At 47.6% G+C, this 70,578-nt stretch overlaps 3 protein-coding genes across 4 annotated transcripts in view; 1 reads left to right on the plus strand and 2 right to left on the minus strand.

The window, feature by feature from the left end:
• Positions 1 to 771: 771 nt before the first annotated feature.
• On the plus strand, positions 772 to 24,705 carry ERN2 (endoplasmic reticulum to nucleus signaling 2). The gene is made up of 22 exons (XM_068968389.1): positions 772 to 855; positions 3,087 to 3,192; positions 3,533 to 3,566; positions 3,792 to 3,864; positions 9,456 to 9,528; positions 9,668 to 9,775; positions 10,101 to 10,202; positions 11,777 to 12,041; positions 14,063 to 14,141; positions 14,234 to 14,381; positions 14,483 to 14,604; positions 15,293 to 15,448; positions 15,716 to 15,884; positions 20,901 to 20,985; positions 21,115 to 21,304; positions 21,386 to 21,485; positions 21,560 to 21,759; positions 23,254 to 23,401; positions 23,490 to 23,617; positions 24,128 to 24,251; positions 24,337 to 24,404; positions 24,493 to 24,705. Exons 1-22 carry the CDS (start codon positions 772 to 774, stop codon positions 24,703 to 24,705), a joined length of 2,775 nt encoding a protein of 924 aa, XP_068824490.1.
• A 112-nt stretch (positions 24,706 to 24,817) lies between these two features.
• Positions 24,818 to 35,174, minus strand: PLK1 (polo like kinase 1). The gene is made up of 10 exons (XM_068968629.1): positions 34,729 to 35,174; positions 33,902 to 34,070; positions 32,358 to 32,502; positions 31,307 to 31,400; positions 29,887 to 30,106; positions 27,215 to 27,370; positions 26,135 to 26,212; positions 25,814 to 25,968; positions 25,532 to 25,714; positions 24,818 to 25,291 (listed from the first exon to the last, which is right to left on the minus strand). Exons 1-10 carry the CDS (start codon positions 35,128 to 35,130, stop codon positions 25,085 to 25,087), a joined length of 1,809 nt encoding a protein of 602 aa, XP_068824730.1. The 5' UTR covers positions 35,131 to 35,174; the 3' UTR covers positions 24,818 to 25,084.
• Positions 35,175 to 47,213: 12,039 nt separating this feature from the next.
• Positions 47,214 to 70,578, minus strand: part of DCTN5 (dynactin subunit 5) — a 28,578-nt gene continuing 5,213 nt past the window's right edge. Inside the window, exons 3-6 of one of the 2 annotated variants that reach the window (XM_068967837.1) lie at positions 60,055 to 60,173; positions 56,990 to 57,101; positions 51,638 to 51,740; positions 47,214 to 48,554 (exon numbers count right to left, since the gene is read on the minus strand). In XM_068967837.1, coding sequence (XP_068823938.1) covers positions 48,457 to 48,554; positions 51,638 to 51,740; positions 56,990 to 57,101; positions 60,055 to 60,173 — 432 coding nt within the window. In that variant the 3' untranslated portion in view covers positions 47,214 to 48,456. Of the gene's footprint in view, positions 48,555 to 51,626; positions 51,741 to 56,989; positions 57,102 to 60,054; positions 60,174 to 70,578 lie in introns of both variants that reach the window. The other variant, XM_068967838.1, reaches the window with a different exon arrangement.

A 70,578-nucleotide genomic window follows, 5' to 3' on the forward strand; every position in this document is an offset into this window, starting at 1 on the left:
ACAGGAATTCTTGCTCAAGTGCGGGGGATGGGGAAACTATATAAGAAGGCAATGAGGGATTTCCACGGAATTTCCCAGGCAAGAATATTGGAATGGGTTGCCATTTCCTTTTCCAGGGGATCTTTCCGACCCAGGGATCGAACCCACATCTCGTGCACTGCAGGTGGATTCTTTGCTCCTGAGCCAACAGGGAGGCCCATCTAACGCTTAGGAATCTGTTAAATATTGTGAAAACAGGGACTTTATCTTTCCTGCTTCCCAGGCTATTACATATTTAATTTAATTAATTTAACGTAATAAATATTTACTGAATGAGTAATTGATTTGCATTTCATCATCTCTCGGTAGAGGCCACTAGCATAGTAACAAACAGCACAAGCTCTGAGGTCAGCCGTCTGAGTTCGAATCCGAGTTCTGAGCCTCGGCTTTTACCTTGCAAGTGCCGTGAAGAGTCAGTGAGTTAATGACGGACGTAAAAGCACTTGGAACAATACTTGGCAGGTGGGAAATTCTCCATAAGGGCCTCCGTTGGGAAAATGCCTTTCCCAGGAAGGCTCGGAGCCATCCCTTGCGGGGTGTCCGGGGGTTGCGGGTGTGAGTGCGATGGGAAGGGCAGGGGAAGGAGGGAAACAGCCGCTGAGTTGCGCCCCGGCCCGAGCACCCAGCGGGCCCAGCCCGGGGCGGAGTCTCCTCCGGGCGGGCGGGGGCCGGGCGGTTCCCCGGGGGCACCGAGGGACCGGGCCAGCCGTGCGGCCGCCGTCTACGCGGGATATGGCGAGCGCGGCCCGGTGGTCCGGCCCGTGGCCCCCGCTCCTGCTCCAGCTCTCGGCGCTCCTCGGCACGCTCAGGCCCCAGGTGAGAAGCGGGCGGCCGCGGAGCCTCCAAGCTCCGGTCGGGGGCGCAGGCGTCCGGGGGTGCGGCGGGACCACAGGGGGCGCCTCGCCCTCTCCCGAGTCCGGGTGCCCCCAAGTCAGCCCCTGGCTGGAGAAAACCTCCTCGTTTGGGGGAGTTGTCAGTTGCCCCACGAGCTGCAGAGGGGACCCACACCCCGCCCCTCCTGCGGCGTGGGGGTGTGGGGGGAGGGAACAGCCCGAGGGAGGGGGACCCTCGCTTTCCTGCCAGGCCTCTTAAAACTTCTGGAACCCGGCTTCCTTGGAACTTTAAAGGTCCCCTGTGGAGAAGTGCGCCCACACACCGATTTTTACAGACAAATTCAGGCGGATCACAGCTCTCCCCCTTACCAGGGACTGGGCCCCGAACTTACAACCTCTGGGATAAGTAAGCTGGACCTATGGGAATCCGGTTCAACCGTGCCGGGAGCGGAAAAGTCCAGTCTTACAGAAATGCAGTGAGAGGGAAAAGCCAGGATGCAACCCAGGAGTCTAGCCTATAACCCCCAGCACAGCTATTGGCCTCCCAGAGGCAACTGTGCCCGAGTGGCTCAGATGGTGAAGCATCTGTCTGCAACCTGGGAGACCCAGGTTTGATCCCTGGGTGGGAAATATCCCCTGGAGAAGGAAATGGCAACCCATTCTGGTCTTTTTGCTGGGAGAATTCCATGGACAGAGGATCCTGGCCAGCTACAGTTCATGGGGTCGCAAAGAGTCAGGCACCACTGGGCAACTAACACACACACACACACAAACTCACAGAGGCAACTGCTGCTGCCACCCCAGGCCCACTTCCAGCCTGAGACCCACCCCATGGCTGCCATCTAGGAATGTGAGCACAGTGTGGCCAGACTGGGAGTTTCCAGGGGGGAAAAAAAAGAGAGAGAGAGAGAAAAAAAGCTAGAAATGACAAAAATTAGAAACTTGACTTTTTAAGTGAAATCTTTCCAATTTTTAGAAATTGGTAGACAAAATTTTAAAGCCCCGATGGTCAAACAAAACTCAACCGTGGACTCAGTCTGGGGCTTCTTGCCCAGGACAGTCTCCCTCCTGCCATGTGGCAGATCACAAAACGGCGGGAAAAGAGAGGGCTCAGGGGCAGCTTCCTGACTCTACTCCAAAACCATTGGCTTGCCCCCAAACCTGAGGGTCCGGGGGCAGGATGTGGCCTTTGCAGAGGTGTGGCAGGGCCACCCGGATGTTAGCGTTCCTGCTAGGAGCTCAGCCCCACCCTGTTTGCTCAAGGAAGGGCTGGAGCAGGTGAGTTAGCCCAGCGGGGGCCAGGCGCTGGGGCAGTGCCAGCCTCCTTACCGTGGCCACCCCCCAGCCTTGGTCCAGGGGGCCCCCTGCAGGCTGGCACCAAAAGTAGCTGGGCCGGTTTGGGGGGCGGGGGCGCAGAATGGGTCATCCCCAGAGAGGCAGACAGTGAAACCAAGGAGAAAGGGACCAGGTGCTGGAACCAGAGAGACGGTGGTTCAAGTCCCAGTCCTGCCGTTTATCTGTGTGGTTTTAGGCTGATTACCTAACTTTTCTGAGCCTTAGTCTCCTTCACCTGTACAGTGGTAAGTATAATAGCACCACTTTCTGGACTCCTGTGGTGGTCCAGTGCTGAGGACTCTGTGCTCCTAATGCACGGGGCCTGGGTTCGATCCCTGATCAGAGAACTAGATTCTGCGTGCCAAACCAAGAGCCCTCAAGTGAAAGTGAATGTGTTAGTCACTCATGTCCAACTCTTTGCGACCCCATGGACTATAATCCTCCAGGCTCCTCTGTCTATGGAATTCTCTAAGCAAGAATACTGGAGTGGGTTGCCATTTCCTTCTCCAGGAGATCTTTCTGACCCAGGGCTTGAATCTGAGTTTCCTGCATTGTAGGCGGATTCTTTACTGTCTGAGCCACCAGGGAAGCTCTCATGCTGCAACTAAAATCCAGCTAAGCCAAATAAAAATTTTTAATAAAAGCATCAGTCTCTTAGGGAGGCTGTAAGAGTCACTGATGTCCTTTTGTAAAGGAGCCAGGCTCCCAGCTCCCACTGTCACCCCTCTCTAGGGTCTTGGAGATCAGGGGGTGGAGCCAGCAGCTTTCCCAATCATCCATCCTTCTTTCCGTTTCCCTCTGGGGGACAGGGAGTCCCTGCCTGAAAGGACTAGGGTGGTCCCAGGCCTCTCAGAAGAGGTGGCTTTGTTTCCACTGCAGGTTCAGAGCTTCACGCCAGAGAACCTCCTGTTCGTGTCTACCCTGGATGGAAGTCTCCACGCACTGAGCAAGCAGACCGGAGACTTGAAGTGGACGCTGAAAGATGGTAAAGAAGGGCTGTCACTCCTTGGACCTCGAGCTGGGGGAGGTCACCTCAGGATAAGAACATGGGGTCTAGAATCCAATACTCAGGTGTCTTCAGTCAGCTTTACCACGTACCCAGGCTGTGTGGCCTTGGAAAAGTCACTTCTCCTCTCTGAGCCTCAATGTCCTCACCTGTGAAATAGGGCCAAGGGTAACGACCCTACCTACAGGAGAGGTATTACATTACGCTCATGACAAAATGCTCACTTGGTGTCCGGCACACGGTAAGTACCAATGTGAGGTATGCCTTTCAGTGGAGAGTTTGGAGGGGACTGCTCATGGTCGTGTCCTTGTCCCTGCAGATCCCATCATCCAGGGGCCAACATACGTCACAGAGTAAGTGGACTGGGCTCTCTCAAGGCACGGACAGCTGGGAGATGGGGAAGCCAGTGTTGCCTGGAGGGGCACGTGGGCTGGAAGGAAGGGAAGAAATTCAGGTCTGGAGCTCTGTGGCGCCTCCTGTCAGGGGTGGGCTCCTACAGGCAGAGAAGTTGGAGGGAAAGGGCCCCCTTGGAATCAGGGGGTGTGAACGAACCTTCCCCCCGTTCCTCTGCCCCACAGGACCGTCTTTCTCTCAGACCCAGCTGATGGCAGCCTGTACATCTTGGGGACCCAGAAACAGCAAGGATTAATGGTGTGTTTCGTACTGTGCTTGGATGGGCGAGGATCAGGACTTCTGTTAGCCAGGGCACTGAGGGGGCTCCAGGGCCAGAATCTGAGTGTCCTGCAGAGGATGAAGTCTGAGAGCACTAGGGCAAGGCTGTCTGGAGGGGCCTGTCGAGGTTGGGAGTGGGGGGTGACTCTGGCTGTATCTGTACAGCAGGCTGTCAGGTCTCTGAGAGTGTCAGGAGCTTCTCCAGGGGCTCTGAGGGTTTTTAGGGGAAACCTGTGTATAGGTTGTTGTTTCGTTGCTGTCATGTCCTACTCTTTGCAACATCACTGACTGCAGCCCACCAGGCTCCTCTGTCCATGGGATCCTTCAGGCAAGAATACTGGAGTGGGTTGCCTTCTCCAGGGGATCCTCCCTACCCAGGGGTCGAACCTGCATCTCCTACAATGGCCAGTGGATTCTTTACTGCTGGGAAGCCCGTGCATCAGTTACTTTTTGCTAAATAACACGTCACCCCAAAACTTCAAATGCAGACAGTTTATTTAACTCATTTTTGTGGGATGCCAGTTGCTGGACTCAGCCAGGTGGTCTTGCTCAAGCATCTGTGGTCAGCTGTCGATCAGCTGGCTCTTTTGTTGAAAGCTGGTTGGTAGTTGGCTGGCTTTCAACAGGGGCCACCGGGCCAGGGGTCTCTCATCTTTAAGCAGACAAGCCTGGGCTTGTTCACATGGTATCAACAAGGGAATCAGAAGCAGCAGGAGGGGGCAAAGCCAGGGGATGAGCAGTTTTCAAGCTTTGCTTATTCTCTTATCCCTTAGTATCCACAGAGGATCAGTTCCAGGTCAAGCTCCCACCACCAAAATCAGAGGGTGCTCAAATCCTTTATGTAAAATGGCACAGTATTTGCATATAACCTAAAGGTATCCTCCCATATACTTTAAATCATCTTAGATTACTTATAAGACCTAATACAATGTAAATGTCATGTAAGCAGTTGCCAGGTGTGCAGCAAAGTCGTTTTGCTTTTTGGAACTTTCTGAAGCCTTTTTTTCCCCCAAAAAATATTTTCAATCTGCAATTGGTTGAATCTGTGGGTGCGGAACCCCTGGATAGGGAGGCTGCCTGTATCACGTTCACTAATGTCTCATCAGCCAAAGCTGGTCACGTGGCCAAGCACAGAGGCCGGCAGTATCAGAGCTCTGACTGTGCCATGGGAGGCCTGCCAGGACGGGCTTACTCTGTGATTAGAAAACTGATTTGATAAGAAATGTTGGTGTGTCCATGGTGTGTCCAACAGGCAGGCCCCAGCAAACAGAGAGATTAAGGATGTGTTATTAATGGGGTTACTTACAAAGATGGGGGCCTAGTCTTATTGTTGTTCAGTCGTGTCTGACTCTTTGCGACCCCATGGACTGCAGCACGCCAGGCCTCTCTGTCCCTCGCCATCTCTCCAAAACATCTCCCGAAGTTTGCCCAAATAGTACTAGAGTGGGTTGCCATGCCCTCTTCCAGGGGATCTTCCCAACCCAGGGATAGAACCCAGGTCTCCCTCATTGCAGGTAGATTCTTTATCGTCTGAGCCACCAGAGAAGTCCAAGAATCTGGAATGGGTAGCCTTGCCTATCCCTTCTCTAGGGGATCTTCCCAACCTAGGAGTTGAACTGGGGTATCCTTCTTTGCAAGTGAATTCTTTACCAACTGAGCTACCCATGGGGCTGAGGGAAGGAGACCGGAAGGCAGGGTGCCGAGTCCTATGGCCCGTACTGTGGGATGCTATTTATCATCTCTAAGCCAGTGGAGGGAGCAGTCATCACTACCTGGAGCTGGAAGGGGTTTGGGGAGAGGACCGCATGACAGGAGGCCTTTGGGGGAGAGGCACAGCCAGCTCACGATGGCTCTGGGAGAGGAGCCCAGGGAACCTTCCCCCTCTTCCTGCCCCTTCCCTTATCCGAGCCCCACTGGAAGCCAGAGCACAGGGCGCCCACTGATGGGATCCACACAAGTGTGTCTTCCAGGAGAGAGGCAGAGAGCAGACCTCCTGTTCATCCAGCTATGTGTCCACCATCGGGTCTTATGGGGCAGGTGTGGCTATCGGTGACATCACTCCCCTGCCTCTGGGATAAAGTCCAGTCGCTCCAACAAAGCACATCAGGACCAGCTCACTCCTGCAGCGTCTTAACTCACCCACGGGCACCTGTGTGTACACACACGTGCACACACTCACACTGATTCATTTCTTGAATATGCCAGCTCTGGGGCTTCACCTTTTCCCCATAGGGTTCCAGACTGCCTGGGTTCCAGCTCGCTGCAGTAACAGCACACACATCCCCGTGGATCCACAGGGCTTGCTCTCTCGCTCACACCGTGTGACCCATGTGGGTCCTCAGGGGCTCTGTCCACCATGGTCTTCTGCAGATCCAAGCTATCAGATGCTCTGTCTCAACCTGGGCTTCTCCCGCACCAAAGAGTGTAGAAAGTGACATGGTTTCTTCTGTGCCCTCCCTTCGGCTAAAACGGGTTTCATGACTGTGCCCACTTTAAGCACAAAAGACGGGTAATCTCACCAGGAGCCCAGAAGGAGAACCAGAATATTTGTGAAACGTGCTCCCCTTCCCCATGCTGGTTCCTATTCATCCCCCAAGGCTCAGTTTAAAATCCAAACTCCTTTCCAGCCCGTGCTCTTGCCTCCACTTCCATCTGCCCTTCTCCATGCCCACTCCCAGTGCCCTGGCTGTTCCTCAAACATGCCACCTGGGATCTTCAGTAGGTGGCCCTGCCGGTGGTCTCAGCATTCTGTCCCTCTGCCCTCCACGTGCTCCTGAGCCTCACTACTCCCTTGGCTTGAGTTCTTACTCTCTAGCCTCCCTATGTGAAATAGCGTCTCTAATCACTCTCTATCCTAGTTTTCTGAGTTTGTTTTAATAACAGTTACTACCCATGCTAAAGCTGAAACTCCAGTACTTTGGGCACCTCATGCGAAGAGTTGACTCATTGGAAAAGACTCTGATGCCAGGAGGGATTGGGGGCAGGAGGAGAAGGGGACAACAGAGGATGAGATGGCTGGATGGCATCACGGACTCGATGGACGTGAGTCTGAGTGAACTCCAGGAGATGGTGATGGACAGGGAGGCCTGGCGTGCTGCGATTCATGGGGTCGCAGAGTCCGACACGACTGAGCGACTGAACTGAACTGAACTGAACCACTACCCGGCATTGTCATTTTTGTTTGTTTATTATCACACACACCAGAAATGTAACTCTGTGCAGAAAGGCACAGAGCACCCAGCACCCAGCTAGTAATAGGTGAAGTGACTGAATGAATGAATGCACCGCTGAACGTCCTCCTTCAGTCCTTCCGTCCCTCATGCCTGTACCAGGTACCCTCAGCTTCTGTGCTCCCCATCACAGCACTAACCTTACACGCCAGCTGTAGGTTGTATTGCCTTCTTTTGTTGTCTGTCCTGACTCAGTACATGTCTGTGCCTGGGGCACTGTCTTCTAAGAGCTCTGTATGCGGAGTTTGGGGACTTTTTTTTCACTTTGATATAATTTCAAACCTAAGGAAAAAGTGCAAGGATAGTACAGAGCAATTCTTTATTCCCTTTACCCAGCTGCATCAATTGTTTTCATGTCTTATCACTTTCACTCTATTATTCTCTCTTCAGTTCAGTTCAGTCGCTCAGTCGTGTCCGACTCTTTGCAACCCCATGAATCGCAGCACGCCAGGCCTCCCTGTCCATCACCATCTCCTGGAGTTCACTCAGACTCATGTCCATCGAGTCCGTGATGCCATCCAGACATCTCATCCTCTGTCATCCCCTTCTCCTTCTGCCCCCAATCCCTCCCGGCATCAGAGTCTTTTCCAATGAGTCAACTCTTCGCATGAGGTGGCCAAAGTACTGGAGTTTTGGCTTTAGCATCATTCCTTCCAAAGAAATCCCAGGGTTGATCTCCATTATTCTCTCTTAGTAGATAGATATAGATAATATTACATGTATGTGTGTATATATATGTATATATATGTGTGTGTATATATATATATATATGTATGTATGTATGTATGTATGTATGTATGTATGTAAAGGGCTTCCCTGATAGCTCAGTTGGTAAAGAATCTGCCTGCAAAGCAGGAGACCCCGGTTCAGCTCCTGGGTCGGGAAGATCAGGTGGAGAGGGATAGGCTACCCACTCCAGTATTTTTGGGCTTCCCTTGCGGCTCAGCTGGTAAAGAATCCTCCTGCAGTGAGGGAGACCTGGGTTTGATCCCTGGGTTGGGAATATCCCCTGGAGAAGGGAAAGGCTACATACTCCAGTATTCTGGCTTGGAGAATTCCATGGACTGTCAATGGGATTGCAAAGAGTCGGACATGACTGAGTGACTTGCACTTTCACTTTCATATATATAAAATTTATATTATTCTATATTAATAGATAGAGATAATATTAAACATGTATATATAAAATTTATATTATTCTATCTTAGTAGATATAGATAGATAATATTCCACATGTGTTTATCTATAGATAAAGATAGATACTATTATCTGTGTATATATAAAATTTCTTTTTCTGAACTCTGAGAAAGAATTGCAGACATTCTGTCCCTTTATTCCTAAAGTATCATTGTGTATTCCTAAACAACGACTTTCTCCTACACAACCTGAGTATAAATTCTCAAACTCAGGAGATTTAACATTGAGGCAATAGTGTTATCTAATCCACAGTCCATATTAATGTTTCACTTTTCAAAGACTTTATTTAATTAATTATTTGTTTTTGGCTGTGTGGCAAGTGGGGGCTACTCGCTAGTTGCATCTCACAGGCTCCAGATTGCTCAGGCTCAGTTGTTACAGTGTACAGGCTTAGATACTGTGGAGCATGTGGGATCTTCCCAGACCAGGGATCAAACCCGTATCCTCTGCATTGGCAGGTGGATTCTTAGCCACTGGACCACCAGAGAAGTCCCGTATTAATTTTGTCAAGTGTCCCAGTGGTGTGCTTTATTGTTTTCAGTCCAGAACTTGAACCAAGACCACTCCTTGCATCTGGTCCTCATGTCTCTTGAAAGTGAAAGTGTCAGTCGCTAAGTTGTGTCCGACTCTTTGCAACCACATGGACTGTAGCCCACCAGCTCCTCTGTCCATGGGATTTCCCAGGCAAGAATATTGAAGCAGGTTGCCATGTCCTTCTCCAGGGGATCTTCCTGACCCAGGGATCAAACCCGGGTCTCCTGCATTGCAGGCAGAGTCTCTACCATCTGAGCCACCAAGGAGGCCAGCCTTGTCTCCCGGGTGTCCCTTAATCTGGCACAGTTTCCCAGCATCTCCGAGGCCATCGTGGCTGCTGAAATTTTCAAGTCTCAGCGAGTGTTTCTGAGGTTGTTAGTCCAGGAGCGCATGATCAGGTGGCATCTTGGCACTGGGGGTGGGATTTACTGCAGCTCCTTCGGAGGTTGTGTAGCAGAGTGGTTAATTGTGTGGGTTCTGGAAGCTGGCTCTGCTACTTACAGCTGTGTGACATTAGCCAAGTTACTCAGCCTCTCGGGAAATGGATATGATCAACGTTGCGCCCAGCGAATAGGTTGCATGTGTTTCTCTGCTCTTCCCGCTCCCCAGAGGCTGCCCTTCACCATCCCTGAGCTGGTTCACGCCTCCCCGTGTCGCAGCTCTGATGGCGTCTTCTACACAGGTAAGCATCCCTCCAGCCTGGGGTCCTAGTCCAGCAGGGACAGGACCGAGGTCCAGCCGGGCCAGCAGGGCACGGTGCAGACAGGCTGCACACCCTCTCCAGGTCATCTAGAGAGGGGGCACCCTTCCCACCTCCACAGGCCGGAAGCAGGATGCCTGGTTTGTGGTGGACCCTGAGTCAGGGAAGACGCAGATGACGCTGACCACAGAGCAACCCTCTACCCCCCGCCTCTACATCGGCCGGACGCGTGAGTCAGACCCCAGCTGCTCCCCAAGCTCTGGACAGCCCCCGCTTTGGCTCCGCCCAGGCCTGGCAATTGCTCTCCACGCTGAGTTTGGGCCAGTCAATCACTCTGTCGGTCAACAAACTTGTCACTGAGCACTGAACAACGAGCCAGGGACACGGCAGTAACAAAACGAACCTGGTTCGGCCATAGTGATGCTCACAGAGTCTGGCCTCCAGGCTGGGTGCTCGGAAAGCCCCTGCCTCTGCAAAATGAGGTCCCCCGGGTGAGAGAGGGGGAGGCGTGTCACATGGGCGTTCCTGGTAACCCTGCTTCTGGGTGTCCCCAGAGTACACGGTCACCATGCACGACCCCAGGACCCCAACCCTGCGCTGGAACACCACCTTCCGCCGCTACTCCGCACCCCCCGTGGACGGCTCACCTGGTAAATGTGAGTGTCTCCCTGCCCTGGCCCCGCCTTAGAGCAAGGTCCCCCACTTGAGGAACCCTGAGTGGCATCCACAACTAAGCGCCACCACCTTCAGACCCATCTGACCCCCTGAGGGACCCCACATACTGAATGACACCCTCTTGATGGACAGCCTAGGTCACCCACTCAACACGCAGCCTCTGACCCTCCTGTACCCTGAGAAGCTTTCAGCATCCTGACTCCTTCACACTTGCAGTGAGCCCAGCCAGGTCACCCTGGATGCTCCCCAGACCCCAAGTGACCCCTGCACACCTGAGCAGTCCCCGTGTGTCCCAGCTGACCCCCAGTGTTGACAGAGAGGAGAGATGACCCTGAGTGACTGCCCCTAGAATCACCACCCCCCTTGATATAATGACTGCCCTGTCCTGTATGGATATGCTTCCTGCTGCTGCTGCTGCTGCTAAGTCACTTCAGTCGTGTCCGACTCTGTGCGACCCCATAGACGGCAGCCCACCAGGCTCCCCTGACCCTGGGATTCTCCAGGCAAGAACACTGGAGTGGGTTGCCATTTCCTTCTGCAATGCACAAGAGGGAAAAGTGAAAGTGAAGTCTCTCAGTCGTGTCTGACTCTTAGCAACCCCACGGACTGCAGCCCACCAGGCTCCTCCACCCATGGGATTCTCCAGGCAAGAGTACTGGAGTGGGTTGGTATTGCCTTCTCTGGGGTATGTTTCCTAAAACTGTACAAATGTTAGATTTTTAATCTTTGGTAATGTAATATTACAAAGAAATTGCTTTTCTTGTTATTGTTCAGCTCGATCATCTTCATATATGCTTAATCCATAGTAGTCACTTGTGTTATTTCATTTCCTTCAGTTTTGGGGTTATTTTTTTTTTTCATTTCCCTTAGTAAATCAATATATTTGTTACTGGTTTCTAAGAATTCATTTATGACTAAAGGTGTCAACCATTTGCCATGCAATGTAAATGAAACACCATATTTTATTGCCATCAATTTACTCTGGTATTCGGTATTTTGGTTGTATATTAAAATATAATCATGTTGTGTTTAAAAAAATAATAGTAACTGCCCTTTCTAAATGCCTGAATGACCCCGAAGGTGCCCTAAGCCAATCCCAGACCCTGACTCCACCATTCCACCTGAGAATTCACACAGGCAACCTTGACACGTCACAGGTGACACCCACAAGGCCCCTAGCTGGGCCCCCTTCATGTTCTACATGACTCCCATGCTACCCACACGTGTCCAGACCACCCTGACTGACCAACAGCCAGACCACGACTGACTTCCCCACGTCCTAAGTGACAAGGACTTATTCTCACACTGGTGTTGCCTTTGGATGACCTCAGCTTACCCCTACATCTTACACAACTGTCCCATTGAGCCTGATCGAAGTGACCCAGCGAACTTCCCATGTCCTGATAAGCCTCCAGGTGATCTCACCTGACCTCCACACACCTGAGGGGCCCTGCTGACAGCCCACCCTCAAAGCAGCTTCCCCACCCCAAGATGCTCCAAAGTGCCTCAGGGCAGGGCTCCCTGACCACATCTCCGCAACCATCTTTCCTGGCAGACATGAGCTACCTGGCATCCTGTGGGATGGGTCTGCTGCTGACCGTGGACCCAGGGAGCGGGGCAGTGCTATGGACGCAGGACTTGGGCGTCCCTGTGGTGGGCGTCTACACATGGCACCAGGAAAACCTGCGCCAGCTACCCCACCTCACGCTGGCTCGAGACACCCTGCACTTCCTCGCCCTCCGCTGGGGCCACATCCGACTGCCAGCCTCAGGCCCCCAGGACACGGCCACCCACTTCCCTGCCTTAGACACCCAGCTGCTGTAAGTACCCATGTCTGGGGGCTGGGGAGGAGCTTCCGGAAGTATTTTGACCAGTGTAGCCCAGGTCCGATGGGCAGGTGTGATGTCCAACCATGGCAGACCTGTCCAGCTAGACCAAGGGTCACATTATTTCAAAAAGTTTGGTAAATAACCAGTGCCCTGCATGCCCGCCATGTGCTCCCAGGACCCCTGGATAGCCTCACTGTTCAGCAACTAATAGGGTAGAATCTGGCCAAGGAAGGGCCTCCATATCTCCACCCCAGTGCTACAGCTGGCATCTATTCTAATTGGTAGGCACTATGTGTTTATTGGGGCTTTCCCAGTGGCTCAGTGGTAAAGAATTTGCCTGCAATGCAGGAGATGCGAGTTCCACCCCTGGGTCAGGAAGATCCCCTGGAGGAGGGCATGGGAACCCACTCCAATTTCTTGCCTGGAGAATCCCATGAACAGAGGAGCCTGGTGGACTACAGTCTATAGGGTCGCAAAGAGTTGAACTCGACTGAAGCAACTGAGCGTACAGGCGCATGTGTTTCTTGATTTTTAAAAACCTTAAAAATGACCCTTGCTTATAACACTGAATACCTTAGTGCCCCCATCGTGGGGAGCCAGGAGACAGACTGGGAAAATCAGGGATTATCCATTCACTCAGTTGGTTCTCCCAATATTAATTGAGCACTTGCTACATAGCAATCACTTGCTAGACTCTGGGAGTACAGTAATATAACCAGTGTTCTGACCTACAGAAATCTCAGAGTCTAGTGCAAGAGACAGGGGTATAAAGAGGTAATCACGATATGGTATGATAAGGGAAGAGATAACAGAAGTATAGTGTATCATGAGAATGTATAAAAGGGCACCTAAATCGAGACTGGGGGCAGGAGGCAATCATAGAAAGTTTCCTAGAGGAAGGGCCATACAAGCTGAAACCTAAAGGGTGAAGAGAAAACAAGAGAGACAGATCATGGCAACCAGGAAACAGGGTAAGTTCACAAAACAAGGCTGGAGCACAACTCTGAGCAGAGAATAAGGTCTGAGGCTGTTAAACAGAGATCTTATCAGATCATTTGAAGGGTTTAGGAATAAGGTTAAGGAGAAGGCATTGGAAGGTTTTAGATAAAGAAGTGATTTGATCATATTTTCATTTCAGAAAGATAACTGGCTACAGTGTTAAGTCATCTTAGTGCTGTGGGGAGGAAGCAGGCACAGAACATTGCATTAGTTCAGGCAGGAGATGAAGACACTCTGGACTAGGACGGAAGCACTGGAGATGGAAATAAGTGGAGGCTAACAGATATTAAGAGGAAAAGACAGTATTTGGTGATTAGAAAGTTTGATGATTGTGAGCAAGGAGTCACCAATTACCGTCAGGGTTCTAGAGGCACATGAGTGCTGTTGTTTTCAAAGGCAGGGAGCACTGGAGGAGGAACTGGGGGAGGAGGAGGAGGAGGAGGAGGAGGAGAGTAGGAAGAGAAGCAGGTAAGGAATGAGGTGATGAGTTCAGATTTAGAAAACTGAGCTCCTACAAGAGGTCTGGGCTAGAAACAGATTTAGAGGCAATGACTGTAGAGTTTATATCAGTTAGCTTTAGCTATATAACCAATCACTCCCCAATTTAGGGCTTCAGAATGAGCATTTCTTATTTTTCAAGATTTTGTGGGTCAGCTGAGTGCTCTTCTGCCTGGACAATCTAGAATGGCTTCACTCACCTATCTCATAGTTAGTGGATTCTTTGGCCTACCGGGTATCAAATAAGGTCTCTCATACCCCCACACAGTAACATTGTTTTCCCCTTGTGGTGGTCTCAGGGTTCCAAAGAACCCCATGAGAAGGCAAGCCCCCATGCACAAGCATTTCTCAAGCCTCTGATTGTCTCATTTGCTATTATCTCATTGGTCAAAGCAAGTCAGATGACCCAGGCCAGAGTAAGTGTGGGCGGGGACAATATAAGGACACCAGTCCTATGGGACTGAAACTGCCCTCCACCTTCACTCATTCTTCTCCCCTTTCCTCTCCCCCACTAGGATGACCCTGTATGTGGGAAAGGATGAAGCTGGCTTCTATGTCTCTAAAGCACTGGTTCATGCTGGGGTGGCCCTAGTGGTGAGAAAGGGCCTCTGAGGGGCTGGAAAGAGGGGATGAAGCAGGAGAGAAGCCCCCCCCCACCACTGATGACTCTCCATCTTCTGCCATAGCCTCGTGGGCTGACCCTGGCCCCCGCCGATGGCCCCACCACAGAGGAGGTGACACTCCAGGTCTCAGGAGAGCGAGGGGGCTCACCTAGCACTGCTGTCAGATACCCCTCAGGCAGCGTGGCCCTCCCTAGCCAGTGGCTTCTCATTGGTGAGACCCCTTCCACCCAAACTTAAAGACCTGTGAGCCCAGCTTCTGAGCTAGAAGGCTGAGGTCACCTTCAGCCCACTGACCTTGTCCCTGACCCTTAGGACACCATGAGCCACCCCCAGTCCTGCATACCACCATGCTGAGAGTCCATCCCACCTCTGGGAGTGGGGCTTCTGGGACCAGACCCTCAGAAAGCATCCAGGCTCCAACTCTCTTCTTGGAGGTCAGTGCTCAATGGGCAGAGGGCATGTGGGGAGATGCCGCAGGGGTGGGCAGCCTTGGACCTTTTCCTCAGGCTTCCAGGCATAACGTTTGAGGTGGGTCAACTGACCTCACAGTTTCTCCAAAGAAAGACTTTTTTTGTTGTTGTTATTACCAGAAAAAGTGTTACAAGTGTCAAAACAGTATTGGCTATCTACATTGTGAAACACAGGTCACGGTTTTCTTTATTCTTCAGTTTAGAGGTGGCAAAAGATTTATCAAGTGAGAAAATGAAAATGGAAAAACTATGAAAGTATACCCTCCTGAGAGAGGACTGGACAAGAGTCACTAATAGTTCAAGGTTAGAAGGAACAGGCATGCTCTGTTCTCAGAATGACGTGATTCTCAAATCTGGTTGCTCATCAGAATCACCTAGGAGCCCACTCCAACCTCACTGAATTCAGAATCTCTGGAGGCAGATACTTGTATTTTTTGGTGATGTCCAAGAGTATCTGGGTTTTTTAGTGACACCCCAGGTCTCCTGGGGCACCACAATTTTCAGCACCACGGAAAGCGCCAGGTTTGCCATCATGTAGACCACTCACTCTCCACCCCTTCAGCTAAGCCCAGCCCTGTACTGCGTGATGAATAAGGGTTAGGGGTTCCATAGCAGGAGGGGCTGATGAGAGTGAAAGCCCCTTTGTCCTCAGCTCCTGAGCCTGAGCCGAGAGGAACCTCCAGACCTGGAGCTGCATCCTGAGAAGAAAACCTCAGAGCTGTATCCAGGCCTGGGACCCCAAGACCTGCTGGCAGCCAGTCTCACTGCTCTCCTCCTGGGAGGATGGATTCTCTTCCTAATGAGACAGGTAAGCCCATCACCTCTGACCTTAGGTCTATCTTATGGTCTTCCTAGAGGAACTCTGCCCCTCTCCAAGACCACTTAGCGAGTTTCTCCCTCACCCAGGTCCAGTTCTATCCCCTACCTTCCTCTTAGCAGTTCCCAGGGCCCTTGAAACTCTGCTCTTTATGTCAATGCTCCTGGGACTGGCCATCTCAGGCACAGCCCCTGGGCCCATCATGGGGTAGGGCTGGCCAGGGCCGAGCCCTCTTCAGCCCCCATATTTCAGCAGCAGCAGCAGCAGCAGTTGGCAGAGAAGCAGCAGCACCAGGCTCCCCTGGCACCTGCAGGCCCTTCTCACATTTCACAGGATGCTCAGCGCCAGCCCTCCAGTGCCACCCTTCAGAGCCAGAAGAGGCTTCAGAATCCCCCAGAGCAAGGCCAGCCACTGGAAGACCCTGAAGGTGAGCTCACATGAACAAGAAAGGACAGAGTCAGGGACAGAAAAGAGAGAGGCAGGTTTAGCTCCAAAATCAGATTACTGGAACAATAACTGCTGTTGCTCAATCTGTGAACTGAACAAGTTGTGTCTGACTCTTTTGTGACCCCATTGATTGTAGCCCACCAGGCTCCTCTGTCCATGGGATTTCCCAGGCAACAAGACCAGAGTGGGTTGCCCATTTCCTTCTCCAAGGGGTCTTTCTGACCGGGGATCCACACGTCTCCTGCCTTGGCAGGCGGCTTCTTTACCACGAAGCCACCAGGGAAGCTGACCCTGAAAGAGTTAACGGGAGAGAACTTTGAACAGTGCCTGTTGTGTAGTGGAGCCCTCTGGGAATGTTCGCCATCATTTTTGCTGTTGTCTTTATGTTCAGGGACCCTGGATACAGTCAGAACCGGTATAGATCTAAGTCCTCTGTTAATTTAGATAAATTGCTTGACTCCCCTGACCTTCAGTTTTCTCATCTGTCAAGTGGGAATGATAACACCTACTCCATTACATCACCTCATATGACAGGTTACCATCACCACTATTATTAAATCATGCCAAGCTGATGTTATTAATGTGTGTTAAAAGAATATCATATTTGGTAATAATAATAATAATCATAAATTACCTAGGTACCCTTTGGTTCCTTTTCTCTTTAGGGATTTTTTTTTTTTAACATTTTTCCTCTCTTCTCTCAATTTCATCCTATAATGAAGCCTTTTCAAGCTTCCTCTGGAACCTGTGGGATGCCCCAGGGGAGCTTCTGCGTACTTTTATTGGTCAGTCCAGGCTGCTTCTCTCCTGCTTCTTTGGCATTGCTCAAGCCACTGCCTCCTACCTTGGAGCTAACTCAGCCTGAAGTCCGCCCCATATTTGGTGGGATGCTCCCATGCTGCTTCCGAAGTTCCCCCTGAGTTCGCCCCTCCACCCTGTGCTGAGAGGAAAGCAGCTTCCTTCCTGAGGGCTCAGCTCCTGTAGAAAGCCCCCCACCGCAGAGTTGCCTGAGCCCTGAAGGTTGCCGTTCCGGTCACTTTCCTGTCTCTGAGTGGGTCCACACAATACTCCATCGCACCCTGAAACACCTCTTCTTGGACCTTCTGACTCAAGCCAAGTCTTTCCCCAAATGACCCAGACTCCACGTCATCCCGGGTGGTTCTTGTCAAAAGACCTTACTGTTCCTTCCACCATCATCCCAAAGTTGTCCCTCACCACCACGGTCTACTAGACCCAGTTGCTGACGGGATGGAATTCCTTCCCCCAGGCATCTCCTCAGTCCCCTTGTGGGTCTGTAGATACCACTAACCCACAGAGGAAGAGAGAAGAGGATGTTGAATTCCAACCCTGGCTCATCCAGGCTCCCCTGTTATATGAAATACTTAAACTTTACTCGCTGTGAAAAAACAACCAAAGTATTATCAGTGCCTCAGGACAACAATCCAAGAAAATAAAATACCCAGCTAGAGCGTGGTCATTTTGTGACAAAATTCAGTGGTAACAATCTCTATGTAATATTGAGTTCCCTTTGCACTTTAAAGGAAACCTTTCAATTTCTTTTACTCTCTTTAAACTTACCTAAGCTTTACTTCGGTATTTTCATAACTTCTAGGGAAGCATGGAAGGGACAGGTAATTGTTAAGTGCTGTGATAAATGCTGTGATGGGGACGGAAGGATACAGGGAGCTGCAGGAACACAGAGGAGGGTCATGGAGCCTCGATGTGGGGACATAGGAAGTGGCCTCAAAGTGAAGTCTAGGCTGTGACCCCAAAGAGAAGAAGGAATTACCCAGGTGAGCAGGGCAGAGTAGAGCAGGAATCCTCCAGGTGGCCCCAAGAGCACAGGTGAAGGTTCAGAGATGCGAGAAAGCAGGGTGCACATTCTGGAAGCTGAAAAGAGGGTTGCAAATTCATGCTTCCAGGTAGGTCAGGTGGATAAAGCAAAGAAGCAAAGCAGTCACATAGGAGAGAGAATAGGGAGTGGTGGGGACTGTGGCAAACTGGAGAACAGGTGCTCGGGCTAAGCCTGCCTTGCTTACTGCTGCAGTCTGACTCAGAGCTTGACTCAGGAATTATCTGTTGAGTTAGTGACTGACACTGGCCACCAGAGATTCTTAGATTAGACAGCACTCTTAATAAATATATGCAGAGTGAATATGTGCTGAGCAGGTATGAGATATAGGCAGAGTTAATGGCTGGGACTTGCCCCATTCAATATCCAGCCATTTGGAGTCCAGTGTATTGAAATCTTTCATGCAGGGAGAGTCAAATAAACACATGTGGCAGATGGCAGGAAAGCTTCAAGAACCACTCTCCAAAAAAGCCCTCCACACCTGTGGCGGCCCCTAACGTGTTCTTAGGACATCTACGTCGGGAACTCTGACCTTGGAACCCTTGGTCCTCCGCTCAGTGCAGGGAAAGGAATGTTCCTCAGGACCTTTTCATGGTTCACAAAATCTGCAGTGGAAACCTGCTCCACTCTCATTTAACCTCCACAAATGCATCTACACGTGCTTGGTAGCGTGTCCTCCAAGAATGCTGGTTACATGGTACATTCAGCAGCAAGCGGGCACAGTCAAGCTGGCACAACCAGCTAAAACTGAGAGCTAAAATTTATATAGCACTTACTGCACACCGGGCCCTGTTCTAAATATTGTGCATGTATGAACTCATATTCACAAGGTGGATACTATCATGCTGATTTTATAGAAGAGGAAATTGAAGGCAGAAAGGTTCATGACACTCCCACCCCAGACTCACAAAGCCAGTAAGTAGCAACTCGGGAACTCAAAAGCAGGTCAACTTTGGGATGGTATCTCTGTTTGAATTTTAGCAATGCCCATTAAGTAGGTAACCGGCTTGAATGATCTCCCAAGCCGTGTAAAAGCAGCAACACAGTGCATCACATATTCCTGGGGATCTCAGAGGGGATTCTGACTGTACCTGACTTCCCCACCATGTGACAACTTTTGATTCCTTTAGAAATTCTCCTGCGTTTGTTGCTTCTCCATTATCATGATATAGAAGGCTGAGCAAATCATGGTGAATATGTCTGTGCAGACTGAGCCTCCTGATTCATTATTTCTGCATTCAAAAACTTCATGGCCAGAAGTCTGGCCTCCCTCCCAGCACTGAGGGTCCTCCTGAATCTAGTGTTAGTTCTGAATCTAACCCAGAAAGCACATAGCGAGTGTTCACCTCATGCCGAGGGCATCCAGGCAGGGGAGGCAGATAGGAAAAGACGGGAAACCAGCAGAACCAAGTGAGTGGTACAGAGCGGCACAAAAGAGGAGCCAGAAGTGCTCAGGGACCCTCACCTGGAGCCAGCTGAGCAGGGCTTGTTCAAACAGGCTTTCTGGCAACTCTGCCCCTGCTTTCTGAGCTGCCAGAGAGACAGGCCCAGCTTACCTGTGTGTGATGTGCTTCCAGCACGGCCCCAGGACCACACTCCTGAGAGTCCAGGGTATACACATTTCACTTACTGCCTGCCTCTCATCAGCAGAGAGTGTTTACGCAAATAACCTAGAGCAGTGCTGAGGGACAGCTTAATACTTTGCTCACAGATCCCTGACGCTCATTTTCATTTGCTTTTCCTAGAGCCGATTAGAGAGACTAAAGCTGGCAGCCCTTCCTAGGGAGAGTGTTCTCAGGGCCATGGAGGGGCACATAACTCTAGCGGCACAAGATGCACGTAGCTGTGTGCATGGGACCCCCTGGGTGCTGAGCAGGAGCCTGCCCAGTGCCTGGGTCATTGTGAGGGGTCTCTCCCAGGTGACTCGAAAGGAAGAGCAGAAACTGCCCAATTCCTCCACTCACCTGAGCCAATCCCACCCACCCTTTCTTAAAAAAAAAAAATTATTTATTTTTGGTTGTGCTGGGTCTTCATTGCTCCTGAGGCCTTCCTTGTGTTGCTGCAAGCGGGGGCTACCTCTCTAGTTGCGGTGCACGGGCTTTCCATTGCGGTGGCTTCTCTTCTTGTGGAGTACAGGCTCTAGGCACATGGGCTCAGTAGTTGCCGAGTTGAGCTTAGTTGTACTGCAGCGTGTGGAATCTTCCCAAACCAGGGAACCTGTGTCCCCTGCACTGGCAGGCGGATTCTTAACCGATGGACCACCAGGAAAATCCAACCCCACCCTTCGTAATAGGAAGCCAAGGCCTTCTGGGGGCTCCCTGCTGCCCTGGAACTTATTCTAGACAGTTCAGCATCCACACGCCCACTGCTCCCCACCCGCTGCGACCCCCGCCCAGAAGAGTCTTTTCTGCCACAGCCTTCGCCTTCATCATGCTTCCGGCTGCCAAAATTCACTTTCCTATTTGAAGCTAATAGCTTAGTCGAGGAGAAGGCAACAGCACCCCACTCCAGTACTCTTGCCTGGAAAATCCCATGGATGGAGGAGCCTGGTAGGCTGCAGTCTACCGGGTCTCGACGAATCGGACACGACTAAGTGACTTCACTTTCACTTTTCACTTTCATCCATTGGAGAAGGAAATGGCAACCCACTCCAGTGTTCTTGCCTGGAGAATCCCAGGGACGGGGGAGCCTGGTGGGCTGCCGTCTATGGGGTCGCACAGAGTCGGACACGACTGAAGCGACTTAGCAGCAGCAGCTTAGTCGAAAGTGTTTATTATATTAGTAACTGGTGGAGGCAGGGAAAGGAAAGAAACCTGGGCAGAAAATGCCAGAAGAGGGAAAAATGATAAAAGAGGACAGCAGAGCAGACCTCACCCCCACCGTTTTTCCCATTAATCCTCACAGTAATATTATGCAGGATCCTTAACATAGTCCCACTTTACAGATGAGAAAACTGGGGCGCCGCGGTTTGGTCACTTTCCTGGAGTAAGCGGTAGCTTGAGGCACTGGACCCCGTCTGGCATCCGGTGGGGCATGGAAGCGGGAGGCTGGAGAGAGATTGAGGTTGGGGGGACAGGTCTAAACTGGGCGGGGTGGCGGCCATGGGCAGAGGGCCCCTGAGACCCCCTTCTCCTCTCCCCGCAGCCGAGCAGCTCACTGTGGTGGGGAAGATCTCCTTCAACCCCAAGGACGTCCTGGGCCGCGGGGCTGGTGGGACTTTTGTTTTCCGGTGAGTGGCAGACAGGAGCTGGGCTGAGGTGGCCACTATCCCTAGGAGAGCACCTCTTTCAAAGAACCCCCAAGGTGGGTGTGGATCCTAACAATTCCCTTTTGGTCTGCCCTCTGGACCTCCACCCAGGGGACAGTTTGAGGGGCGGGCGGTGGCGGTCAAGCGGCTCCTCCGTGAGTGCTTCAGTCTGGTCCGGCGGGAGGTGCAGCTGCTGCAGGAGTCGGACAGGCACCCCAACGTGCTCCGCTACTTCTGCACCGAGCGGGGACCCCAGTTCCACTACATTGCCTTGGAGCTCTGCCGGGCCTCGCTGCGGGAGGTGAGGCCTGCGCTCCCGGGTGGGAGCGGGGCCAGGGGTCCTGGGCTGCAGGGTGATGCTCTGCCCCTCACTGCTCCCCAGTACGTGGAACACCCGGAGCCGAACGGCTGGGACCTGGAGCCCAGGATGGCGCTGCAGCAACTGATGGCGGGCCTGGCTCACCTGCATTCTCTACACATAGGTACCGGCCCCTCCCGGCCTCCCTCCGAGCCCCTGCCTGCCCCCTCAGCTCTCAGCTCTGGTCTGCTCTCACAGTGCATCGCGATCTGAAGCCAGGCAATGTCCTCATTGCGGGGCCCGACAGCCAGGGCCTGGGCAGAGTGGTCCTCTCAGACTTCGGCCTCTGCAAGAAGCTGCCCGCCGGCCGCTGCAGCTTCAGCCTCCGCTCAGGCATCCCGGGCACAGAAGGCTGGATGGCGCCCGAGCTCCTGCAGGTCCCGCCTCCAGACAGCCCTGTGAGTCTTGCCACCCCGGGCTGCAGGCATGCCTCCCCTCCCAGTGTCTCTGCTGCCTGGGCTCTGGATCACCCGTTCTGTGGGCTTCAGTGACTCCTCCCAGCCTGTACCTTCATCTGTAAAGTGGAGTTAACTCCTCCCTTTTCCCCCTAGGGCAGTGGTTCTCAACCAGGGGTGACTTTTGCCATCACTGGGCAATGTCTGGAGACCTTTTGGGTCATCCCACTTGGCAGGGAAAGGGAAGTTGCTACTGCCACCTAGTGGGCAGAGGCCAGGGATGCTTGTGAGACACCCAAGAAGGCACAGGACGGTCCTCCAGTACCAAGAATCATCTGGTCCAAAATGTCAACAGTCCCAAGGTTGAGAAGCACGAAGCTAGAAAATGGTTTTCATCTCTACTGTGGTGTAGTCACTGAGGAGCTTGAAAAAATTCAAGTGCCCAGGCCCTACACCCAGTAACTGACCCCCAGGGACTTTACTGTGAAGCCAGAGTGGAGAGCCACCCAGATTGGAGGGTTTGGGGGAGCATCAGATGAGCTAATGGTTTCCCCAGGTGGTGCTAGTGGGAAAGAACCTGCCTCCCAATGCTGGAGACTTAAGAGATGCAGGTTCAATCCTTGGGTCAGGAAGAACCCCTGGAGGAATAATGGGCAACCCATTCCAGTAGTCTTGCCTGGAGAATCCCACAGACAGAGGAACCTGGCGGGCTACTGTCCACAGCATCGCAAAGAGTCGAACGCAACTGAAGTGATTTAGCACGCGCACACGCACATGAGCTGATGTAACTGAGTCATAGAGCACTGTCTGACCCCCGGAGGCACTTGGAGACCCAGGATCATAGATTTTTGAGTCAGTGTTCAGGGGGAAGTCATAGGCATGAATGAGAGTAACACACAAGGAGAACAGACAAGAGTCACCCGCACCCCTGAAGTCGAGAGAGAGCTAGAAGTGGCAACGCGGAGGCCCAAGAACCAGGGCACTGATGTTAGGAGCCTGTGCGGGTTTTGATTTTTCAAATTTGAGGCCACCGTTTTAACTTCTGGGAAATTCCACCTAAGTCTAGATTTCTGGATTCTTTTGCAAAATCAAAAGCTCTGCCACCCAAGAAAGTCCCCTGGAGGCAACCAGCTGCAGCTGAGTGCCAGCGGCCAGCTGTGGACAGAACTGGTACCAGATCACAGTCCCCACTGCTGCCTTATTGCCTCACGCCTAGCCAGCTTCACTCGGACATGTCAGCATCACCCACCAGACCTGGAGGAATAACGCATGGAGACCTAGAGGCTCAGTGGGCACAAAGATTCTGGATGAAAACCACACGTCCCTTTCACTAGTGCAGAGGGGAGGGAATGTAGGGCTACGAAGATGCCTTGGGAAGCATCCTTGAGTTCTAGCCTGAACCAAATCCCAGGCTGCCGCACCAGCCCCGGGCAGAGCGCAGCCGGGCAGACTTCCTTGGAGCAGAGACCTCCTTATCTTTGTCCCTTTGGCCCCCAGACCAGTGCGGTGGACATCTTCTCGGCAGGCTGCGTGTTCTACTATGTGCTTTCCGGTGGCAGCCACCCCTTCGGAGAGAGTCTTTATCGTCAGGCAAACATCCTTGCAGGGGCTCCCTGTCTGGCTCACCTGGAGGAAGAGGCCCACGGTGAGGGTGACCTGGGCTGGCAGAGGAGGGGGTAAGCAAGGCAGAGGCTGGGCAGGCTTGAAGCCACCCCTCCCTCTCGCCCCTGCAGACCAGGTCGTCGCCCGGAACCTGGTGGAGGCCATGCTCAGCCCCCTGCCGCAGGCTCGCCCCTCCGCTCTCCAGGTGCTGGCCCACCCCTTCTTTTGGACCAGAGCCAAGCAGCTCCAGTTCTTCCAGGTCAGTTAGAAATCTGGAGAGAGGCCTCAGAAAGTTTGGGTTCTGAGCAACAAGGGAAACCAGGTTGGCTGGGGAAAAGACTCTGTGTTCCACGCAGCCCAGCTCCTTGATTTAAACCAAGACAGAGCCCAGGCTCCCAAACACTGCCCTCTCAGCCCTGCATGGCCTCCTCAGCACCGCTTTCCAAGCTCAGCTGCCCCTGGTGTGAGAACATACCCCATTCCTTTCAGCCCCAGTTGTTTCTCATGCTATCCCCAGGCCCAGACAGTGCATTCCACTTGTGACCTTGAGTCACTGAGCCTGTTTGCTTGTCTGTAAAATGGGGAAAACAGTGCCTCTGTCACAGGTTGGACTAGACCCTGTGTAGCAGAGAAGCTCCACTCAACAGGAGGCAACAATCCTTACCTGGAGCCGAGCAGCTCTGGCTGCTGCACGCCCCCAGCCATTGGACCCTCCTGGCCTGTGGCCTCTAATCCCGGTCAGGAGGCTCAGCAGCTCTGTGGGTCCTAGGACGTCAGTGACTGGCTGGAGAAGGAGCCTGAGCAGGGGCCCCTGGTGACGGCGCTCGAGGCGGGAGGCTCCGAGGTGGTCCGGAGTGATTGGCACAACCACATCTCGGTGCCGCTGCAGACAGGTAGAGGCCAGACTTGGGGGGGCGCCGGGAGGCTGAAGGGACGCCTCAGCAGGGACGGCTGTGCCTACGCCTTCCCTGCCCACAGATCTGAGAAGGTTCCGGTCGTACAAGGGGACGTCGGTGCGAGACCTGCTTCGTGCTGTGAGGAACAAGGTGTGTTCCAGGGCTCGGGAGGGGCCTGGACAGTGGGGAGGCCTGAGGCCTGGTCCGGCTGAGCCCCGGCTCTGGTCCGACCCTCCAGAAGCACCACTACAGGGAGCTCCCGGAGGAGGTACGGCGGACGCTGGGCTCCGTCCCCGACAGCTTCGTCCAGTACTTTACCAACCGCTTTCCACGGCTGCTGCTACACACACACGGCGCCATGAGGAGCTGCGCCTCCGAGAGCCTCTTCCTGCCTTACTATCCGCCGGCCGCAGGGGTCGGGGGGCCAAGCCCGGGGGCAGCGGGGAGCTGAGCCTGCCCGGGTCGACAGACCAGCAGAGGCTAGGCCGCTGGGGCCACCGGAGCAACAGCGTGTGCCCCTCGGGGAACACAAGAAGGAAAGGAAGATTCACGTATGTTTAATATGTATAAAGCCAAGGACAGTCCTGAATTCAACAGCCATATTCTGTACAATTCATAGGGTGGGCCTGAGGGCAAGGGGAGACGCCACAGAACCCACACGGAACATGTACAAAAATAACTTACATAGCAGCCCCCACCTGCAGGGATGATGAAGTTCTCGCCCCGGCCCCCAGGGCTGGGGACACACTATAAAGTAGCTCCACGGTGCTAACCAGCATGGGCCAAGGTGCTAGCTGCAGGAGGAAGGTGCCAGTCCAAGGGGCAGGGGGCTATGAGGAGGCCTTGAGGCGGTTGGCAGCCGAGCGCGAGCTCAGCAGCTTGTCCACCATGGCACGGGCGTAGCGCAGCCGGCTGGCCAGCTCCTTGGAACAGCCGTACTCCTCCAGGAGGCTCAGGCGGTATGTACGGAAGTCCCGCTTCTCGTCGATGTAGGTTACGGCGGCCATCAGTGGGCACAGGATGAGTTTGGTGTGGTCCTGTGAGGGAGAGGGCAAGAAGATGGACAGAGGGGGTTATTGGTGATTGAAGACCCCAGCTGCTACTGTGTGTTGGCAGGAGTAGACGAAAGATGGGCCAGCTGGCGGGAGGGGGACATATTTCATTTCTTTCTACTGCTGCTGCCAAGGATGGGTCCATGGCCCCCACTCCCCACCCAACTCCGTGAGCTGGCAGAGAGGCACAGACACTCCACCCCAACCTTCCAGGGCCCGGCTCACCTGGAAGAAGTTGATCTGCACACAGCCGTTACTGAGGTGCAGGATGATGGCACTGCGGGTACGGAACCAGGTCCGTAGGTAGGGGAGCCGGGCCAGCTCGTCGCCTTCCCGAGGCGTGATGTTGGCGCCCGCCTTTAGCAAGTGCTCACTCATGTAGTTTCGGAAATACTTCAGGAGGGTGATCTGGTTGGAGGGTGTGAGAGGGAGTCCAGAGTTGGAGCCTGTCCTCGGGCACGGCCCTCACTCTGCAACACAGGAGCGCACAGGCCAGCCAGCACTCACCTTCTTTATCAAGGAGTTGGGGTGGGAGCTCACGGTGAGGTAGGACTCTGAGCCGTCACGCTCGATATACTGTAGGCTGTCACCGTCATTGTAGAGGATGAGGCGTGTGGAGTCGTTGAAGAGCACCCCGACGCTGTTGTCACACAGCTGGTACCCTAGTGGTAAGGGGAGACCTCAGAAAGGGGGAGTGGGAGCTGCAACTAGGAGGCCTGGGGTGCAGACGGAAGAGCGCTGAGGGGAGAGGACCCGAGAGTCGGAAAAGCAACCGCCTGTAACAGCTTGGAGGGTCTCAAGCTACCCACCCACCTGGGAGAAACCTACCGAGGCCATACTTGTCCGAATAGTCCACCCACTTGCTGACCCAGAAGATGGGGATGCACGCAGGGTCCTCGGCCTCCTCTGGGACGGAAACAGACAAGACAACCAGTCAGGACCAGCCTCCTCCCCTCTGATGTGCTCGAGTGGCCCACACCAGGGAACTCGGTCCAGAGGCCTGGGGCCCCAGAGGAGAGCAGAGCCGGGCCTCTGCCGTCAAGCAGCTGAGACAGGCAGCAAGTCACAGTGCAGCATGCTGAGTCTACCCGTGTGTTCAGCTGACCCGTTTCTCAAAGGCCCACTGGGTGCCAGGTGCCGTCACAGGCATAGTGAGCAAAGACAAAACCTACTTCCCGGAGCCTGCATACTGGCTCCAGGGCTAGAGACCAATCAAAATGAATATGCAGAGAAATGTAAGTTACTTGTAACTATCATGGTGAGAATCTGAGTTCTGAGTGATTAAAAAATTGTAAGAGAAGCTAATTTCAGATGTATGAAAATGTGATGTTCCACGCATGCAATAATCCCCTCTTTCAAATGCAATAAACAAATGTGGAAACTTTATGTTAGATGGGAAGTGTCGTGGAGAAAACGTAAAGCAGGTAAGGGGAAAGAGAAATGCTAGGAGTTGGGGGCCGGGAGATGCTCACAGGGGTAATGCTGGTAGAAGCACATGAAGGGGTGAGTGTCAGCCATGCAGGGATCCGCATGAAGCGAGTGCTGGGGGAAGGGAACGGTGTGAGCAAAGGCCCTGAAGCTGGAGCACGCCTGGGTCTGTTATTTCCACTGTCTTGAGGCCACAGGGAAATTCCCTGAGCAGAAGAGACAGGGTGTGCAGAAGCACACAGGCAGCATATGGAGCTGCTGAAAGGTGGGGCACTTGTGGAGACAGAACAGATGAGTCACAAGAAGAAAGGAGAGGCCTGACCATGGAGGGCCTGAGCCAGCAGGCCCACTTCCCTGGGCTGTAATGTACAGGAAATGGGAGAAGGAAAGGCACTGTGGAGCCGGGGGCCTGGACAAGCTGCCAGCACTCTGGGGCTGAGACCTCCCTGCCCTCTCCAGGTGCCCCGGCCCAGCGCCCACCTTGCCTCACAAGCCCCCGCTCCGAGGGCTTGGAGGCGTTTACGCTGTGCAGCTGCTGCAACATGTCGCTGAGGTGGCAGTCGACGGGCTCACTGGCCTCCCGCACCACTGGTTCCTCTTTCTCCCGGGGACGTTCAGGCACGGGGTTCTCCATGCCTGTAAGGAGAGGAGACACGGTCATTAGTTGGGCACAAAGGCTGCAGGATTTGAGGGCCTAGGACCCCCAACCACAGCTCGAGAAGCTCTTTACACTGCCACTGCTTTAGGTAAGCAGCAGGTTATTAGAATAGGAGCTGCCCTGCTCATGTGACAGCACCTGAAACTCACTTGCTGATACCTCCAGGGCCGGGCCAAGCCAGGCCCTGTAGACAGGCTTCATGGCCACACACAGCCATAACGCTTTAGATACTCAGGCCTCCGACCCAATGCTGGGCCCTGCTGGGCACCTCTGGTCTTCAGCAGCTTGGAGCTGCCTGGCTTCAATCTAAGAATTAAAAGCATCTTCTGTATCCAGGAAAACAGGAGGGCTCAGTAAATTGCAACCCATAGGATAGCCTAACAGGCATTCAGTGAAAACATAAGAGGTTTCCTCCTCTAAAATCTGCTTTATGTACTTATACGTGACTGAAATCTAAAAAGATACACCCTGAAATTTTAAGACTAGGTGCATTTGGGTGGTGGAATTATGGATGATTTTTATTGCCTTTGATGCTTAAAAGTTCAATTCTTTCCCCACCAACATGTGCTAGCTCCTCTTGTATAATACGAAATTCTTAAAATATTTAAAGATCTGAATTTTCAATTAAAAAATCTATGCTATGATAAAGACTTAAGTTTGAAAGAACAGAATATTTGAGACTTGCTTTAAAAACTCTAGCAAGAGAATTCCCTGGCGGTCTAGTGGTTAGGACTCAATTCTTTCACTGCCATGGGTTCAGTACCTGGCTGAGGACCCACAAACCACAGGGAAGAGCAAACAAAACAAATCCCCCCCAAAAATCTAGCAGAAAGAAAAGGAAGAAGGTGGAAACGATAAAAACAAGTATAGGCAGATGATGATAATTATTTAAAACAGATGATGAAAAATGGGATTTATGTATTCCCCAAAAAGTTCACTCTAATTCTGGGTTTTGCTTTATGTCCAAGATCTAAAACTAAAAAAAAAGCAATCCTTTAAAATAACAATATTGTCTTATAGCTCTAAGAATAAATATCCATGAGTCCATACCAACCAAATAAATGAATGGGAGAGAAGTGACAGCTCTTCCTTACAGAAGAAGTTTGATTAACAGATGTAGAAGGAACAAGAAAAGGGGGAAAATCACCATTAGAATACTACAGCAATAACTGCTGTTGTATCCACCATGGATGTTGACATCAGTGAGCTAAAGAAGCTCCCCATGGGGTATAAATTAATCACTGAAGGAAAAGCAGGAGCTATGCAGTGGAGGCACCACCTTAACCAAGTGATCACCAGTCAAAGGAAATATTCATATAACCAAAGAAAGTATCAAAAATTAAAGCAAAAAGAAAAAGGTAATCCTTAAAACAGCAGTGTCAAAACTGAAATGAACTCATAAAGTTGTGCTATATCCACACAGAGAAATAAAGTATTTCAAGTGGCTTTTCTTGGGGTTTTTCTGTGTGTGTGTGTGTGTGTGAAATATAGTCTAAGGACAAAAAGAATTGCATGGAAATAAACATAGTTTCATAACATACTTTATATATGTTGAAAATTCATGTATACCGTGTAAGCAAACAAGGTTTTCATTGTAAGAGAAAAAGAAATACAAGCATAAAGTTAAAGATCCTATAATATTAAATTAGACCCTTACAAATTACCAAAAGAGAATTAAAGTAGTAATTTCACAGTGGAGAAAAAGTCTGCTGTAAGACAAGTTTGCACCAATTTCAATTTCCTGAACTTGATAACTATGTCCTGTGTTGTGGTTAGGTAAAAGAATTGTTTTTAGGGAATATACACTGAAGTACTAAGTAGTAAAGGCCAGAATGTGTACAACTTACTATCATATTGTTTGGGACAAAAACAATACACACACATACACACACATATAATGAGAGATCCCCACCCCAGTTATGTATTTTCTAATTCTGCTCTCTGAAGAGACCTAGAAACAATGACAAACCAAGCAATGAGATGTGGTTTTGTAAGAAAATGTCTATCCTTTTAGAGAGATGCGTACAGAAGTTCTTGGGGGTAAAATGGCAAGATGTCTGGAATTAACTTCAAAAATACTTCAAAGGAACAAACAAGGAGTGATGAAGCAAACACTACAAATCTTAGCAAGTGTTGACTCTGGTGGCGATGTGGGTCCCACGCACATTGTGCTCTATGTGTGTATCTGAAGCTTCTCAACATTTTTTCCAATGAACCATGCAGGGCGATATCAACGATTTAAAAAATATATATTAAGAATTATTCAAGCATGGCATTTAGCCACTCTCTTCTCTCCGGACATGACAGGTCTGACTCAGTCACAGTAAGGTCTGTCTTCCCTGACAGGGCTATGGGGAAAGGCGTTTGCCACATGAGGATGGGGACCATGGATTCAAAGACTGGGGCCTGTCCTACTGCACACCTGAGCTTCGGGGACCATCCATTCACACACGGAGGCAGGCAAGGCTGTCTGTCTACCCACACTCTGGTTTACCTTTATTGAGGATGGTGAGAGGCTTCCGGTTGCTGGGGTCCAGGCTACTGGGAGCGATTGAAAACCTCGGTGGAATGGTGAGGCAGGTGATGGGGAGGCGGGCAGGGATATAGCCGGAAGTGAAAAACTCGTCATTGAGCAGCTCGTGAATGGTTGGGCGGGCACTGGGATCTGGCTGAAGCATCTTCTTGATGAGAGAGGAGGCCACGGGGTTGATGTGCTGGAGGAAGGTGGGGAGTCATAAGCAGGATATGACACAGGACCAACCCAGCTGCTGCACCACCACCCCCTACCCGGCCCCAAATACACCATGTTCAGTGGCTATAAACGTCCCAAGTTTCCACTGGCAGCTTTACTAAGTTGACAAGTTGCTCACCACTAGAACAGCACTTGAAAACAAAGGCTTGGAAGTCATAAAGGCCTGGTGTAAGTCCCAGTTCTGTCCCTCAGCACCAGCTGTGCCAACCAACCCAACTTTCTGGGCCTTTGTATCTTCATCTATAAAGTGGGGACACAGCACCAAGCTTGGAGCCCTGGTAAGGAGACCCAACCCAGGGTAGGTCAAATGCACAGTAAAGCCTAGCATCAACTTTGTACGTACTATCTACCAGCAAAATATTGTAAGCAGTTCGTGTAGATGAATTCACTTAACCTTCAGAGAAACACCCAAGGACTGAAGCTCTCTAGTACCATCCCTCTTTTGCAGATGAGGAAATAGGCACAGAGAAGTCAAGTGCCTAAGATACATCCCGAGTGAGTGGTGGAGCCAGCACCCACACCGAGGCAGTCAGGTGCAACCCCCACACTGGGAACCGCTCTACTCGGCCCAAGAATTGACCCTCTGTAACGGATTCAGCCCATCCATCCTGATGGGAGACAGGGCTCTTGGCTTCACATAAGACAAAGATACCAAACTGTGGAAGCAGCTGTGTGCCAGACTGCTGCAGACTATCCCTCTCAATGCACTCTTGCTGGGGGCTGCAAAAGCACGCCACTTCACCTTCACGGTGGTTTGAGATTCTGTGAGTGCTCGCTGTGTGCAAGATGCTCTGGGGCAGGGACTCCACTTTACAGATGGGAAACTGCAGCTCAGAAGACTCAGGCCATTTGTCCATTGTGATCTGGCTAAAAAGTGGCAGAGCCCATCTGAACCAAGACAGTCCACAGCCAGGCTAAGCAGCACTTCTCCGTCTGCCCCTACTCTGGCTCTTTCTCTCTGTTTTTCACGTCTTTTGGGTTACTGTACACATACATCAGCCTCTGTATGCAATTTCAGACAGGACCCTCTAAAGCTCTTACGCTTACCCATGGGGTGGCACTGACCCATCTCTTTCCCCCGGAAATGGCTGGGCTCCGTACATCACTTGGTGGGGGAGGGAATTAAATAAAACAAATGTAAACTTAAAGTGGTTTTAGTCACCTTGGGAATACTGTATTCATTGTTCTTGATCCGGAGGTAGGTCTCTTTTAGGCAAGAGGTCTCAAAAGGTGGCTTGCCCACTAACAAGGTATACCTGTAAGCACAAGGAGGGATTTGGCTCAAGGTTCCCAACCAAAACCCAGATGCAGGGAGGAATCCTCTCAGGGCCAGAAAGGAAGTCAGACATCTTTTGGGCATTCACTGTGACTCTGGGGCCCCAGAGGACAATTCACAAGTTCACTAAGCAGCCCCAGGAGCCACGACACTGGCAGGGAGGTACCCTCAGTAGAATACAGGTGATGAAACTGGGTTCTAATGGACCAGTGACTTTTTAGCTATAGCCTGCCGTAATCTAGGGGCCAGAGGCTGCCAGCTAACATGGAACAGGTCCAAGCAGGGGTCACTTGCTCCCTGAGGCAGCCCCACAGTTAATAGTTCTGTACTTTAGGCTGCAAGTTTTCATGTGGGAAATTCCAAGACAAAGAAGTAGGAAAGCCATTTCTAACTCTCCAGTATCCAGGGAAACAACAAAAGGAGTAACACCTGAACAGGTCCAACTCTCTGCCCACCACCCACCTCTGATGGCCTTGACCCAGACAGACCACAGGACCTCCTCCTGCCAGCACCACTCCTGGCCTAATTCTTCCCACCCAATGCTGCTTTTTAGATCAGTGGTTCTAATACTTTATTGTGCACAGAAATCACTCAAGGGTCTTAAAAATACAGATTGTGATCCAGTTAGTTTGGGTCTTGAGATTCTGCGTAACAAGTTCCTATGTGATGCTGCAGCTGGTCTGCCGTACTTTGAATAGCAAGGGATTAGAGCAAGTTTGTGGAGACATTCCCTCCCTCACTCCCTGAACCCACAGCCCAGGCTGCAGGAATCCTACAGGATATACCAATTCAGCCATGAGGCTTCCTTCAGAGGCCATCTGTCCTCTGGAGCAGGCTTTCCAAAGGCGGAAAGGTCTGCAGGATAAAGCCTGCCAAGTGAGATATCCAGAAAGCCCCTTGCTGAGACTGGTGGGTCCTGAGACAACTCCCAACTTACATGATGCACCCAATGGACCATACGTCCACCTCGAAACTGTGCCCTTTCTTGCTCAGCACCTCAGGAGCTATGTAATTAGGAGTCCCGCACAGGGTCTTCTTCCGTTCCCCGTCATACTCCACTTTGGTTGCCAGTCCAAAATCCCCTGGGACAGAGGGAGGAAGAGGGAGGCTCAGATACCAGCTTCTGTCGTCTGTCAATGCAGACAGCTGGTTCAGATGTAACCATCAAGAACCAGGGTCAAGTGATCTCTCAAAGCCTCTAGTCCTTGTGTACAGCAAGGACTAGATTCCTGTTACCCAGGAATCCTCCCACCATGCTGGCCCTAGGGAAGGGCCTCCCAAAGACTCTCGTCACCCCTCCCCTTAGAAAGGAGGGGTTTACTTCTAAAAGGGAACTGACAGGGATCTGCTAAGTTGCTTCGGTCATGTCTGACTCCGTGTGACCCCATAGACGGCAGCCCACTAGGCTCCTCCGTCCCTGGGATTCTCCAGGCAAGAACACTGGAGTGGGTTGCCATTTCCTTCTCCAACACATGAAAGTGAAAGTGAAGTCGCTCAGTCGTGTCCGACTCTTCGAGATCCTATGGACTGCAGCCTACCAGGCTCCTTCATCCATGGGATTTTCCAGGCAAGAGTACTGGAGTGGGGTGCCATTGCCTTCTCCGACTGACAGGGATAGCAAAACTCAAACACCTTCAGGGATTAAGCAAGTAAATGTCAAGATGGCTACTTGGCAAGTTTGTGAGGAAGTGATACGGAGGGGCGGAGACTGTGGCAAACCATAGGGCATCTAAAGGGACCAGCTGCTGTTCAGTACAGCAAAGAGCTGTCTTGAGGGAACGCTACCCCTGTACTGCTGGAGCTCTCGAGTGTTTAAAAGGAGCTCCAAATTCAAAATTTTACATCAAGGCTCTCAGTTTAAAAAAGTGAAAATGAGGGGCGGCTTCCGTGATGGCTCAGTGGTAAAGAATTCACCTGCCAATGCTGGAGAAACAGGTTCCATTCCTGGTCGGTGAGGATCCCATGTGCCACAGAGCAACTAAGCCCATGTGCCACAACTACTGAACCTGTGCTCTAGAGCGCTGGAGCCACAACTGCTGAAGCCTGCACACCTGGAGCCTGTGCTCCACAACAAGAGAAGCCACTGCAATGAGAAACCCGCACATTGCGATGCAGAGTAGCCCCCACTCACCGCACCAGAGAAAGGCATGCAGCAGCGGAGACCCAGTGCAGCCGAAATAAGTAAATTAAAAAAATATTTTAAAAAAGTGAAAACAAATCCAAATTCTTAAAAAATCAAACAAAAAACTGTATAGAACACACTGCCCTCCTCAAAGCACATCTGCAGACAAGACACTGGTTTGTAGCTCTTTAAGTTCCTGTCCTAAGAGAGGATTCTAGAGCCAATCAACAGCCCAGACTTCCTACCATCCTCTTCCTCTCTCCCTTGTCTCTTTCCAAATTTCCTCTCCCTCACCCTCCAACCCAGCTCCTCCTCATTCCCACTGCATGTCAAATGCCCTTGCAGTCCCAGCTCCTTACCTATTTTCACCTCCAGATCCTCGTTCAGGAAGAGATTGCCCAGCTTGAGGTCTCTGTGAATAACGCGGTTTCCGTGCAGGTACTGGCAGCCCAGGACGATCTGCCGCAGGTAGTAGCGGGCCTCGGGCTCCGTGAGAGCTTTCCTCCGCTTGTGCAGCTCCAGGAGCGACTGGGAGCAGGAGGGAAGGAGAAACGGGAGCCGGTGCTCAGACCCAAGGCAGGGAGGGAGTGTCATTAGGTAAAGGCAGCCAGGACCCTACTACCCATTTCTCCAGGACAACTGCGATCCAGACTCCCCCCCCAAACCAGGCCGCAACAGTTCATAGCAACCCTCTCCCACTGGCTCCCTCCCAAAACCCTTACCTGGGACCCCTCTCTCAGACCACTCCGGAAGCTCAGAGACCCCAGTATTCCGGTCCTAGAACTCTTGGCAGCAACAGGTCCCTTTCCTGCCCCTCCCCTCCCCCGGAAGCTCCGAAGTCTGGCTCCAACTACCCTCTGCCTGACCCAACCCTATTCGGGAAAGTGAGGGTCCGCAATATCCCTTACCTAGCAACTCCGGAAGCCCTGGCGTCCATAAGCAAGGTTCTCCCGCACCTCCCCCAATCCGCCCAACTCCTAGCGTTCAGAAGCCGCCTTCCCTAGAGGCCCCAAGTGCCGAGAACTTTCCCTATCCCCAAGACTTTCTCCATTTCCAGTTCCAGGTTCCCAGCACCTCTTCCCTAGCAGCTCTGAGCCCCGGGGCGCCCCTTCCCCAGCAGCTCCGGTTCCCAGTGCCCCAACCCCTGCCCCCAGGGCAGTTCCAGTTCCCCAGCAGCGACACTCACCCTCCGGCGGCAGAGCTCCAACACCACGAACACGAAGTCGTTGTCTTCGAAAAAGCCGTGGAAGCCGACGACGTGCTGGTGAGCGAGGCTGCGGTGAATGGATATCTCCATGGACATTTTCTCCTTTTGGTGCGGTTTGAGCAACAGCGACTTAGGCACGATCTTACCCGCGAACACCTCCTTAGTGTCCGCATCCGAGATCTCAAAGCACTTGGCAAAGCCACCCTTCCCCAAAAAGCGACCCCGTAGATAGCGCCGCCGGCTGCGAGGGTCCACTAGGACCTCCGGAATCTCTTTCGCCGGCGGGGCGGCCGTCGGAGCCCCGGGAGCTGCAACTCCGGGCGCTTTCCCTGGGTCGGCTGGTGCCCGCCCCAGCTTCCCTGCAGTTGCCGCCGCACTCATGTTCCCGGAGTTGCTCAGCGGACCTAGCAGGGTCTAGGCAGAGGCTTGGCACGGCTCTGCCTCTCCTCGAATTCAAACGCGGCGCCGGGAACGTTACAAGAGCCTACGCGCTACTGATTGGCCGCGGGGATTTAAAATCCAAACCCGCCCGCCGCGCGGCACTCTGGGAGCGCTCGGCACTGCAGCCGCCTTTAAACTCTCACCCAGGCCCTGGGAGGAGCTTGATTGGCAGGGATGGCGGACGGAAGACACGTGGGATGCCTGGGAAACCAAAGCTGGTGTGGGGCTGCTGAGACCCCGCCCCAGAAGAGGGTGAGTTCAGGGTTTCTCCTTTCTCGACGGCAGGGGAAGCTCCTGCAGTCCGCGAAGACCTCCTCCAGGAAGCTTTTCCCAGCACCTTCCTCCATCCCCACCTCTCCTTCTAGATTATAAACTCTGAGAATAGAGACCTAGAATGAGAGACAGCATGGGGGAGCCCTAATATCCGCCCCGGAAGTCACCAGCTCTCTTCCAAATCACCCCATAAACTAAAATCGAAGTATAAAGAGAATGCTTGCCAGGCAAACGCATCTTCCAGACAAACCCCCTACTCTTCTTCAAATAACAGCAGGGGCCACCAGTATCACCAACACCTGGGAGCTTGTTAGAAAGCCAAAGCTTCAGGCCTCAAACGCAGACCCCCCCTATTCAGAATCTACCCAGTGATTCCCACACATATTGAAGTTTGAGAAGTACAGTACCAGAACCCCACCACCCCCGCCAGGGTCATTCTGCAAGAAAATTGTCTGGCTGGCTCACTGCTCTATTTCCCAGTGCCTAAAATAGTGGACCCTCAATTGTTTTGTAAGAGGGAAAGATGACAGGTTGGCAGAATGCCTGGCAAACTGGTAAGCCAAGGTCAAATTTGGCTGCAGAGGTGTTTTGTTTGGTCTTTCACTTTTTAAAATTTGGATTCATATACAGGACTGAAAAATCAAGAGAGCTCACATAAAAATGCAGCTTTGAAAAAACTATTAGCTGTCGCAACTCTATGCTTACTTAACATACCTTCCCAGTTTGTCAGAGTTCCCTGCTAACCCTCCTTTGCCCCTTTGCCTGTCTGGCTTCCATAGATACTTAAGTGGCAACCCTGAGAATCACTCAAGTTGTCAGCCCAGCATCCTATGATGTCTTTGCTAGGAGTCAGCAAAAGTCATATCACAGTTATCTCTTTACATAACTCCCAATAAACTCAGAGGCAATGAAGACATCTTTCCTACCCCATGTCCCAAGCTCTCAGCACAATGCTTGGCAAAAAAGAGTGACTAAAATGCTTTATAAATAAAAGGAAGTTATTTTTAAAAATTATTATTTTTTAATCCCTGTGGTGTACAATATTGTTTTTTTATAAAGTTGAATCTATGTACCAAAAAAAGTATACCTCTGTTAATTGGACAGCTCAGTGAATTTTCACAAAATGAGTACACCTCATGTAAGCAGCACCCAGACTGAGAAAGAGTACATGACCAACCACCCCGTATGTCCCCCTTGTGCCCTGTGTGGGGGGCCCCAAGACCATCCCCCTACAGGACTCAGCATATAGTCCTACTCATAGATGACTAGGATTTATTACAGTGAAAGGTTATGAAGCAAAATCAGCCAAGGGAAAGGTGCATAGAGCAAAATCTAGAGGAAACCAGGCACAAGCTCCCCAGAGTCTTCTCCCAGTGGAGTCAGTCACACAGGACACACTTAATTCCTCCAGCAATGAGTGTGACAACACGTGTGAAATGTTATCTACCAGAGAAGCTCATCAGAGACTCCAGCCCAGGGCTTTTCTGGGGCTTGGTCACACAGGCACCCTCTGCCTGTAACACACCAAAATTCTACATTCCTGGAAGGAAAGCAGGCATGCAGCATAAACCACACTGTTTACACAGTTTAAATTCAGTAAGCAACTCCTATCATTTAGGGAATGGTAAGAACTCTCCTGAAATTCAAGAACCCAGATGCCCGCTGAGCGTCAGTCTTCCAGCTGATGGCACTGGGAGCTTTCCTTCAGGAAAAGGGGAAAGTTTCCAGAATATTTCTGAGAAATGAAGATCATAAATGCTCTCCCCGCCCCCAAAGCTCCCTGGATGCCAGGCTTTTGATCAGCAATACTAACCTGACATTTTTTCAATAATCTTTTATTCTCATCCAGGCCTTTCATCCAGAAGGGCTGTGTGCAAGAGACATGGGAATAATTTTGCAGATAAATATTTTAATATAATTTAACTGGAAAAACATTCAGGAATTGATCAGGATATGTTATGGGCTGAACTGTGTTCTCCCCAAATTATATGCTGAAGTCCTAACATCCAGTACAGAAGTTGACTGTATTTGGAGATATGGCCTTCAAAGAGGTGATTAAAGTAAAATGGGTGGGCCCATCCAATATGACTGGTGTTCTTATAAGAACAGATTAAGACACAGACATTCAGACAGAGGGGCAACCATGTGAAGATACAGTGAGAAGGCTGCCAGGTGCAGGCCTAGGAGACAGGCCTTAGGAGAAACGTGCCAACTGCTTGCTCTTGGACTTCTAGCCTCTAGGACTGTGAGCAAACACATTTCTATTTTTTAAGCCATCCAGTCTGTGCTATTTTGTTATTTCAGTCCTAGCACACTAATAGAGGACGAAGTCCTGAATGTAAAAATTTTTACAGTGGGTTTATATAACCTTCCTGGAGAATCCCAGGGACGAGGGAGCCTGGTGGGCTGCTGTCTATGGGGTCACACAGAGTCGGACACGACTGAAGTGACTTAGCAGCATATAACCTTCCACCCCTTTTCCCCAGAGACAGCCTAGAAAAGATCAGTCCTTTTCCAGAGACAGCTACACCAGAGTAGTCACTCTGCCTTACAAGGTGTGTGTACAGAGGGCAAAGTGAGGAGGTGGAGTAAGCCTATCAACCCGTGGTAGTAAAGTTACGGCTCACCCAGGAGGCTGAGCACACAAATCAAAAGCATCGAGCCACCCTCAGGGAAGGCCCAGAATCTGATATGTCAAAAGCAGGAGGCGGCCGGCGGTCAGAGTCTCTATGATGCGCCCTCCTCCAACTTGCAGGTTTGGGCAGGGATCACAAGTCAGGATGCAATCAGCCTCTGCATCAGACATAAAAGAGCTGATTAGCAGCTTGATTTTAGACGTCAAAGAATTGCTCTTTCCTGTGGGCATTTGTATGTGACCCAGTTGGTACAGCCAGCATCCACGATGTATGCTGTCATCATTTAGAGCTCCAGAGAGGGGCCCTAAATCTCCAGTGGTCCCAGAGTCTGACTGAACTCTGCCCATGGAGCCTGGGTCTGCTTTCAGTTCAGCACTGCTCCTTGGGAAGCTGAAAGAGTGTACTGACAGCCAGTGTTAGGGTTCAGCTTAGAGTGAGGTCCAGGCAACGAGGGTCAGTGAACTGGGGATTCCAATCAAGCCGGGTACTTTTCTTCAGCAGAGGCAAAGGCGTGCTGCAGTGCCAGACAGCATGGTACCCCTTTTGTCAGTCTCAGAATCCAAACTGACCCACTCAAAAACATGCATATCAGACTGGACAATCATCAGCCTCTAAGGGTCAGACATCTGATTTCAACAAGGGCCAATTAGAAACTTAACTAATTGCTTTTTCAAAATCCAAATGTGTATTTCTATTCAAAGAGTGCCTCTCTTCTTATGTTGTCACCCTCTTTCCAGAGGTTCCAACAGACACAAATCATAGCAAAAATTATCAGGTATGGAGACTTGTTCTGGTTCTAAAATCCAAAGAATTTAAATTCCAACCTACCTATGGATAGGAAAAGCAAGGAGGCTATACCCCACCAATACCTTCTTAATTTAAAATTTGCATGTTTGAGATGGCTCCACTAGCATTTATGAAATTACAAGCATGTAACATCATAAATCAATTTTATCATATCTCCAGATACAATGGCCACAAAATACAAAGCCATTTTTTAAAAACTTCCCTTTTTTTCACATTGCAAATGTACTCAAACCCCTAGTAGTAAATTCAGCATGTACAGGGTTATCATCACAGGCCAGCAGTGTTCACTCTTTCCTGCACAGGCCCCCTTTCAGTAATAAACCCCCCAAGGGTATCCACTATCATACATTTTTAAGCAACAAATTCAACCAATTAAAAAAAAATTAGGGAATTCCCTGGCGGTCCAATGACTGGGACTCCCAGCTTTCACTGCCAAGGGCACTGGTTCAATCTCTGGTTGGGGAACTAGGATCCCACAAGCTTCAGGGCATGGTCAAAAAAAATTTTTTTTAATTTAAAAAGTGTTTTTCATTCATACATGCAAAGGCCTGTTGAGCACCCATTGCATGTTATGTTTTATTTATTTCATTCAGGAACACTTACTAAAAAATTTACAAAGCATTGAAGAAACTTTAATTCCCTTTCAGCCATCCTTTAACAACTGTTTTCATAGTCCCTTCTAGTCCTTATCAACATGGAGATTCAAATTTATATAGCTGCAACTGTGCCATGTTAATACAATCTATCTGCATGGTATCAGTAATAGTAACACTAACAGTGAGCCTTTATGGACTTACTGTATTCCAGGCACAGGGCTAAGAGCTTTATAGAGATGATTTCATTTAATCCACACAAAGAGCCTAGGAGAAAAGGATTACTTTTCCCACCTAAAGATAAGGAAATGAGCACTTCTACATCAGGTTACTTGCCTGAAGTCATGCAGCCAGGAGGTAGCAAGCTTGAATTCCAACTCAATTCTGCTGACTCCAAAGCACACCTGTTGGCACACTGCCTCTCAGGGCCTTGTTGTTCTGGCAAGAACCAAATCCCAGGGCTTCCCTGGTGGCTTAGCAGTAAAGAATCTGCCTGTCAATGCATGAGACACTGGCACTGAAACAATCCCTGGTCCAGGAAGATCCCACATGCCTCGGAGCAACTAAGCTCGTGTACCACAGCTATTGAGCCTGTGCTCTAAAGCCCAGGAACTGGAACTACTGAGCACGTGTGCCCTCGAGACCATGCTCTGCAACGAGAGAAGCCTCTGAAATGAGATGCCTGAGCACTGCAACAAAGAGTAGATACCCTGCTCTTCACAACTAGAGAAAAGCCTGTGCATAGTAACAAAGATATAGCACAGCTCAAAAATACATAAATAACTTTATTTTAAAAAGAATCAAATCCCAGACTTCTTTGGTTCACTAGCTCACTCACTCATTCACTCCCACCAAAAAGCAATATGACATGCTGGTTAAACTCACGGTCTGAAGAAACCCTGGGTTCAAACAACATGTGATTTCAGCAAGTCACTGAACCTCTCTCTGCCTCAATTTCCAGGTCTATAAAACAGGGATGGTTACGGTGCCCTTCTCCCAGGATTCTATCTAGGAGAAGACATGCCTATCTCCTAAGGTTTTCGTGGAGGAATTCTAAGAGGAATCTCTTAGAATAATGTTGTTATTATTACTGAAATAAAAAGAACCTGTACCTAATCCCAGGGAGCTCGGAGTCTTCAACAGGACTTTCCAGTTCCTGGGCCTCTCGAATTTCCATACTTCTCCCCTCCCCTCTGGTCATACTGTTTCCTCAGGCTCTTGCTACTTCCATCGAAAACCAGAAAGTCCAACCAGCAGATATGAAAGGCTGAGATGAATGTAGCTAAAGAAAAGCTGGCATGGCCAAGAAAACCCACACGGGCTTCAGACTTAGGATCAAAGTCAGAGAGGAATGAACTCCATTCCTGTGTCTCTTTCTTGAATGATTTTCATATGCACAACCATCTGCCTGATATCCAATGGCCTTGGAGGTACAGAACAAGCTATTCAGTCTCCTTGGGGAAGTAGGATGTCCTGGGCCACCTCTTCTTACTTCAGGATCCAGGTCAGAGTGTATAACGAGAATGGGTGTGGCCAACATGCAGCAGAAACTTCAGGAAAGCAAGGGACTAACCAACAGAGCAGCAAGTGCAGTGCTCAGGGTAAGTGCTTTGCTGCATAAAACATGGACTTTGCAGCCAGATAAGACTTGGCTTTGATTCCAGCACAGCCATTTATTAGCTGTGTGACACTGGGCAAATTTACCTAACCTCTCTTAAGATTGGCCTCCTTGACACTGTATGATGGGTTGTAAAAATCCCTACTTTTTTTGACAGTTGGGAGGAGTAAAGGTTTTCTAATAAGTGCCTGACACTCCAGATACAAAGCAAGGAGAGGTGATTTCTTTGCCCCACCTTTTCTTTGTGATGAAGGGAAAGATGATATGGAAAGATGGTCTTAAATTCACTTTAAATTTTTAAAAATATATAGGAATGCTGCACCTTATACTATAATGGGCTCACTTCCTAATAATAGTGTAAGACATACAAAAGAGGCCGGGACATAAGATCACCAGGTCAGAAAGATCCCCCAGAGGAGGGGATGGCAACCCATTCCAGTATTCTTGCCTGGAGAATCCACGGACAGAGGAACCTGGCAGGCTATAGTCCATGGAGTTGCAAAGAGTAATAATAGTATGGCACAACCATATACTATAAGATGTATCATTTCTAATAATACTAGTTATAACTATCATTTACTGAGTGCTCACCCTGAGTCCCTATGCATGTGTCACATGTATGAATGCATTTAATCATAATAACCCCTATGAATCTTCCCCATTTTAAGGATGAGAAATGTGAGTTTCCACAAGGTGAGATAACGAGCCCAAATTCACATGGCTAGAGAACAGCAGGGCTGGGATTCAATCTGCTGCCCCCAACACCCACACTTCATCACTATGGTGACCCTCAGGAAGAGCCCCTCAGGCCTCCACCGGAGAACTGTTCTGTTTACCGGGCTAAGCCGTTAGATCCCTACAGGCAGGGACTGGCTCTGTCTTATTCTTCACTAGGCCAGCGCCTGGCACTCAGTTGCGGCTCAGTATTTGTTAAATGAATAAATGAGTGTTGCAGCATGTGGTCAGGTCCCCCTCCCCCCAGGCCCCGCCCCCAGCCCTTAAAGGGGCAGCAAAAGCACAAAAGCACAGCCCATCATTGGGGCTCTAGAAGCATTTCAGCTATCATGGACTTATGGGAACTGGTCCACGTTGGCAGGACATTTTGCCAACACCTGTTCTGAAATAACCACGCCTCTGAACACACTGTTCTAACATTGCCATTGCCATTACAGGGGCCTTACAGCCCTACAGCAGCTACCATTAGGAGACCAGCCAGCTTGATGTGACCACCCAGAACAACCACTCAGCTTTGTTAGATGCAATCTGTCCTGGCAAATGGCTGAGGGCGAGTCAAAATGAGATTGGAGCTCCATGTTCTGGACACCCTGTGGGTTCACCAGCCAGATCCAGACACCAAGGAAAGCTTCCCGAGCCACCAAGATCCCTGCTTTATAGCTGATAAATTTCCAAGGCTGTGGAAAATAGCAGCAATGTTTGTCTGATTCATTTCCCAGTCTGTTATCACCCAGATGGGCCTGAGTGACTAAGAAAGTAACTGTGGTCTCAGCTCTGAGTGAACTGGCTCATGCAGAAGTGACTAACTCAGAAACCACCACAGACCCCAACAAACCACAATGGCCTTGTGCAGCCATGTGAAACAGAACTGGCCAACAGAAGACTCATAAGTCAATCATTCAGCCTTGTTCCCTGCACCCAGGATCCTGCAACATGAGACTTATCTGGAGTGGGGTGGGGACCAGAGGTAGGGGGAATCAAATCCAGGTAATCACCCCATGTGCTGGAAAATCACAGGCTCACGCCTGACTCCTCAGGAGTTCACAGATAGTGTGGGTTCAGACAAGAGCACAGGCATGTAGTTAAAATTCCACCTAGACTCTGAAAAAGACCCCTTTGTAAGGTGCACGGGGAAGCAGTTTCTGGCAGAAGTGCATACACGCTCAGTCGCTAAGTCATGTCCGACTCTTGTAACCCCAGGCTTCTCTGTCCGTGGGATTTTCTAGGCAAGAATACTGGAGTGGGTTGTCATTTCCTCTTCTAGGGCATCTTCCTGACACAGAGATCAAACCCGTATCTCCTGCATTGGCGGGAGGATTCTTTACCACTGAGCCACCTGGGAAGCCCCTCCAGGCAGAGGAGCATCCTCCAAATGGCTCTTTCTTGAACACTCCACTTTGGCTAAGCAACTGTGCTCCCAATTCAGGCTCAGATACCCCTCAGGAGGTACTTCCCAAGACCAAGAGTAATGAGAGACTGGGCAGAAGGTAAGGCTGGGCAAGAAAGAAATCTGGAGAAGGGGAAAAGGTCTGAACTAGACACCTCAGAATCTTTCCAGCCCAGACCCATTCATCTCTTGTTCTGATAAAATACAGCCACCAAGCACCAGCTCCCAATCCACATGGGTACGTGCCCTGGGTCCAGCCAATCAGTGAATTCCACCTTCCTGACCACAGTGGTTACTTGAGGCTGGACACTTCCATCCTGAGCTAGTGATAGTCAGGGCCACAGGCTTATCGGAGAAGGAGAGCTCTTTCTACCAATAACTGGAGCTGCAGGGTCACATTGTGAAGCCTGGAGAATGAAGCCAACTCAAAGGAAAGCAGAGTCAAGAGCTGAAGAGTCAGGTCCCTGGTGAACCTGTGAGTTCTGAGTCCTGGGATCCAGCTCAATGGCAGCTCTAGACTTGGCCTCATCAGCTACATGAGCTGATAATCCCCTCTCTGCCCTAAGTCAAATGGAAAGTGTCCCAACCCAGGTCTCTTACACCTGCTTGGTCTTCTGGGAGTATTCTGAGGACAAAGAGACTTTTTTCTCTGGGGTTAAAAAAGTAATTGTCTGGTGACACATTGCCCCTGGGGTGAGAGCCACCATGGAGACAGAGTCCAGCTGGCTTTTCCTTGGATACACACGAGTGTCAACACCTTTAAAGCAGTATCAGTCCATAATTAAACACTCACTTACTATTTATAGTAGCTAGTGTTTTGTCTTGCCAGCACCTTGTTATGGAAATACGCTTTGCTGTTTCTCTGTAATGGTGAGGACGGGGGAAAGGTCATGACCCAGATCGGGTTAATTATAGGGCCATACACTCTTGGCCACAGGTGGCTCACGACAGCCCAATGAGAAACTTTCTTTGGAACTGTCCAAATTAGAACTCGAGGAAAGAAACCTTTCTTTCAGGGCCACCAAGCTGGGAGGATGCCAGTCTGGGTCTGTCAGCTGCCACGTGCCCTAGTGTGTGGAGCAAGATCATCTGCAGCAGGAGAAAAGGAACCAACACACAAGCCTGGAGAGTCTGCCTGCTGACCCTCAAGGTCCACTCTCTCCTCCCCTACTACCAGAACCTTTTTCCTCCGAGTTTTGGCTGCCCAGCTAGACACTACATTTACAGCCTCCTGAGCAGTTACACACGGTCATGTGACAAGGAAGTAGGAGCCTGGGTGCCTGATGACATCGTGGAGCCCAGCCACCTACCTCTGCTGGACCACTTGCTTATCCCTGCACTGTTAGGTCAGCGAAATTACCTTCTCTCTCATATTCAAATAGTCTTCAGTATTTTGATGGCTTCTTTGTTACCACAGCGCAGTCTCTACCTCCACTAATGTAAAGACAAAAAAGATATAAAAGCAAAGAGCCCTGTATCTCTGGATAGGGTTGTCCCTACAATGATAGCTGATCACTTATAGAGTGCTTCTAAGCACCAGGAATTGCCCCTACTGTTTACACGTAGTAAATACTACATTCCAACTCTGTGGATCCCCACTGTTACAGCCTATGATCCCCACTGTATAGCCTACGATGAGAAAGCACAGAGAGATTAAGTAACTTACCCAGGGTTCACACTACATTGCTTCTCAAGCTGGTCCTTTCCAGGATTTGTTGTGTAAGTCAATAAAACCCCCTTTTTGCTTAAATTGATTCAAGCTGGATTTCTTCCACTTGCAACAAAGCATTCAAATTCGATTTTTATCTAATCCAGTTTGTATATTCTTTTATAGCTTGCTAACTTGTGCTACAGAACTGTAAGACACCCTCTAATGGCTGCAAGCAGGACAATTCTTGCAAGAAACCAGCTCCCATTTAACTAGTCAGAACACAGTTGTAGCTACAATAGGGCCCAGGGCCAGAAGACCATCTTCTCAGAGGGGGCCCTAGGCTTCCTGCCTATGGCAGACATTGCCAGATGGGTCAACAATACCCAGTCCCAACTCTTTTTCCTTGCCTGCTTGAAATGCTTTCTGTGCAACAAAGGCTGGCCAAATGATTCCATTTGGGGCAATGAAAGGTACTGGGCTTCCTGATAGCTCAGCTGGTAAAGAATCTGCCTGCAATGAAGGAGACCCCGGTTTGATTCCTGGGTTAGGAAGATCCACTGGAGAAGGGATAGGCTACCCACTGCAGTGTTCTGGCCTGGAGAATTCCATGGACTGTATAGTCCATGGGGTGGCAAAGAGTTGGACACGACTGAGCAATTTTCACTTTCACTTGCAAAAGTTATTAGAACATGGAAGGATTCTGCATAATGATTAAAAGTATCAGCTCTAGGGCCAGAATGCCTAAATTCACCACTGTAGATGTAGAAATTTGGACAATTTATCTCTGCTCCTTAGAGAGAAAAACTGGACCTATCTCATAGATACTGTGAGGATTAAAGGCATAAATAAGGGTAAAGAACTCAAAAGAGGGAGATTTCCTGGGTGGTCCGGTGGCTAAGACTACAAGCTTCCAGTGCACGGTGCCTCAGTTCCATTCCTGGTCAGGGAACTACTAGATCCCACATGCCACAGCTGAGAGTTCACATGCTGCAACTAAAAACCACACATGCCGCAACCAAGACTGAAGATCCCACACGCGTGCTGCAACTAAGGCCTGGCAGAGCCAAAAGCAAGAACTCAGAAGAGTACGTGATACATGGTAAACAACATATATGCTAACAATTGCTATTTTTATCACCTGTATGTGCCAAAATGGAACAATCTCTTAAGACATATTGTTAAGTAAAAGGAGAAAGATGTGGGATAGCGCATCCGCATGAATACAGAGGCTGGTGTGGATGTGTGTATCTGTTCATGTCAAGAACAGACTAACAGTACAACGGACTGAAAATTATTCTGAGTGGTTGCCTGTGGGAAGTAGAGCACAGGACTGGATTCTGGATCGGCAAAACCTATTACATTGTATGTCCTTTCTTTAGTAACTGGATAGGATTTTTGGAATTGTGTACTCAAATTACTTGAGCTTCCCTAGGGGCTCAGCAGTAAGGAATCCACCTGCAATGCAGGAGATCTGGGTTCAATCCCTGGGTCAGAAAGAGACAGAAGGTCCGTTGGAGAAGGAAATGGTAACCCCCTCCAGTATTCTTGCCTAGGAAATCCCATGGACAAGAGAAGCCTGGTGGGCTACAGTCCATGGGGCTGCAAAGGAGTTGGACATAACTTAGCGACTAACGACAACAGCTCAAATTACCTAAAGATTTTTAAAAGGCTCAGGAAAATAAACACCCCACTTTCTCTTAATTTTGGTTGTTCATCAACAAAATGGATAGTCAAAAAATCATGTCAGTTATAAAATAAGTAAATAAAAGAAGAAAATGGACAGTTAGTCACATCAAGTGGCAAGCTTCCTTTTGGAGGTATTCAAACACGCACTGGAAGGGAATCTATCGGACACACCCTGGAAAACTTCTCTCGGGAGCAAGAGGTTAGCCAAGGGCACATCTAAGCTCTGCCAACTCCAAGATCCTTTTTGGTGGTCCAAAAAGAGAAGGGAACTAGGGTATATGGCTTCCCAAAAAGCTGCAACCATCACAGACTGCTGGCATGAGACAGGATGCAGTGGACCGCCCCATCTCACCGGGGCAGAGCTTAAGAGCGTGGGCTGTGGAGCCAAACACACGAGTGTGACTCCTTCACCATGCCAATCAGACCAAGTTATCTAACATTTTTGAGTTTTTATCCTCACCAGTAAAGTGGCGAAAACATCCAGCTTATAGGGCTGGTGTAAGCTCTAAGTAGGCAAGGGACCATAAAGTCTGTAGGAGGACACCAGGAACACAGTGAGGAAGACAGGTCGCCATTGCTGGAGGGGAACAGTGATCATCTTCAGATGACTTGTTTCATGTGTCACGTCTTTAATGTACAAACATAAAAAATAAAGAAACCAGAAAGCAGTTTTACATTGAACTAGCAAAGATGAGTACATACAGTTCTTTTTGCAAACCCCAGACCGGATGTTAAATCAAGACAGCTACTGCTGGATTCTAACCTTTGAGGCTGAACTGTCCTACCCCATTCACAGCAGCACTAGAGCATCAAGCAAGGCCAACCTTTTCAGGCCTTCACTTCTAAGTCTTCCTACTAGAGCAGAATGGGAAGGACTGAGATATTACCTAGAACATATGGATAGCACTGGCAACTGTCTACTCCTCGGGGTTCCATGCCCCTAGAATGATTTTAAGAGGCCCCCATGTACATATGAGATTGGGCCCAAGTATAGATATTTTGGTCTGAACTGTGAGGTTTATGGCAAATGTAGTGTGGTCTGAATGGTTCCAGGCCAGGGAGCAAGTGTCACAAATGCTACATCTCCAGTGAAATAAGGCATACACTGCTGCTCCTAAATACCATGAGACAAGGAGTGGCTGCCAGTCTAGTCCATCCACATGAGAGACTTAAACCTGGGACTTTGCAAAAATAAAATCTGGATGCTAAGGGATGCTTTCTGGATGCTTTCACTAAGCTTTTAGTGAAAGCCAAAGCCCTAGAATAGAATGCTAGAAAGTCTTTAATTATTCACCCCGAATTAAGATGATCAGGTTATTTTGGAAAGAAGAGAAATACTAACCACCCTCCCTTCAAGTTTTAGTAGCCAAGAGGAATCCGGGCTCTGAAAAGTGGCAAACAGTTTTTTTGCAGATGACAAGCAGCTGTGGCAACTGGCCAACTGTATGAGCAGCAGGGATGCCAACAGTGACCCCTGCGAGTGGTGCTCACTGTGGCAGCTCATGGCCACGGGCCACATACAACCTCCCCGCTGGGACAGAGTGCCCTGCTCCATCCGGCTGTCCGCAGGGCCAAGGGGTGGGAGTGCTGCAAACAGATGAGTCTGTGCTCCCCACATCATGGTACAGAATGACAGTGAATAGATACAGTTTAAGCACAGCATTTGGAGACAACCCTTCAGTTGTTCTGTTATTAAAGTCTTAAGAGCTTAGAGCCTGGGAGGACTGAGAAATTCTAAAGAATGAAACCAAAGGAAAAAAAAAGAGAAAGAGGGTGGGAGTTGTCAAAGACACAAGAGCTCTTCATAGATGCTGTCTGGCTCACTTTGTCCCCAAGTTCATCTTAGTGCTCAAGCGAATTTGAGACACAAGGCAGAGACATTAGACCTGTGTCAAGGGTAAAAACTTCTGGTAGTAGCTCTTGGTGACGTCAATCATCAGCTCCTGGGTACATTCTGGGAGCTCCCCTGAGAAGAGTCCTGGGGAAAGAAAGACCTGGTCAACCACAAGGAGCCAGAGGAGGCCCACATGCAGCTCTGACTTCTGCTGAAACCTCTAGAAGCCTTCTTTAGCTGCAAATGTCTAAATACTAGGTTTTCCATCTTTGGTGCTAACAGAATATTTCCTGACCATATATTCAAGATAATATGAATCTGTGTGTGGAGGGAGTTGCAGGTGGGGGGGTGGTGGTATGGGAATAATACTGTTCTCAAAATGTAGAAATATATTCCAAGTAAAAGAAGTTAGTACATTACTGAAGAGTTAAGGCAAATCTGACTACATCAGAGGCTGTTCCAGGCAAGGATTCATCTATCCCCTGGATTCTGGGGTGATGCCTGTGGGGCAAGCCAAGGTGAGTGCTCTTCAGGGGAGAAACTGCCCTGATATTCATACAATGAAACTGAATCCAAGGCCTGAGCAGTTATATATATTTGAATCATAGATGGGAGTAGAACAGAAATGCCCAAATAGACAAAAGATGGGGGAAACTTATCGCAGAATTTCTAGGAGAGAGGCACTCACACAGTCTGGTATTTGTATAAACTCACACAGATGTTTGAAGAGCAATGTAGGAATAACTAGCATAACTTAAAAGTTCATACCCTGTGATCTGATAATCCCATTTTTAAGAATTTATTCCACAGATAATCTTGCCCAATAGCACAATATAGATACAAAGGCATTAATGCAGCAAAATCTCTAATTATGAAAAACCAAGTATAACTTTTTCTGCTCCATTATACCAGAGGATGGTTGGTTATACCATGGGATAATTATGCAATGCAAACCCTGTAGCCAGGAATGAGGTAAATTGCTCCATACTGACAAGAAAAGATGCCCAAGATATACTAAGGAAGCAAGTTTCCTAACAGAATAGAGTGTGAGTCTATTTATATATATAAAAACAGTTTCTTATTATATACACAAATACATACACATACATAAACACACATATGCATATACTCATAAACATACAAAAACACACACATATACTCTTGTATACATAAACAGAGAAAACAGGAATGAAAAAATGGTCTTAAAAAATACACAACTCTCGCAGGCACATTCCAAATGTATATTGAATCTGTACAGTATTTAATCTATTAAAAAAATGGTATTCAACAATTAAAAATTCAGAAGTATAACATAAACATTCAGATTTTTAGCTTCTCATGAAACACGAGAAGTTCACATAATATCATGCCTGTATGCTTGAACAGCTATGATAAGCAATTACTTCAACTATTTACATACTTTGTCTGGCTCCTGTGGGCATCTGAGTTTTTGGTTCCTAACTCAGAATCTTTCTGGATGCCTCGCCTTTCATTCTGGGGAGCCTTCCAAAAATATGCTGGTTTTCCTGCCACCCCATGCCTCTTGATTAAAGAGGGAGGTTGTCAACAGTAGTATCTAGATGGTTAGCATTTGTTTGTGAAACTACACAAATAAACATGAGAAGTACCCTGCTAATGCAAAAAGTACTAGACTCTAAACAAAGAGTCTTGGGAGCTCCGTGGTCTAGTGGATTTGCTGCTTTCACTGCCCTGGCCCAGGTTCAGTGCCTGGCCGGGGAACTGGGATTGCAAAAGCTGAGTAGTCAAATGAAAATAAATAAATAAAAGCCTCCCCACTAACCAGCACTGATACCCTGGACAATTCAACCTCTCCAAGCTTCAGTTTCCTCACCTACACAATGATCTCTAAGATCCCAGACAGAACCTCCACACACAGAATTTACTGGGATTTCAAATACCTAGAAGCGCTTTCCTGCAATCTGCCATCAGTGCTCAAAGATCATAAGTTGCTTCTAAGGGCCTTGAATAAGTCAGAGAAGATTAAACTATTTTTCCAACAAGATACTTCTCACCTCAGATCAGATGCTTGTCTCACAACCACTCAAAACAATAAAGACTGTTCTGATCTAGCACTTGCTAAGAACTGTTAAACTGTTTCACAGTGGGAACTCAGTATGGGGAGAATTACTAAATGAGTCTCTTCCTCCTCTGCAAATGCAGAGATGCACGAAAGTGCAGAATAGCTCATTTCCTCCCGAAAGAATCTTAGTGGATGATTTATGTGTCTCTTTGAAATTCATATTCAATGATCTGAGTAATGAGATTTTTTTTACATTGGAAAACCAATTAAACCACCCAGTGGTTAGAGACCATATGCTGTCAAATCTCTCTCTTCATATCATCTTCCATCTGTGAATCTGTCCCGTACCTCTGTATGTTCTATGAGGTTTCCACTGAGTAAAACAACAGGTAGAAGAGACGAGACTGTCTCGAGGTGGGGGTGGGGGAATGTGAGGTTTTTCTTTTTCTTTTTGCTTTTTGGTGTTTTCCAAGCTTTCTACAATGAGCATGGATTGCTTGTCTCCCCACATCTGTAATCCCCATCTCTTGAGCTCATAAGGACTTTGCCTGTGGGCATTCCATCGGCCAAGGTCAAATGACAATATATTTGCTTTTCTTGGGTATCCCAGAGCTCTCACTGGTCTTTGGGCATGTTTTATGGTAATATTTCAGTTAGGGCATTTCTGAGCAGGCCAGAAGTACAAGTTCAAGCCCCCATCCACTGTGAGGGTAAGGCCATCATCTGGAGAGACTTTCTTTTTCCACCCAGAGCTCAGGCCAAGAAAGACACTCTTCTTTGTACTTTTCCTGTGTTGGGGGCAGATTCATCCTCCATCAACTTTTTACTGAGGGAAAGCCCTTCAAGAGGATCTCGTTGCCCTGTGTAGATCTGAGGCTTTATCTCTCATCCCACATGAGCATCAAATCCTAAACCATACTACTATAGAAATGGCATCACCTGAAGCATCCTTGAAAGTCTGCATTTAGTTTCCACTTTGCTTCTGATCCCTAATAATTTCCTTATGACTCCAATTATGCATGTAAAAAGACACAAGTTATATTTTGGATAGCATTTCTAGGTACTCTGTGTCAGTAGAGTATTTCAGTTAGCTAGACTAACATACTGTTAAGAGACAGAAAATGCATGCATGACTTTTGTGAAAGAAAATAAACTTTAGTTTTAATAATTAACACCCACGGGTTACCTGGGCAGCCTGAGAAGATGGTGAACGGTGGGACCACAGTTTCTGGGGGTAATACTGTGTTGTCAAGAATTTTGCAACAGTCTTTCAACACACACCGGCGCCCCTGAAATTAAAATCTTGTTAACAGGAAACAGACCAGGAAATGGGAATAAAAGTTGTCTTGTCTGCTGTGTTATTGTTGTTTAGTTTCCAGTCATGTCTGACTCTTTGCAACCCCATGGACTGCAGCCCGTCAGGTTCCTCTGTCCATGGACCTCTCCAGGAAAGAATACTGGAGTAGGTTGTGGTTCCCTTCTCCAGGGGATCTTCCAACCAGGGGATCGAACTCAGGTCTTCTGGATTGCAGGCAGATTCTTTACTGTCTGAGCCATCAGGGAAGCCTATAATCGTCATGGTCAGGGACAAAAGGGTTGCCCACAATTCTCTACTGCCAATGGTACCTGACAAGCATGAGGGAGAAACGTTAGTGTGTGTGTGTGAGTCCTTTGTGTGTTTAAATTTGAAGTGGGGGTTGTACACTAGGGACAGTTCAGGCTACTTTAGGCATTTCAGACTATATGAAATTTGATCTTCAAGAATTCTGTTTGATTTTCTTTCTTTGCTTTTACTTAGTGGATATCTATTGTTATGCTTGTCCGACATCCATTTCCCTTTCTCCTTGTAACAGAACTTATATTTTCGTTGGATACCACCCATCCCTATCTCAGTTCATGTGCTTCATCTCATCCTAAACTCTAAACCCCAAGCCTGGCCACAGCCACTGGTTCAGGGAATCAGTGTATGAACCGTGATGAATCTCAAAGTCAGGGCTTCTGCTGGGACTACCGGGAAAAGAAGCTCTTTCCAGTAAGGATTCTAGAGGATAGGACAGAATCTTGGACCAGCCCCTGGTTTCCATCACTAAAGGACCTGCCTGAGAGGCTTCCAGAGGAAACTAAAAACAGGAAGGAGATTAATTCACATGACATCAACTGAGATGTCAGTTGGAGCCATTTGTGTATAAAATCAGGATCTACTTCTGTGACTGTGGTCCATATTAGCCAGTACGTTTGTTTTGCACCTACCAGTTTAATGTTTGTTTGTTTGTTTGTTTAAAGGTTTATTATTATTATCCTCTTTTTTTAAAGATTTATTTATTTACTCATTTATTTTTGTCTGCACTGGGTCTTTTTGCTTTGTGTGGGCGTTCTCTAGTTGCGGCACATGGGCTTCTTACTGCAGGGGGTTCTCTTGTGTTGTGGAGCAGGGGCTCTGGGCACATGGGCTTCAGTAGCTGCGGCTCATGACTCTAGAGCACAGGCTCAGTAGTTGTGACCCGTGGGTTTAGTTGCCCTGCAGCATGTGGGATCTTCCCAGACCAGGGATCGAATCTGTGTCTCCTGCATTGGCAGGTGGATTCTTTACCACTGGACTACCAGGGAAGCCCCTGTTTGTTCTTTTGTAAACTCCAACTGGACAAGTCTTGGGAAATTCTTCTGGATATGAAGTTAACAGTTCACTTATTCTGCCATGGGTAAATGGTAGTTATTAGTGAGTCATTCAATTCACCCACAGCATTTTGGGGGTAAGAAATAAGGTTTGGGAGAGTCATGTGTTTCATGACTGAAGGAAAAGGAGATGCTTCTGTATATGGTTAAAGTTATATCTCAGATGCCTTCCGCTTGGCATCTCCCTTAGCAAGAAAACCCACAGATATGCAGATGATATCACTCTAATGGCAGAAAGCGAAGAGGAACTAAAGAGCCTCTTGATGAGGGTGAAGGAGGAGAGTGAAAAACCTGGCCTAAAACCCAATATTAAAAACCTAAGATCATGGCATCTGGTCCCGATACTTCATGGCAAACAGAAGGGGAAAAGGTGGAAGCAGTGACAGATTTCCTCTTCTTGGGCTCTAAAATCATGCGGTTGGTGACTGCAGCCATGAAATTAGAAAGATTGCTTCTTGGCAGCAAAGCTATAACAAACCTAGACAGTGTGTTTAAAAAGCAAAGACATCACTTTGCTGACAAAGGTCCATTTAGTCAAGGCTATGGTCTTTACAGCAGTCATGTACGGATGTGAGAGCTGGACAATAAAGAAGGCAGAGTGCCAAAGTATTGATGCTTTTGAACTGCGGTACTAGAGAAGACTCTTGAGAGTCCCTTGGAAAGCAAGGAAATCAAACCAGTCAATCTTAAAGGAACTCATTCCTGAATATTCATTGGAAGGACTGATGCTGAAGCTGAAGCTCCAATATTTCAGCCACCTGATGTGAACAGCTGACTCATTGGAAAAGACCCTGATGCTGGGAAAGATTGAAGGCAGAAAGAGAAGAGGGTGACAGACAGTGAGATTGTTGGATGGCATCACTGATTCAATGGACATGAACTTGGGCAAACTCAGATGGTGAGGGACAGGGAAGCCTGGCGTACTACAGTCCATGGTTTTGGGAAGAGTCAGACACAACTTGGCAACTGAACAACAACGTGTCTCAGATGACTTGCTGAGTAAATTAAAGTCTTGGTCTTTACCAGTTGCATTTACATCATCCAAGCCTATAGTTCACTCGTGTTCTGGTCAGAATATCAGATAAAATATACTGGGCTGAGGATGTGGAACACATAAAACAAATACCAAGATAATGCTAACCCATCTAGATCTCAGACTTTACCAAAGAATAGGAAACATACTTTGATTTCATGGTGCTCAAAATTTCCCCCAATATTAAACACCTAAATCATATGCATGTCCAAGAGCTCCTGGGTAGATTGCCCAATGAATTTTTTAAAAAGCTTATACCTCTAAGGTCTGAATTTCTTCAGGGGCTAACTAAGTTGTCTCCAGCTGGGTGGGTAACAACCAAGTTGGGCAATATCTTTAGGTCAGAAGCAAGTTATGACTGCATATCTTCACTTCTCCTTAGAAAACTCTCTTCCATGAATCATCTGTTATTGGCAATATCAAAAATGGAGCAGATGGCCAGCTCCCCTGGTGACTCCCAGATTAACTCAAAGATTCCCTAAGATGCCGAGGCTCCTAAAAACCCAGATCAAGCACACGGGGCACTGAGCAAAAGGAAACAAGGTGCTGCATATGGCAGGATACACTCACAGACAGGGATCCCCAGACAAAGGGCCCTGGAAAAGAAGAGCAGTGGAGATGAGCTTTCCCACTGTCTACCCTGGTTACCAAGCAGCCTGAGGGCATCTGCTTGTCTAGTTAGCCACTCTGCCCGCTCAGAGAAACGTGCTCATTTGGGTTTCAGAGAATTCTGGGTAAACTGATCAATTCCACAGCAGCACAATAAAAATGCAGGTACTTCTTAGGCGTGAATGAGTTGGCAATAGCTGAGAAGGTAAAGAGCTGTAACTGCTTCTTTATTCTTTCCTGAAGAACTTTTCAAGAAGGAGTTAAGAACTACATGTTGCTGGTATTACACCTACCCTTATCTCCCTTTTTTTTGCTGTTTTCTTTTTTCTTCCTTTTTTTCTTTTTTTTTTTTTTGGTTGCAATGCATGGCATGTGGGATCTTGGTTTTCTGACCAGGGATCAAACTCGTGCCCCTGCATTGGGAGTGTGGAGTCTTAACCACTGGACTATCAGGGAAGTCCCATATCTCTTTATCCAAGTTATTTAGCAAATTTCTTCCATCCTGTGAAACAGCATGTAAAACCAAGCCTGCCAGAATGCTATTAAGATTAAAGATAAATGTAAAGCTCAAGGCATGATAACAGTTGACCCATAATGCCTGTTAGGCTTTTCCTGAAGACTTTTGGGCAATTTTGATTAACACTCATACCTTCCCATATCCAAGCAGAAGTTACAGTACTACATGAGATGCTACAGGAAAGATCTGTGTGTCATGGGGACAGCTGGACTCTAAAGAGTTCCTACTAGCTTTGAGATTCTCAAAGCATCTTTCTCCTGAGAATTTGTAAAGGCTCAGCAAATAAGTACAGCCAGTGCCAAACAATGACAATACCAGGAGTTGATGCACTGAAAAGTGATACAAAAAGCAGATGCTGAACAATAGGACTAGAATTTCCTCAGCATTGGGAATAGCATTTGGTTATTAACTATTCAGACAACTGGCTCTGGACCTAAAGGACTAGGCTACTATGCTGATATCTTCCCATTACTGAGGAAAATATCAGAAAAATTCAGCTGTGGCTTGGAAAGCCTGCTCTAATCAAGCAGTTAGTGAGGAAAGAGGATGGATTTCACTGTCTTCTCCCTCTCCTCAACATCAGGCTGAACCAAAGACATTCTGTCTCTAATACATATTAAGGAACTCCTCCAGAGAATATTTGGCAGAAAACTGCTCCCCTTGATTTTGAGTAGTAAGTCAGACTGGAATGTCTTCTCAGCAACGTGGCTCTCTGCACTGTCCACCTCTGCTGCAGCCTCATGGCTCCTGGAAAGTGACTGCATGGTTTCTGCAGATTTTCTGATACTTTAGGCTCTGAGTCTTATCCAGAGCAGAGAGCTGACTTTGTGTTAATAGGAGCAGCCATTTAAAAACAGGAAAGGGGTCTTGGCTTTCCCAGAATCTGACGGACAAATATAAAATGTAGGAAATATTTTCCCTGAAAATTTAGGGAGTTTGCCTCTGATCATTCTCACTCAGGATGGACTCAGAAATCCTAACTGAAATCAACCTCTTCATCTAAGAAATGTCAAGAAATTCAGCCTTGGAAAGCTTTGGCTGGATTAATGTTTAGCATTAACAAACTAATGCCACGGTGCCTGTGGACCTGTGTCCTGCAGGTTCTGCTGAGTGAGAGGCCCACTAGCACCTGGCAGGCCCAGCATCTTGAACTACGTGCAGCTCCTTTAAAGTCATGCTCTTGGTGAGTGTGACCCTTACACGTGCCAATCTCTCCCCTGAAACACTCTCTCTCCTCTTGTCTATGAGCCAGCTTTGACTTACCCTTCAAGATCCCCTCACCCCACCAGACTGTAAGATTCTTAAGGTGAGGTGACAGGTAGGCCACATAGTGGCATGGCTATTCACACCACCAGGGTTCAAATCCCAACTCTAGCATTTACTAGCCTTGTCAAATCCCCAATATCAAAGGTCTTCAGTCTCCTCACATGAAAATAGGGATAATTACAGTCTATCATCCTCGGATGGTTGTGACAATTAAATGAAATAACCAAAGAGTTTAACATCATATAGAAAAGATTCCATAAAGGTTAGCCATGATTACTAGTGCCTAGGAAGAATTCCAAATTTAATAACAATTCTGGCAAACTACTAGACCAGAAAAAACTTCTACCCTGCTTGATGACAGAAGCAAAGGCCCACTGATGGGAGGGATAGGAGCTCAAAGGGGAGTGAGGCTGCTCAGCCAGCCAAGTCAGCATACTCACAATCACACAGTTCTTGCCAACGTGAACGTAAGAGCCAATCTGAGCTGCGTTGACCACACAATCTTCCTCAATAAAGACGTGGTCCCCAATATGTAAAGGAAAAAATGCAACGCTACAGAAGAAAAAGAAGAGAACAACGAACAGTCAAGGTGATGTACCTCTGGTCAAGGTTTATAAAACTAAAGATCACAACTGCAACACCATCTTGTCTTAATAACACTGCTCCTAGCAAGGAAAGAATCCTCACACTTGAGGAATTCTGTAACATTGAAGAAGATGCATGTGACTATTAAACTGAAATCAGAAATATTAGACTACAGAAATGTGCAAGGAAATAGCAAAAGAGCAAGGGCAAGACCTTCAAAGTTAGAAAAGCTAGCATCAAATAAAAACAAATGAATGTTTTGCTCATTCCAGCCTCCTCTGAAAGTGCCCACAGATCATATTTTCATTAATCTGCTCTATAATGCTTCAGGGGACTGATGTAATGTTCATGAGATATAATTCCCAACATGCTGAAAATTTATATATTGTCTGGTTTTACTGGGTGTCTGGTTTTACTGCCTGACTCTACGCTAGGAACTGGGGAATACAATAGCAAGCAGAAGGGACTTGACCCTGCCCATGGGAGAAGAGAGATTAAATAAATGATTAAATAAGTAATTAGTTACAACTGTGATAAGTGCTACAGAGGAAAAATAACACATCATGAGGGCATGACAAAGAGACTTTATTCAGACTGGTGGTTTGGTAAAAGCTTAATTGAAAGTGACATTTAAGCCAAGACTTAAGGAGTTAGTAGGGTTTCTCTAGACTTGTGACATCATTCCCATTCTCCAAGACTCCTCAAATATAACTGACAGTGGTCTGTGATCATACTTCCAAGAAATTTCAGTACTTGGGATGTAAAATATTTGGACTAGAACTAATACAAAGCAGCTGGATACTCACACTCTTTCCAGTCCTGTGTTCTGTTTTGTCAGGAATATTTTAGCAGAGATGATACCTGTCTTCCACACACCTATAACTTATTTAAATCTCCCCTAATTTATTTGCATTTTTACTCTAGACCCCTTGGGTAACAACAGACTCCTTAATTTTATCATAGTCTATAGCAGGCTGTCAACTCTTCAATTTTAAACTGAAAATTCAAAACTCTTTACTCTTATCTGGTTCTGGTATAGAGACATACAGGGGAGGAAATCGACATTTACCTTCTATGCATGTGTTGCTATTTACACTTCCATATTTCTGTATTTCTCATGAGGACTACTTTTAAACTTTTTATTTTATATTGGAATATAGACAATTAACAGTTTTGTGATAGTTTCAGGTGGACAACAAAGGGACTCCACCATACACATACATGTATCCATTCTTCCCCTAAACTCCCCTCCCATCCAGGCTGCTACATGTATACTATTCTTATTTATACATCCCTCCATTCACTGAAAAGACTGTTCATTTTCAGTCTTCTTCCTGGACCATATCCAGCCCAATAATGCCTTTATCAGGAGGTGGAGTCAACAATTCTAGCAGAGCATCAGTTACTGTAAGAAATCATGAAAAGGTTTTCTGGCTCCCCCTCAAGCACCTTCTGAACTAATGAGCAAATATTTTCATTCGAATTTCCTATGATATACAATGACTCCCTGCTCCAATTCTTGTATGTAATGAAATCCTGGAGTCCAGCATCACTACAAGAAATGCAGACAATTCCTGCATGATATACATCCAAGTATTATCGCCTGAAGTAACTGCCCTCTTCTGTTCCTCCCTAACCATGTTCATACCCCAGGGTCAGCAGTACTCCAGTACATAGTGGCTATCCTGTTGCAGCATTCTATTCTATAGTAGCTGTTTATTCAGTCATTTTTACCACATGGTGGTGGTGATTGCTGTTGTTTTAACTGAGGTATAGCTAATTTTATATAAGTTTCAGGCGTACAACATAGTAGTTCGTTATTTTAGAGGTTTATAAAATATTAGCTATATTCCCTGAGCTGTATAATATATCCTTGTTGCTTATTTATTTTATATGCAGTGGTCTGTACTTAATCCCCATCCCCTAGCTCACCCCTCACCTCCCACTGGTAACCACTAGATTGTTCTATACACCTGTGAATCTCTCTTTCTTGTTACATTCATTTGTTTGTTTTATTTCTAACACTAGGTTTTGAGACCCCATTTTATCCATATTTTATATGCCCAGATTATAACCTAGTGAGTGGCATAAGGAAAACACTCAATAAACGATTGTTGAATTATTGGATGGAAGCAGATGGTGCCATGGGAAGGAGCCAGGAAGGCAAGCAGAGAGGGAAGCAAAGAGGATACTCCACATCAAGCATAGCGGGCAGTCTCCCTGCCCTGTCAGATGTTCTCTGACAAGCCTTATTCCCACTGAGAGATCAGTCGGCCTGACTTGACCATACCCTCTGGGTCAAAGCTGTTTGTAGACTAGGGGTGGGCACCTAACTGCAAACTAAGCCAATCAGATTCACTCTAACCAAGATTTTGTTAATAGGACAATTTAAAATCTCTGATAGGTATTTAGGCTGGAAGCCTAAATGAAGACGTGATGTAATTAAAGGGCTGAGGCAGCAAAGCTGGCTCCAGGAGAAAAGTGGGAAGATACAGCAGGAAGAAAAAAGAGGGAAGAAGTACAGAGAGAAGGACAGATAAAAACTGTCTCAGTGGCCGAGTAGCAGACAGACAGAACGTGGTCTTAATTTTGGCAAGCTGTCCAGCTCCAGGTTCCAGTCCCTTGTGAAACCTGGCCCCCTTTTTTTACCCTGAAATTCCATCAAATATGCCTGTGTCTGTTTAATCAGAATCCCCCCCGGCCCCCACCCCTGGTTTTGCCAGCTTAAGTGAATTGTTTCTAGCAACTAACCACCAACTAGACTAAGAGAACCACCACCAATTGTGCTCATTATGGCGTGTTCTCACTCAGTGTTCCAAACAAAAGTACAGACCTGCTCCTTCTCCCATGACAACACATGGATTTCACCACCAGAAGCAGCATCTTGCCCAAGACTGAAACAAATGATTAAATTACATACCCTTTGCTGAATTTCTTGAACGGTGGCCTTATGACACTCCGACTTTTTACCACACAATGACGTCCAACTCTAACATTTGCCAGATCGCCTCGGATAATACAGTCGTTCATCACAATGGTCTATAAAACAAAGCAGCACATTTTTAAATTTCATTTTAATTGGAGGATAATCACTTTACCATAATGTGTCGGTTTCTACTGTACAACAATGTGAATCAGCTGTTAGGATACATACATTCCTTCCCTCTCGAGCCTCCCTGCCGTGCTCACAATCGTACCTCTCCAGGTCATCACGGAGCACCGAGCTGAGCTCCCTGTGTTATAGAGCAGTTTCCCGCTAGCCGTTTATTTTACAGATCGTGGTGTACTGTATGTCAATGCTACTCTTCCAATTTATCTCATCCTCTCCTTCCCCCATGTCTACAAGTCTGTTCTCTACATCTGCGTCTCTATTCCTACCCTGCAGATAGACTCATTACTACCATTTTTCTAAAGTCCATATATATACGTTAATATATGCTATTTGTTTTTTCTCTTTCTGGCTTACTTCACTCTGTATGACAGAATCTAGGTTCATCCATCTCACTACAACTGACTCAATTTTGCTCCTTTTTATAGCTGAGTAATATTCCATTGTATAAGTATATACCACAACTTTTTAATCCATTCATCTGTTGATGGACATCCAGGTTGCTTCCATGTCCTGGCTATTGTAAACAGTGCTACAATGAAAACTGGGATACATGTGCCTTTTTGAACTATGGTTTTCTCAAGGGATATGCCCAAGTGGGATTGTTGGGTCATATGACAGTTTTATTCCTAGTTTTTAAAGGAACTTCCATGTTGTTCTCCATAGTGGCTGTATCATTTTATTTTCCCACCAACAGTGCAAGAGGGATTCCTTTTTCCCACATCCTTTCCAACATTTATTGTTTGTAGATTTTTGGATGATGGCCATTCTGACTGGTGTGAGGTGATACTTCAATGCTGTTTTGATTTGCAGTTCTCTAATAATGAATGGTTTGCTTGGAAACGAACAGAGATCATTCTGTCGTTTTTGAGACTGCCTTCAAGCACTGCATTTCAGACTCTTTTGTTGACTATGAGGGGGGTAATCCATTTCTTCTAAGGGATTCTTGCCCATAGTAGTAGATATAATGGTCATCTGAATTAAATTCGCCAATTCCTATTCATTTTAGTTCAGTGATTCCTAAAATGTCAGTGTTCACTCGCCATCTCCCACTTGACCAATTTACCTTGATTCATGGACCTAACATTCTAAGTTCCTATGCAATGTTTTCTTTACAGCACTGGACTTCACTTTCAGCACCAGGCCCATCCCCATCTTAGCCCTGTTTCCACTTTGGCCCAGCCCCTTCATTCTTTATAGAGCTGTTCCTCTGTTCTTCCCTAGTAGCACACTGGACATCTACCAACCTGGGGAGTTCATCTTCTGGTGTCATATCTTTTTGCCTTTTCATTGTGTTTACATTCAGCATCACAGTAATCCAAGTCTATGCTCCAATCACTAATGCCAAAGAAGCTGAAGTTGAACAGTTCTATGAAGATCTACAACATCTTCGAGAACTAACACCAAAAAAAGGTGTCCTTTTCATTATAGAGGACTGGAATGCAAAAGTAGGAAGCCAAGAGATACTTGGAGTAACAGGCAAGTTTGGCCTTGTAATACAAAATGAAGCAGGGCAACGGTTAACAGAGTTTTGCCAAGAGAATGCACTGCTCATAGCAAACACCCTCTTTCAACAATACAAGAGACGACTCTACACATGGACATCACGAGATGATGGTAAATACCAGTCAGACTGATTATATTCTTTGCAGCCGAAGATGGAGAAGCTCTGTACAGTCAGCAAAAACAAGTCAGGAGCTAACTGTGGCTCGGATCATCAGCTCCTTACTACAAAATTCAGGCTCAAGCTGAAGAAAATAGGGAAAACCACCAGGCCATTCAGGTATGACCTTTATCAAATTCCATATGATTATACAGTGGAGGTGATGAATAGATTCAAAGGATTAGATCTAGTAAACAGAGTGCCTGAAGAACTGTGGATGGAGGTTTGTAACACTGTACAGGAGGTGGTGACCAAAACCATCCCCAAGAAAAAGAAATGCAAGAAGGCAAAGTGGTTGTCTGAGGAGGTCTTACAAATAGCTGAGAAAAGAAGAGAGGCAAAAGAGAAAACGAAAAATATACCCAACTGAAGGCAGAGTTCCAGAGAATAGCAAGGAGAGATGAGAAAGCTTTCTTAAGCAAAGAGTGCAAAGAAATAGAGGAAAACAATAGAATGGGAAAGACTAGAGATCTCTGCAAGAAAACTGGAGATAACAATGGAATATTTCCTGCAAAGATGGGCACAATAAACAACAGAAATGGCAAAGACCTAACAAAAGCAGAAGAGATTAAGAACAGGGGGCAAGAATACACAGAAGAACTGTACAAAAAAGGCCTTAGTGACCTGGATAATCATGATAGTGTGGTCACTCACCTAGAGCCAAACATCCTGGAGTGTGAAGTCAAGTGGGCCTTAGGAAGCATTAACTACCAACAAAGCTAGTGGAGGTGATGGAATTCCAGTTGAGCTATTTAAAATTCTAAAAGATGATGCTGTTAAAGTACTGCACTCAATATGTTAGCAAATTTGGAAAACTCAGCAGTGGCCACAGGACTGGAAAAGGTCCGTTTTCATTCCAATCTCAAAGAAAGGCAAAGCCAAAGAAAGTTCAAATTACCATACAATTGCATTCATTTTCACACGTCAGCAAGATTAGGCTCAAAATCCTTCAAGCTAGGCTTCAGCAGTATGTGAACCGAGAACTTCCAGATGTTCAAGCTGGATTTAGAAAACACAGAACCATCAGAGATCAAATTTTCAACATCCATGGCTCATAGAAAAAGCAAGGGAATTCCAAAGAGCATCTACTTCTGCTTTATTGACTACACTAAAGCCTCTAACTATGTGGATCACAACAAACTCTGGAAAATTCTTCAAGAGATGGGAATATCAGACCACCCTACCTGCCTCCTGAAACGTGCATATAGGTCAAGAAGCAACAGTTGGATCTGGACATGGGACAACAGACTGGTTCCAAAGTGGGAAAGGAGTACGTAAAGGCTGTATACTGTCACCCTGCTTATTTAACTTATATGCAGAGTACATCATGCGAAATGCCAGGCTGGATTACTCACAAGCTGGAATCAAGATTGCTGGGAGTAATATTAACAACCTCAGATATGCACTTGATACCACTTCAATGGCAGAAAACAAAGAGAAACTAAAGCACCTCTTGATGAAGGTGAGAGGAGTGCAAAAGCTGGCTTAAAACACAACATTTGAAAAAAGAGGATCATAGCATCTGGTCCATCACTTCATGGCAAATAGATGGGGGAAAAGTGGCTTGGGCTCGAAAATTACTGTGGACAGTGAAACTAAAAGACACCTGCTCCTTGGAAAAAATCTATGACAAATCTAGACAGTGTATTAAAAAGCAGAGACATCACTTTGCCGACAAGATCTGTATAGTCAAATCTATGGTTTTTCTCGTAGTCATCTATGGATATGAGAGTTGGACCATAAAGAAGGCTGAGCACCAAAGAACTGATGTTTTTCAACTGTGATGTTGCAGAAGACTCTTGAGATTCAATTGGACAGCAAGGAGATCAAATCAGTCAATCCTGAAGGGAATAAATTCTGAGTATTTGTTGGAAGGACTGATGCTGAAGCCCCAGTCCTTTGGCCACCTGATGTGAACAGCAGACTCATTAGAAAAGACCCTGATGCTGGGAAGGACTGACAGCAAGAGGAGGAGGCGGCGACAGAGGATGAGATGGCTGGATGGCATCACTGACTCAACGGACATGAGTTTGAGCAAACTGAGGGAGAGAGCAACAGACAAAGAAGCCTGGCATGTACAGTTCATGGGGTTGCAAAGAACTGGATACAACTTAGTGACTGAACAACAATAACAACAATAATGAGTGATGTTGAGCATCTCTCCTTCTGTTTGTTGGCCATCTGTGTGTCTTCTTTGCAGAAATGTCTGTTTAGGTCTTCCACCCCATTTTTTGATTGGGTTGTTTTTCTGATATTGAGCTGCACGAGCTGATTGTATATTTTGGAAATCAATCTTCTGTCAGTTGCTTGGGTTGCAACTATTTTCTCCCATTCTGAGGGCTGTCTTTTTATCTTGTTTATCATTTCCTTTGCTGTGCAGAAGCTTTTAAGTTTAATTAGGTCTCATTTGCTTATTTTTGTTTTTATTTCCATTACTCTAGGAGGGGGGTCAAAGAGGAAACAGAGCATATTTTACATAGCCTAAAACATAACAAAAAACAGTAGGAAACAAGACACTGAGAGTTATGTTATACTCTACTGAATCACATGTTCTGTCAAAAGGGAAAACTTTTTTAAGGTGAAGAGAATTGCCCTCATAATGTTGACTGTTTTTCCAAGATGTTCCCAGTACATCACAAGCTTTGCCCTTACAATTCCATGAATAGGAGTCAATGGATGGACAAACATTTGTTGAGAATACCTACAGCAGACCTGGTCTATGCACGTCCTCAGATGCACTCATTCCACCTGCCCTCCTGCCTTGGCTGGCTGCTCAGGAGACTCACAGCTGCCCCCACCTTTGTCTAATCTCCTAACACTACTCATTGCCTCCAGCTTCATGTTCCCAGGGTAAATCCACTGACATTGTTTTTCCTTTCCCAATTTCTGGACTCAGATTAAATGTGTCACTTCAGGATGTGATACATGGCTTCCCTAGACATTGCCAGGAGGGGTTGAATAATGGGGGGATTACCCAAATTTTTGGTAAAAAGTAGGCATTCTTGAAGTGTCTGTTGAATAAATGAGGTTAAAAAGTGCATGAGGGGCTTCCTGGTGGTCCAGTGGTTAAGACTCCACCTTGAAGTACAAAGGACACCGGTTCATTCTCTGGTCCAGAAAGATCCCACATGCTGCAGAGCAACTAAGCCCATGTGACACAACTACTGAGCCAGCAGCACTCTAGAGTCCACAAGCCACAACTACTGAGCCCACATGCCTAGAGCCTGTGCTCCGCAACTAGAGAAGCCACTGAAATGAGAAGCCTGCGTACCACAACTAGAAAGTACTCCCCACTCGTTACAACTAGAGAAAGCCCACGTCAGCAGAGAAGACTCACCACAACCAAAAAATAAAATAAATAAGTAAAAAATATTTAAAAAGTACATGTGGCTGGGGTTGCAGCTGAGAAAGTAAGAAGGACCAGATCATGAGGAATTATGTACGCTGATTACAGAAGTTTAGACTTCTTTTCCATAGAGGATATAAGGGATCAATGAAAGATTTTAAATGAAGGATTAGCACAACTGAATCTTCATTAGAAATATTACTCTGGAAGCAGAGCCAACTCATTGGAAAAGACCCTGATGCTGGGAAAGATTGAAGGCAAAAGGAGAAGAGGGCAGGCGAGGATGAGAAGGTTGGATAGCAGCACCGATTCAATGTACATAAACTCGGATGAACTCTGGGAGATGGTTAGGGATAGGGAGGCCTGACGTGCTGCAGTCCATGGGGTCGCAGAGTTGGATATGACTTAGCAACTGAACAACAACAACAAAATTATACTTGCAATTTGTTTTAAAATATTCCACTCCGAAACTGGTTTGAATTTGGCAGGTGAGTATAGAGATGAAGGAAGAATGCCAGAATACTGCTAACTGTAGAAGCTGGTGAATAAATACATAGGGACTCATTCTGTGTTTTCTCTACTGTCCTAAAGTTCCAAATAATACTGCTCATCTATACAAAGTAATGAGGGAGTTCCTTGGTGGACTAGTAGTTGGGATTCCAGGTTTTCATTGCCGTGGCAATGAAAACAAGCCATATGGCACAGCAAAAAAAAGGTTTAAAAAATAATGAACTATTGGTTGGCGAATAAGTTCATTTGGTTTCCCCATAGGATGTAACAGAAAAACCCAAATGAACTTGTTGGCCAACCCAATACTAATCCTTGAATATATCCAATGACATGGATAAATCTCAGAAACATTATGCTGAGTGAAAGAAGCCTGACTCCCAAAATAGTACATGATTACAATTATAGGAAACTCTAGAAAATGCAAAACTAATCTATATTAGTTTTACACAGGTTACCCAGGTGGCTTGACTGCAGAGAGGCAGAAAAACTAGAGTGATGGGAATATTTTATATTGTGACTGTGGTACTAGTTGCAGAGATGTCCACATCAGCCAAAACTCATCCAACTCATCCATATTTAAAATGGGTATATTTTATTGTACATAATATACCTAAATAAAAATTATTTTTTAATATTCCATTATAAAATATTTAAAAGGAACAAAAAGAGATTCTATATGGCTTGGTCATTGTTTAGATGTTGGGCAAGAAAAAGAGAATCTAGGATGAGGTGAGCAATTCTGGGGATTTGATCATAAATTCAATTTTGAAATGTGGAGTTTGAGGGTCCTGTGGGATGACCAACAGGCAGCTGTGGATAAAGGTCTGGGGCCCAAGACAGAAGGTCAGGGTGGAGAGGCAGATGGTATATTCACCTCAAATATATGTGAATTTAGATAAATCACTGGCCAGACACCAGGCTCTGAGAAGATACTAAAAAAGAAGTGCACTCACACCTGAAAGAGCTAACCCATCTGACCTGCATGTGTTCGGCCTATAAAACCCCTACTGGAAAAAAGAAACTTTCACATCTGCTGCTGACTGTAAAGTATTACAGTTCCTCTTGGTTTTTGTTTCTTTTTGGCCGAGCCTCACAGCTTGTGGGATATTAGTTCCCAGACCAGGTGCTGAACCCTGGCCCCAGTAGTGAAAACACTGAGTCCTAATCACTGGTCCCCTCTTCATGGATCACTGCCTTGTCATGGTGAAGGGGCTTCTGTAACTCAATGAAGCTATGAGACATGCCATGTAGGGCCACCCAAGACAGAAGGGTCATAGTGGAGAGTTCTGACAAAATGTGATCCATCGGAGGGAATGGCAAACCATTCCAGTATACTTGCCGTTTATACCTCATGAACTGCCTAAAAAGACAAAAAGATGTAACACTGAAAGATAAGTCCCCCACACTGAAGGTGTCCAATTTGCTACTGGGGAAGAGTGGAAGACAACTACCAGAAATAATGAAGCCACTGGGCCAAAGAGGAAACAATGCTCAGTTGTGGATGTGTCCGGTGATGAAAGCAATCCAATGCTGCAAAGAACAATACTGCATAGGAACCTGGAACATTAGGCCTATGAATCAAGGTAAATTGGACATGGTCAGGCAGGAGATGATAAGAATAAACATCGACATCTTAGGAATCAGTGAACTAAAATGGACTGGAAAGGGAGAATTTAATTCAGATGACCATTATATCTACTACTGTGGACAAGAATCCCTTAGAAAAAATGGAGTAGTCTTCATAATCAACAAAAGAGTCCAAAATGCAATACTTGGATGCAACCTCAAAAATGACAGAATGATCTTGGTTCATTTCCAAAACAAGTCATTCAACATCACAGTAATTCAAATCTATGCCCCTACCACCAATGCCAAAGAACCTTAAGTTAATCAGTTCTATGAAGACCTCCTAGAACTAACATAAAAAAAAAAAAGATGTTCTATTCATCAATGGGGATTGGGATGCAAAAATAGGAAGTCAAGAGATGTCCAGAGTAACAGGCAAGTTTGGCCTTGGAGAACAGAATGAAGCAGGGCAAAGGTTAACTGAATTCTGCTAAGAGAACGCATTGGTTATAGGAAGCAACCTTATCCAACAATACAAGAGATGACTTTACACATGGATATCACCAAATGGTCAATACCAAAATCAAAGTGATTATGTTTTTTTGTAGCCAAAGATGGAGAAACTATATAAAGTCAGCAAAAACAAGACCTAGAGCTGACTGTGGCTCAGATCAGCTTCTCACAGCAAAATTCAGGTTTAAACTAAAGAGAGAGGGGAAAACCACTAGTCCAGCCAGGTATGACTTAAATCAAATCCCCTAGGAATATGCAGTGAAGGTGACAAACAGATTCAAGGGATTAGATCTAGGAAACAGTGTGCCTGAAGGACTATGGACAGAAGTCTGCAATATTGTACAGGAGGCAGCAAACAAAACCATCCCAAAGGAAAAAAAGAAGCAAGAAGGCAAAGAGGTTATCTGAGGAGGCTTTACAAATAGCTGAAGAAAGAAGTGAAAAGCAAGGGAGAAAGGGAAAGGCACATCCAATTAAACACAGAGTTCCAAAGAATAACAAGGAGAGACAAGAAGGCCTTCTTCAATGAACAGTGCATAAAAATAAGAGGAAAACAACTGAAGGGGAAAGACTAGCGATCTCCTCAGGAAAATCAAATATCAAGGGACTATTTTGCCCAAAGACGGGCACAATAAAGGACAGAAATGGCAGAGACCTAGTAGATGCTGAAGAGATCAAGAACAGATGGAAAGAATACATGGAAGAACTGTACAAAAAAGATCTTAATGAACCTGATAACTACGATGATGTGCTCAGTCACCCAGAGCCAGACATTCTAGAGAGTGAAGTCAAGCGGGCTTTAGGAAGCACTGCTGTTAATAAAGCTGTGGATGCGATGGAATTCCAGTAGAGCTATTCAAAACCCTAAAGGATGATGATATCAAAGTGTCACACTCAGTTCAGTTCAGTCGCTCAGTCGTGTCCGACTCTTTGCGACCCCATGAACTGCAGCACGCCAGGCCTCCCTGTCCATCACCAACTCCCAGAGTCCACCCAAACCCATGTCCATCAAGTCGGTGATGCCATCCAACCATCTCATCCTCTGTCGTCCCCTTCTCCTCCTGCCGTCAATCTTTCCCAGTATCAGGGTCTTTTCAAATGAGTCAGCTCTTCACGTCAGGTGGCCAAAGTATCGGAGTGTCAGCTTCAGCATAAGTCCTTCCAATGAATACCTAGGACTGATCTCCTTTAGGATGGACTGGTTGGATCTCCTTGCAGTCCAAGGGACTCTCAAGAGTCTTCTCCAACACCACAGTTCAAAAGCATCAATTCTTCGGCACTCAGCTTTCTTTATAGTTCAACTCTCACACCCATACATGACCACTGGAAAAACCATAGCCTTGACTAGACGGACCTTTGTTAACAAAGTAATGTCTCTGCTTTACAATATGCCACCTAGGTTGGTCATAACTTTCCTTCCAAGTGCTGCACTCAATATGTCAGCAAATCTGGAAGACCCAGCAATGGCTACAGGACTGGAAAAGGTCAATCCTCATCCCAATTCCCAAAAAGGGTAGTACTAAAGAATGTTCTAACCATCGGACAATTGCACTCATCTCCTGCAACTTCCCTGGTGGCTCAGATGGTACAGCATCTGCCTACAATGTGGGAGACCCGGGTTCAATCCCTGGGTCAGGAAGATCTCCTGGAGAAAGAAATGGCAACCCACTCCAGTATCTTGCCTGGAAAATCCCATGGACGGAGGAGTCTGGTAGGTTATAGTCCATGGGGTCGCAAAGAGTCGGACATGACTGAGCAACTTCACTTTCACTTTCCCACAATAGTAAGGTCACAATTAAAACTGTGCCTGCCAGGCTTCAGCATCATGTGAACCAAGAACTTCCAGATGTTCAAACTGGGTTTAGAAAAGGCAGAGGAACCAGAGATCAAATTGCCAACATTCACTGGATCATTGAGAAAGCAAGGGAATTCCAGAGAAAACATCTACCGCTGTTTCATCAACTATGCTAAAGCCTTTAACTGTGCAGATCATAACAAACTGTGGAAAGCATGGGAATACCAGACCATCTTATCAGTCTCATGAAAAACCTGTATGCAGGTCAAGAAGCAACAGTTAGAACCCAATAAGGAACAAGTGACTGGTTCAGGACTGAGAAATGAGTACGACAGGGCTGTCTGCTGTCACCCTGTTTAACCTATACGCTGAACACACTATGAGAAATGCTAGGTTGGATGAGTAACAAGCTAGAAATAAGACTGCTGAGAGAAATATCAACAACCTCAGACGTGTGGATGACACCACTCAATGGCAGAAAGTGAAGAGGCTAAAGAGCCTCTTGATGAGCGTGAAGAAGGAAAGTGAAAGAGCTGGCTTAAAGCTAAATATTAAAAAAAACTAAGATCATGGCATCTGGCCCCATTACTGCCTGACAAATAGAAAGTGAAAGTAGTGACAGATTTCCTCTTGGGCTCCAAAATCACTGAGGATGGTGACTGAAATCAGAAGATGACCACTTCTCAGCAGGAAAGCTATGACAAACCTAGACAGTGTGTTGAAAACCAAAGACATTACTCTGCCAACAAAGGTCCGTAGAGTCAAGGCTATGGTCTTTTGCAGTGGTCACGTATGGATGTAAGAGCTGGCCCGTAAAGAAGGCAGAGCACCAAAGAATTGATGCCTTTGAACTGTGGTGCTGGAGAAGACTCCTGAGAGTCCCTTGGATAGCAAGGAGACCAAACCAGTCAATCTTAAGGGAATTCAACCCTAAACACTCAT

This window comes from Capricornis sumatraensis, chromosome 3, assembly GCF_032405125.1.
Source record: "Capricornis sumatraensis isolate serow.1 chromosome 3, serow.2, whole genome shotgun sequence".
Lineage (NCBI taxonomy): Eukaryota > Metazoa > Chordata > Mammalia > Artiodactyla > Bovidae > Capricornis > Capricornis sumatraensis.

Bases quoted from the DNA above. Each gene is read 5' to 3' on its own strand.
- ERN2 (XM_068968389.1), top strand. From the start codon at position 772: ATGGCGAGCGCGGCCCGGTGGTCCGGCCCGTGGCCCCCGCTCCTGCTC. The intron at 3,567-3,791 runs GTAAGTGGACTG...TCTGCCCCACAG, and splicing joins GGGCCAACATACGTCACAGA to GACCGTCTTTCTCTCAGACC. The intron at 15,449-15,715 runs GTAAGCCCATCA...TTTCAGCAGCAG, and splicing joins TTCTCTTCCTAATGAGACAG to CAGCAGCAGCAGTTGGCAGA.
- PLK1 (XM_068968629.1), bottom strand. From the start codon at position 35,130: ATGAGTGCGGCGGCAACTGCAGGGAAGCTGGGGCGGGCACCAGCCGAC. The intron at 30,107-31,306 runs GTGACTAAAACC...ACCTTCCTCCAG, and splicing joins ATGAATACAGTATTCCCAAG to CACATCAACCCCGTGGCCTC. The intron at 25,292-25,531 runs GTGAGCCGGGCC...TCTCCCTCACAG, and splicing joins TGCAGATCAACTTCTTCCAG to GACCACACCAAACTCATCCT.